This window comes from Diabrotica virgifera, chromosome 3 (assembly GCF_917563875.1).
Source record: "Diabrotica virgifera virgifera chromosome 3, PGI_DIABVI_V3a".
Lineage (NCBI taxonomy): Eukaryota > Metazoa > Arthropoda > Insecta > Coleoptera > Chrysomelidae > Diabrotica > Diabrotica virgifera.
In genome coordinates, this window is record NC_065445.1 from 262,471,685 (window position 1) to 262,543,773 (window position 72,089).

Consider the following 72,089-nt stretch of genomic DNA (forward strand, 5'->3'; position numbering starts at 1 on the left):
TCGATATTCCCAAAATCATCTAAAAATTGTTTATACTTGAGTACTTTGAGACTTGTATGAAATGTGAATACCGAAATACGATTAGGAATCTCCATTATGTAATTTTTAAATAATACATAATTCTTAGGAAATGAAAGGTATTATACAAACGTGTTAAAAAATACTACCTACTGAAATTTTTTGATGGCAATAAAAATGATGAATTGGTTTATCGAATTTATTTTTAAGGTGATACAGTAGCGATCAACAGGTAGCCAAAACGCGTTCCAAGATTGAGGCTGTAATTTTGAATATTTTTTCGAGATATTTGGCACACGTATTTGTAATATAATAAAGAATGGCGGTACAGAGCCCAATTTGAAAAATATATTAATATGTGGAAATTACTCTGTAAATAAATACGATATTAAAAAAACGAGTCTGTACCGCCATTAAAAGAACAAAAAAATACACTTTCTTCAAATAAACTTTTTTATCAGATGCCTAGATTTTGTGTCATTTTGGAACTACTAATGAAATAAAAAATTTTAGTAGTTCCAACATGCCACAAAATCTAGGCATGGGATAAAAAAGTTTATTTGAAGAAAATGTATTTTTTTGTTCTTCTTAGTGGCGGTACAGGCTCGTTTTTTTAATATTGTATTTAATTACAGAGTAATTTCCACATATTAATATATTTTTTAAATTGGGCTCTGTACCGCCATTCTTTATTATATTACGAATACGTGTGCCACATATCTCGAAAAAATATTCAAAATTACAGCCGCAATCTTGGAACGCGTTTTCGCTACCTGTTGATCGCTACTGTTTCCTCTTAAGTAAAATATGTCATTTGGATATTTTTTTAAACTCGATAGATCCTAGGGACATGTCGGTAGATCGGTAGGATCATCACTTTTGGGAGTTTTGGGAATATCCCAATTGACAACGCAATATACACCGACGCCGTCTACAACGAGCGACGAATCAGAGATGCCAGATTGGGGTACTTTCGCCCATTTTTAGGGTAATTTGAAAGCACATGGGAAAATTTTTATAGGTTGAATTGGTTGGGGAATTTTTCGGGAGGAAAATTGAGCAAACTGAATTGCAATATAAATGTATGTAACATATAACATTATATTAACATTATAACCTATCGAGTATTTGCTTCTGATTAAAAAAACCGAAAAATGGTTTTTGGAACAACCGCTTTTTTTGACCAGTTATAACCGTCAGGTTAAACCGTAAGTAAAAAACCGGTATAACCGAAAACCGGTTTTTTGTTCAACAACCGCCATCCCTACCTTGGTTGTTACAAATACAGTTCGCTGGAATAAGTTTTACCCCCCTTATTAACTTATTTATTTTTAGCACATAAGAAAAACGCTCGGATAGGTCGATTTTTAAAATAATCATAGTATATTATAGCGTCAATGTTTCGAACTTTACGCGATCCCTCTTCTTCAGGTGACAGGCACAACTTTGATTTTTTTAAATAGGAAAGTAAGTACATCATGTGACACCTCATTTAAAGGCTTTTTTCTACAACCGTGTTAAAAATGCAATTTTTAGAACTCCATACGTGCGTTAAAAATGCTACTTTAAGGCAGGGCCGGTTTTAGGGTTCTGAGCGCCCCTGGCAAAATAAAATTTGGCGCCCCTTCATATAAGAATATACAAATTTACTGCAAATATAAAAAAATAGGAAAAAATCAAAATTTTACCATAAAGAACTATGTAAAAATATATTTATTTAAAAAATAGTAGGATAGTTATTACTTATAACTTATCCAACATAGGGCATAGCATAGCGAGCACATTTTAAGTTCAAGCGACGAAGAAGCGAGGTAAAAGATAAATGCACATTATCAACAACCAGTAAAAAATGTGTATAAATAACTATTTAGATGGAAAATAAGCCACAATTAAATTGAAAAAAATAATTTTATTATCGTTTCGACGCCCAAATCGGGTGTCGTTGTCAAAATATAAAATACTACTAAATTAAACAAAAATGTTCTGGCTTAGTAAAAAATTCGTCTAATAATTTATTTAATCTGACTCATTTATATCATTTAGTGTGTATAAATCTTCTACAAGACCAAAAAACATGTTGATTGTGCGCAAGATATAGCTGCATCCCCAGTAACTAAATTGAGGGAGTGGCATCCACTTAGCATAAAATAGCATGCGGATATTCTTTGCAAACGCGAGCTTGTACATCTTTATTTTTTCTCTTCCTTTTAGAGCCGTTGTGATATCCTTGGCCTTACAATCATCTATGCAAATTCAAATAAAATCATTCATTATTTTTTTTTATTATCTCATGAGCTTTTTATTATCTCTATGACTCGATACCTATAGAACCAAGCTATGGTTTTAGGTATCGAGTTACTAGGACAAACAATATGCTGCATACTAAAATTAAACCCGGTACTGTGGGATAAGAACATCAGTATAAAAACAAAAAGAAGAATATAATATAACACCATGACAAAAAGTATTCTGAATAATGGGTGTGAAAATTGAATAAAAAATACGAAAACCAAATGCAAAATAAGAGCAACAGAGATCGAATACCTAAGTAGAAGCTGTAGAAGGGATAGAATAAATAACATAGAGATTAAGAAAATAATGGTAATGAATTCAAGGGATAATAGACAACATAGGACAAAAGAGATTAACCTGGTACGGATATGGCAGAAGAGCAGACCAAAATCGTTGATAAACAGAATAACAGATTGGAGCCCGATAGGAAGAAGGAAGAGAGACAGACCCCGAAAATCTTTTAGAGATAAAATGGACGAAGCAATATTAGAAAAGAAACCTGCAGGACTGGAAAAACAGAAAGAACTGAAAATAACGGTCAAGTGAAATAATACAGGAAAAACTATGGAAATCCAGGGTGGTCAAGAAAAAACAGGATGTTTCTAAATAAATGCGACAAACTTTAACAGTTAATTCTATATGAAAAAATAATGACAGTTTGCTCTATAAGCGTATGTCAGCAAATACTTCGTTTCCGAGATATGGGGTGTTGACATTTTTCTTACAAACTGACGATTTCTTTATTGTTCTAAAACCGGTTCAGATATGCAAATGAAATTTGATGTGTTTTAAGAGGTAATTATTGCGCATTTTTTGACATAAAATTAATAATTTTATATCTACTGTTGAAATGGTGTGAATTTTTTTAAACAAAAACATAGTATGCCACTGAGATATTTAAAATAACAAATCATTTTGGAATTACTCGTTCAATTTATGATATATACAAAAATCTATTATTCCTTTTTTTCATACGTCGTTCGTGCCGTTTTTATCCAAAAAGTGAAACATCTTAATGCGTACAAAGTATTCGAAATAAATTTCTATATATTCATATTATGAAAAAGAACTTGTCAATTCTAATTCATATAGATATACCTGATTTGTTTTTTTTTATTTCAAATTACACACCCACGGACACACGACAATGTTGATAAAGCAAAGTTTACAGAACAGGAAGACAAAACTATTTAACCATTGAGGCTATAATGACAAGCAGCAGTATAATAATATCACTGACTATTCATAAATTTGTTGATACTTCGTAAATCTGATCTTCGTGTATTTTAAGTATGTATGTATAACATTGTAATACCATAAAAGTGATAGGTATTACCTGACAAATGACCTTTAAAAGCCATAACAATTTTTAGGTTGCATTATTTTTATTAGAGAATTTTTGTGAGCTAGAAATAGTTTTCTTATTGTTACAATTATTTAATATTAATTGTCTTAGGAGTAATATTAGCCCAAAGATAATCTATAAAGTCCAAAAAAATAGTGAATGTAAAAAATATTATATTTTTTTGTTTAGCTAATGCCTCGGCAACTAATGGCCATTAGCATGGTAGGTACGGTAATTTTGAACAGTTAGGTACCTAGTTTCATGTGTAAGTAGTGTGTGTGTTGAGTAAGTGGCTTGTTACTTTGCAATGTCGACGTCATTGTCTTTGCAAAGGGACGCTAATTGTATCCGAACGTCTGCGGTCCCTCCGGTGAGAACCGATCCCACGAGGACAGAAACTATTCATTTATTAATTTATAATAAATGAAAAATTTCCGACCCTGGTGAGATTCGAACCCACAACCTTTCGGATTTTTTCGATCCAAAGTCAGGCGCTCTTACCACTGAGCCACGGATAGGGGCAAATATTATATTTATATATCAGCGTCTCTCAAAATTTGGCGCCCCCAAATTCTGGCGCCCCGGGCGGTCGCCCGGCTCGCCCGCCCCTTTATCCGGCGCTGCTTTAAGGCACTAGTACTTTAAAATTTTTATGGCACTGCAATTCGTATTGATCGTATAGGCAATTTTGATGTAATATCAAAAAAATATAAAAATGGAATGTCAGTCAAGTTCAAGTAAAAGTTTTTGTAGATATTGTCCTGTAATTACGTTTGTAGAAAAAATATTGCATGATATGCGTGTTAAAAAGTGCATTTTTAAGGCACGCATGTGAAAGTTTGCAGAATGAGCGACAGCGAGTTCTGCAATTCACATGAGTGTACTTTTAACACTTATATCATAAATAACTATTGAAATACTGATTACAAAAATTTATAGTATTTTAAGCCTTTCTGAGAGCATATGCGCAAAAATTTCGCTCGAATTATTTTTAAATGCGTTCATTTTTTTCGAATACTGAGAAAACCTTAAGTATTTTTAAAACATTTAAACGCAGAAAGAAATATTACTGTATTATCCATGGTCGAAAGTCCTTGAGAATTTCTATAATATTTATTTTAATAAGTCACTGGAGTGAAAAAAAAATAGTCTGATTTTTAATTTTAAATATATATTACAAAAGAAACTTTGTGTTCATTATAAGGGACTTTCTGCCCTCGGGAATAATGTAGTCTTCAATTTTGCGTTTAAATTTTTTAAAAATACCTATTAGTTATCTCAGGATTCGAAAAAAATAAATGCGTTTAAAAAGAACTCGACCGAAATTTTGCGCCTACGCTCTCAAAAAGATTAAAGTATTAAACATTTTTGTACTGTTTGAATTTATGCGACGATTGACGATCCACTGTTTTAAAGATTGGTTGAACAGATGTTGCCAGTTGTATGGTCCTCACTATGTGTATCGTAAGTTATTCAACAGGGCATAGAATATACATGGTTAGAAAATATACGCCAAAGTCAGCGCCTCTATGCGGAAAATCTCTGAACTAAAAATTGATGTGGACCATACAAAGTGAGGTCCCACTTTTTTTTGTAAAAAAACAGTGTTTGCTATCAGTACATGTCTACGAAAAAGTCTTACATTGATTGACTAAGTGAGGTCCGTATACTGGACCTCACTTTGTACAGGACCTCACTTCAACCGCAGTTTCTTTTGATATGTGGCTCACTTCATACGCTGGGAGTAAATATATATATATATATATATATATATATATATATATATATATATATATATATATATATATATATATATATATATATATATATATAGAGAATGTGGAAAAATCCCCTTACGAATAACTCACACATCCACTATTTCTTTTATTTTTTTCACTATTTTATTCGTAAGGGGATTTTTCCACATTCTCTATTTCATTTGTTTGATTTCGTACGAGTGGTCGTTAAACCAGTACCTGTGGATCTTTTGATCACTGAGTGTGTTTCAAAGATCTACATCTTTTGTTTTTTGATATATATATATATATATATACAAAATATGCATAAGATGGAATGCAACCACAGACACGTGTTTCTGACTTATTAGTCGTCATCAGTATGGTATAGCCAAACAGGAGCAACGAAACCAATTTGTGGCTGTAATGTTAGAAGACCCTCAGGATTCGAGAGCAACAACTAACACATCCACGGAGGAAGCTACAGCTACCTGAGTACAGCAATGCCAAACGTTTAAAACGTTTTTAAAATCAAACAAGGAGAGGTTAACGCGAGTTAATAGATATCGGCATGGCTCGCAACAATGAAAATACAAAATATGCATAAGATGGAATGCAACCACAGACACGTGTTTCTGACTTATTAGTCGTCATCAGTATGGTATAGCCGAACAGTTAGTTGTTGCTCTCGAATCCTGAGGGTCTTCTAACATTACAGCCACAAATTGGTTTCGTTGCTCCTGTTTGGCTATACCATACTGATGACGACTAATAAGTCAGAAACACGTGTCTGTGGTTGCATTCCATCTTATGCATATTTTGTATTTTCATTGTTGCGAGCCATGCCGATATCTATTAACTCGCGTTAACCTCTCCTTGTTTGATTTTAAAAACGTTTTAAACGTTTGGCATTGCTGTACTCAGGTAGCTGTAGCTTCCTCCGTGGATGTGTTAGTTGTTGCTCTCGAATCCTGAGGGCCTTCTAACATTACAGCCACAAATTGGTTTCGTTGCTCCTGTTTGGCTATACCATACTGATGACGACTAATAAGTCAGAAACACGTGTCTGTGGCTGCATTCCATCTTATGCATATTTTGTATTTTCATTGTTGCGAGCCATGCCGATATCTATTAACTCGCGTTAACCTCTCCTTGTTTGATTTTAAAAACGTTTTAAACGTTTGGCATTGCTGTACTCAGGTAGCTGTAGCTTCCTCCGTGGATGTGTTAGTTGTTGCTCTCGAATCCTGAGGGTCTTCTAACATTACAGCCACAAATTGGTTTCGTTGCTCCTGTTTGGCTATACCATACTGATGACGACTAATAAGTCAGAAACACGTGTCTGTGGTTGCATTCCATCTTATGCATATTTTGTATTTTCATTGTTGCGAGCCATGCCGATATCTGTTAACTCGCGTTAACCTCTCCTTGTTATATATATATATATATATATATATATATATATATATATATATATATATATATATATATATATATATATATATAGCAGCAGTTAAATATTGCATTGTTAACTAGTTCTAAGCTATTCTGAAAATTTCAGGTGCCTAGATAGTTTAGAAGTACGTTTAAAATGGATTACAAAATTTGCCGGACATAGTGACAAAGACCAAGCCCAGTATATAGAAAGTTTTAAAATATGATTCCCATCCAGAAAATATAATTTTGAAATTCAATGAATCTACTTCAATTTATCAAATAAATATTAGTAAATTGTAATTATTCTTCCAACTTTGGCAGTTGATATCTCAAAAACATAGGAAAGTCATATTGGCATTCTTGTCTTGAATTCGGCTTACGAGAAAAGATTTAAAAAATCGATCAATATGTGGTAAATGACCTTTATTCTAGTCTGAAGTTGAATATATACATCTTCACAAATTAATCAATCATAAAGCAGTAGTTGTCAATGTCACGTGATAATTTGATAAGTCAAAATTTTAAGTTTTAAAAAATTTTAGTTTTCAGGTATTACAAAGCATATTTGACCATGTCTAACCAAATAAAAAATGTACATACAAGTAGACTTCCTACAAATTCGGCGAATATTTACAAAATGAATATCGACGTGTCCCCAAATTTACTAGTATCAAATACCCAGAAAAAAGAAGAAAAACAGAAAATTCACAACTGCAGCTGGAGGTTAAAGCAGTTATCAAAACCTTCAACAATTACGCCCAAATATAAGTACCCCGACAATAGATGCGATCGGAAAGATTATATTCTGGATTGTCAAACTATCAATTTTCCAAATCGGCTACCATTGTGGTGAGTTCTAACAAGATATTGTACAGTATATTTTATACTTTATTTGTAGTTTGCATAGTTTAGAAGTATGGATAATTTATACCTCCTTTTAAGTTGAAAATAAGTGCAAGCCAGACTAAACTAAGCTATAACCATCAGTCACCATCCACACACGATAACCGTTATACATTGGCTTTCCAATGATCTTTATCATGTATAATTTAATCCATAACTAATAGATATATTATCGGTTCTGTCATTCCATAGATCGTCCTTCAGTTCTCTGTCCCTGATTGCTATATCAACTCCCTCTCTCCAACTTCTTTTAGGCCTTCCTAATCTGCGCCTACCTCTTGGTTGCCATTTGAGAAACTGTCTTGGTGTTCTATTCTCCGGCATTCTCCTTACGTGTCCGTACCAGCACCCCCATGATTTCTCGGACTCTCTCGTTTGTTATTCTATCGCGTCTAGATATTCTTACCGAACGGCACCAGAAGTCCATTTCTGTTGCTCTAAGCATCTTCTCTGTTCTGTATTTTAGGGGCCAAACTTCGCATCCATATTTATGTTATGATGCTTTTTATTATAGTGTTGTATATTCTTCTTTAATTAGATATGTTTTTATCACACAGTACGCTGTTCAGTAAGAATATTCCTTTCCTTTGCTGTACATTTTCTTCCTTAATGGCTGTATCTAATTTTCCGTCCTGAGTGATCTTTACTCCTTGCCCAAAGAATATAAAAATTATTGAAAACCTCTACTTTCACCCTCCTTAACTCTGGAACCGTTGATTTTATAACAATTATGAATAGGACCTTTTTTGTTTTAAATTTTATGTAGAACATTTTTGTATAGAATACTGTTTACGCTAAAGCATAGTTTTAGAAATATTGACGAAAAACGTAAAAAAAACTACTAATTTACCGACTTCTCCCCCCATCTTCCACTAAAACCGGACGCTTAAAATGGTGTAACTTTTAACTGAACAATATGTGGACCATATAGAACAATTTGGTGTTGGAGGAAAACTTTTACTTTGGATGTCTGGGTTAGGCCTTTTTTGGATCAATTGTTTCATACTAATACATAATTGGTATTTTTTGTTCACATGATCTTCAACAATTAATATTGAATAATATCCTAATAGAACACCACAGTAAACAAAGTTGAATTTTATGAATTTTTAGTTCTTAATATTTCTGTCTATTCATAATCCTTAACAAAATACTTGATAAGTAATGATAACAATATAGTATCAGATCAATATAATTATTATTCTCTTCCATATTTTTAATGTGTCAAGTAGTTTTATGGCTCACATTTTATACATTATTAAACACTAACCTTAGTTTTTAAACAAAGTTACTGGTGCTATTCGTGCTGCTTCTCTCTGTAGCTGGCATTTGTCCAATATCCATAATTCTTCACAAAATATATGAACTGAGTAAAATATTTTTCAGATTTAGTAGCTTTATATTTTAAAATGTTATAGAACATATTTTTGGACTTCTATAATTTAGTATTATCATTGTTTATATAGGGATTTATAGATTGTTTATAGTTATATCCCTGTATAAACAATGGTAATATTAATAGCGTTCATTAAAAACATTTATAATATAATAAGTGTACAGGAACTTCCAAAAGTATTTTGAAAGGAGAAGAACAGAAAAGCCGCAGGTAAGGATGGAATACCAAACGAATTACTGAAATATTGTGGAGCAGCAATGACATAATAATAAACGACATTAATTAACAAAATCATAAAACACAATGAAATACTGGAAGAATGGAGAACCACCGAATTATTTCTTCTATTCCAAAAAAGTACATCAAAAGTACCAGAAAACTATAGATGTATCAACTTGTTAAATATTACCCTAAAACTTACAACTAAAATTTTATAAGACCTAATGAATCAGAGGATAAGTTTAGCAGAAGAGCAATAGGGTTTTCTTACTGGAATATCGTGTCCAGATGCAATATTCGTCATAAAGCAAATTACTGAGAAATCACTAGAGTGTCATATACCAGCATTCTATGTCTGATTGACTTCAAGAAAGCATTTGACAGAGTAAGACTCAAATATGTAATCCATCTTCTGTATAATACAGAAGTCCCCCTAGATATCATAAAAACCTTGGAAAACATCTATATAGATAGATATAGGCAGCAGGAAAAGACAGAGGGAGACTCATTGAGTCCTCTGCTCTTTAATTTAATCATGGAAAAAATCATCAAGAATGTTAACAAAGAAAGATGATACAGAATAAGAAACACAGAGGTGAAATATTCTGTTATGCAGAGGACATAATATTCATAGCCCAAGATGAATATAGTCGGCAGAGATTAGTTCACAGGTGTAACACGAAACAAAAGAATTCAATGTGATAATTATATCTCGAAAACTTAAACAATAGTAATAAGTGAAGGATAATTTATTAATTAGTGTTGATTAATTAATAACGTTATTTTAAATCCGCAGGAAACACCATCATCTCTAACTCAGGGAACCATTTATTTAATACCGAAGGATCAAAATAACACCCAAGATCCAGCCAAATGCCGCCCAATTACATGTCTTCCAACTTTGTATCAATTGGTCACATCCTGTGTAGCCCGGCGTATCTACCAACACTGTGCTCTGAACAATATCATAGAGCCTCAACAGAAAGGATGCGCTAAGGGTTCCATGGGTTGCAAATAACAACTTATCATCGACTCAGTCATTTCTAATCAAGCATATTCAAAAAGAGGAACATATTTACTGCCTTCATTGATTACAAGAAGGCCTTTGATTCAGTGCCGCATGAATGGCTTATAGATATATTGAGAATATATAAAGTCGATGATAATATAGTGACCTTTTTACAGCATATAATGACAGAGTCGAAGACTAGAACTCACCTTCAAATACCTGGTGAAAATAACATCGAAACTCAAAATATCGCAATCAGCCGGGGCCTGTTCCAAGGAGATTCATTAAGTCCACTGTGGTTCTGTTTAGCTATGAACCCACTTTCTCAGCTATTGCACTCCACTGACGCAGGTTTTAGCATAAAAAATAACAACGATGTGGTGGCGAAGCCTAATCATCTGTTGTATATGGATGATTTGAAATTAATGGCTTTCACTCGCAACCAACTAGATGAGATGCTAAGAACTGTAGAATCCTTTTCCAAAGACATTAGTATGCACTTCGGACTAGACAAGTGCCGTGTTTTAAATATAGTCAGAGGAAAAGTATAGCCCGGATGATTCGACATGCAAAATGGCAAGAGCATCGAGGCCATGGGTGAAAACGATATGTATAAATATCTTCGAGTAAAGCAAGCGCGGAAAATTGACCATAAGCAAATGAAAACTGAAATAACTGTGGAGTTTATACGAAGGGTAAAATAGCTGCTTCGTTCACACCTTAACAGTAGAAATTTGTTTAAGACACTAAACACCTACGCATGTTCCGCGCTTAGCTATTCGTTTGGCATTGTTAATTGGACAAAAACGGACATAGATAATCTTCAGCAAAAAGTAAAAACATACCTCACAAACGCACAAAAACAACATCCTAAATGTACAGTAGAAAGAACAACATTACCACGGAATCTAGCAGGAAGAAGACTTATGGATATAGGTGAGCAATTAAATAAACAAATTTCTAATTTAAGAATTTATTTTCAGATGCAAACTGAGACATGTTTTCTACATTGAGCTATTTGCGCGATAGATGACACAACACCGATCAAACTGAGGGAACCAAAAATACGCATAAACCACCTCACCAAAGGCGAAAAAATGCGCACCTGGATGTGTAAACCTCTGCACGAGAGACATCCCAATGAGGTCAGCCAAGACTATGTCGACAATACAGCGTCGAACTATTGGTTGACATCAGGAAAGATGTTCCCTGAAACGGAGGGTTCATTACTGACTATTCAGGATCAGGTTATACCAACCAAAAATTGCCTGAAATATATCATCAAAGACCCTCAGGTCCAAAACGACAAATGCCGATATGGATGTCAAACCCAAGAAACCATCCCAACATCTTACAGGGGGCTGCCTGGCATTTGCTGCAACTGAATACAAGGAAAGGCATGACGCAGTGGGAAAAATTCTTCATCTAAGATAGCTATCAAGCTGGGACTTCTCCAAACGGACCATCTTCCATATTATCAATACGTCCCTGAGAGTATGCTTGAGGATGGCAACTACAAGCTATACTGGGACCGCACTGTGCTCACAGACCAAACAGTGGCACATAATTGACCAGATCTTGTACTAGTTAATAAATTAACAAGACAAACAACACTAATTGATGTGGCGATACCTAACAACAATAATCTACGTAGTAAATTTATTCAAAAGATCGCCAAGTACAGAGATCTGGAAATTAAAATACGAAGACAATGGAGAATGCAAAGTACCCAGACGATAATTATTATTATGTCTGGCACTGGAGTCGTTCCGAATAACCTCCTCGAAAACATAAAAAAGCTGGGTCTAAATGAACATCTTTACAAGACCATGCAGAAAGCTGTACTACTCGCAACGGCCAGATGTGTACGAAAATTTTTGGGACATACACCTGCATACCAAGTCACCTAGGGCTCGATAACACGGAAAGAGTCCCACCAGAGCTCAATCCTTTTGATACCGTAGGTATCTGGGATGAGTCAATTTTCCCCTTAGAGGGAGCGTGAGCCTTATGGCTAAATCTGGATAAGTGAAGAACCAACCAGATGTAAAAGAGAAATTGATGGTATCAGTATTGAACAACTAATAGAAGTAAAATACTCTCGAATTACATTGTTAAGCTACGGTGACCTGGACATAGAAGTGAGAAATCGAGTAAAAACATAAAATAGACAGGCAGGATATCTTTACGATAGACACTAAATAGAAAAATAGAATGGAATAAGAGAATGGAACCATATAAGCAGAATGGGGGAGACACGTGTGGTCAGAATAGCAAGAGATAAATCACCAATCGGTAGAAGAAGTAATAAGTATCGGCCGACTGCGCAAAAGATGGAGAGACATAGTGACAACCTTCCCTAGAGATATCAATCCGTTAATGAACAAGCAGAATTGCTTATAAAAAGGAAGGAGAATAATAAGACAAATATATAAATAAAGAAATGCTCCAGATTTCAAACTATCAAAAGGTTTTATTATCAAAACTATCAAACATTTCTTGACTTTGAAACAAGAAAAATATCTGCATTTTTATTCTTTCTTACTGATATACATAATGTTTACTTGAAACCATATACCAAAACACTATTTTCTCCTTATCTTAGTTTTAAAACAAACTCCTAAACTAGCAAACAACCAAACCATTTTCACGACCTTTGTTGTTTGAATACCTTCGCTATAGTTTACTGAGGATGGATACATCTATTAGCTTTTATTTATTAGCCAATTTAGCGTCTTTCCAAACTCAATTTGCTATCGTCTGAAGCTAATAGACTAGAGAAAATACGGGGTGACGCGTGACGTTAGATTCACTAACAACAAATAGCGAACAAAAATGAGCTTGCATTTAATCGATTTTTGTAGTACAGTAGGAAAGACTAATGATTAAGGTGTAGGATGCGCGAACTCTAAAAGTCTGAGCGAACTCTAAATTTTATCGACATTAGGAAATTATTTTCAGAATTTTGTTAAAGAAATTGATTTATATAGTTTTTGCAGCACTTATAGACCAGGGCGGATCTGTGAAAAAACGTCCATTTTTGGATGTGCGAGGTGGCATTCGGATTTTTGCAGATAAAGTTAGATGACAGCTTCAATATTAATAATTGATTTATGCTCCTTCTCAAATATGCCCGGAACAGTAATAAAAAAATTAAATTATATAGAAATTTCCAAAAACATCGATTTTTTTCTACTTTCCTTGCTTATAACTTTAATACGATTATGTCGTGGGGAAATAATATAAAGATAATTGAATTTTGTATCATAGTCGTCCGGTTAAAAATGTCTTAAATTATTAACCTTTCTGCAAAATAGCAATAAATACAAAATAAGGGGGCAAAATAAGCCTGTTTTTATTCAATGTTTATCTACCACTTTGGTTAGAACCATCGTAGTTCGCTTAGAAAATTCTTATAACATACTTAAATCGTCCACCAAATTTTATTAAAATCGACTTTATAGATTTTGCATAATAATTTTGCAATCTTAATTTTTTTAAAAAAGTTAAAATTTTTTTAAAAACTTTCTGAACAAAAAGTAGACAATTTAGAAGTTTGCTAATTTTTTTAAATATATAAAGAGGCGCTCTACCTATCTAACACACTTTGCAGAACTAAAATTGGATTATTTAATTGGTCTCAGCACTGTTTTAAAATTATAAACAATTTTTTGGCTTATAATCAAATACAGTGAAGACGTTTGAGTTGGAATAAATGCATTATTTAGTTGTTTTTGTATGTATTTTTTCTGTTTTAGGACAACAGTAAAATGTATTCCGAATAAAATTAATTATATTCTTTCTTCTTTTTGTCTCAATTAATTAAAAAAAATTGGGCACTCTGTATAAATAATTATGTTAATGTCTATATTAATGAATAGAGAATTGAGTAACCTTTCGAATACGCTAGCACACGACTCCTATTCTCATTTAAAAAAATCATCGATTACGTCATCACACCCAGATGGATAACGTTACTAGTATGATATAATATTCCAAAAAATTATAATTTTTCTACAACCGTGTTTAAAATGCAATTTTTAGCACTCCATAGGACCGTTAAAAATGCTACTTTAAAGCACTAGTGCTTCAAAATTGTTAAGGCACTGCAGTTAAAAGTGAATTGTCAAATTGTGAACCGTCAAAATATTTATATTTAATTTATTAATAGTGCAACTTGCTCAATTTAAAAAGGTGGTTTAAAAGGTTTTTTAAAATTTAATTTAAACTGTATTATTGCATTTTTAACACGTTTGTAGAAAATAGTTATTTTCCTAACAAGTGCAGAAAGTCATTCTTTTCCGCACGCGACTGCAGTTTGCCGAACGACGCGAAGCGGGAGTTCGGCAAGCAGTCGAGTGCGGAAAAGGGACTTTCTGCAAGAGTTAGGAACAATATTTTTTCTAAGAGTCTTTAAAAAATTACCAAATTTTAATCAATTAATTTAATTAATATGAAAATACATACACGAATTAATTCTTTGACAAGGTTGTCAAAACCAAACTTTTAATATAATTAGTTAGCATGACGACGATCTTTGTTTCCATGACGATGATTCAAAACGACTGTTATTGTCTACCGATTTGACTTTCGAATATTATGTCAAAATAATTTTATTTCATCGAATTGTGGCGTTAATTTCATTAAAACAGCAACACAATAAGATATATTTGAAATAAATTAGTAAATAATATCTAAATATTAGTTTATTGCATGTATTATAATTACTTTAAGGCTACATTAACATATCTAAATTAACACGCGTACGAAAAAGTAAAAACCGCGTGCGGAAAAGTAACACGCGTGCGGAAAAGTAACACGCGTGCGGAAAAGTGAAACTTTCTAAACTAAAATGGGTGCGCGAAAGTAGATATTTTTGCACACTCGTAGAAAAAAAACTATTAAAATTTGTTAGAATATACAACAATGAAAGTAAGATGTTTTTCTACAGTTGTTATGATTTACGTATTGACAGTATAGGTAGTTTTGATGTAATTTCAAGAAAAATATAAAAATGGAATGTCAGTCAAGTTCAAATAAAAGTTTTTGTAGATATTGTCCTGTAATTCAGAATGAATAAATTATAATTGTTGATATATAAGACGTTTGTAGAAAGAATATTGTATGATATACGTATTAAAAAGTACATTTTTAAGGCACTCATGTGAATTGCAGAATTCGCTTCGCTCATTCTGCAAACTTTTACATGCGTGCCTTAAACGTGTACTTTTAGCACTTATCATAAGTAACTATTAAATATAAAAATCGACCTGTTTCGAGATTTATCTCCAGAGTCGCCCATTCTCGAGAAAATGAATTTATTTCAACTCAAACGTCCTCACTATATTTGTTTATGAGCCAACAAATTGTTTATAATTTTAAAACAGTGCTAAGGCCGCTTAAATATTCCGATTTTAATTCTGTAAAGTGTACTAGATAGGTAGAGCGCCTCTTGATATGTAAAAATATTAGCAAACTTCTTCTAAGTAGTCTACTTTTTGTTCACAAAGTTTTAAAAAAATTTGAAAATTTTTAAAAAAGTTTAGATTGCAAAATTATTATGCAAAATCTATTATGTCGATTTTAATGAAGTTTGGTGAACAGATTATGTAAGAATTTTCTAAGCGAATTACTAAGGTTCTAAGTACACTAAAGTGGTTCAAAAACATTGAATAAAAACAGGCTTATTTTGCGCCATTATTTTGTATTTATTGCTATTTTGCGGTAGATGTCTTAAGACATTTTAAACCAGTCGTATATCATACAAAACTCAACTATTTTTATTCTATTTCCCTACGACTTTTTTCCAAAATGAATTCGTTTTAAAGATATAAGCAATGAAATTTGAAAAAAATCGATTTTGAAATATTTGAATTTTTTTATTAATGTTCCGGGCATATTTGAGAAGAATTAAAAGTCAATAATAATTACTGAAGTTGTCACCAAACTTTATCTGCAAAAATCCGAATGCCACTTCTCACATCCACCTCAAAACAGATCCGCCCTGGTCTATTACGGCAATTCCCTTTTTGTCCTTTTTTTAGCAGGTATTAAAATAACTTTTGGCAAATATGTTCTAGGTCGTTTTAGTTTCCGTATCTGCTTCTTGTTTGTTTCAAGGGGTCAATAAAACTATTTTTAATTGAGTTTTGAGTTATCAATTAGGAAATTGGTGCAAGTAAATGAGCACATATTGTTTTGATATTCTGAGAATTATAATATAAAGATTTGTTGTTCTTTGAGAAAAAACGTATTGAAGACAATATTTCGCCGGTCCAGAATAAGAATAAAGCAACTGCTTAGGAGAGCAAAAAAACTATTTTTAAATATTTAAAATATGGATTAAATGAGGAATAATCAACTAGGAGCATCGGTATTGCGTTTATTCTTACATAATTGCTTTTATTTTTATCCGTATTGGTACGAATTTTATTATCATAATTTAATGCCCCATTTTCAACCGTTTTTAGAGTTACGTCATTCTTCATCTAACATTTTTAAAAATTTAAAATAGTGATTAAATAAATATTAACCGTCCGGAGTATCGGTATGGCCTTTATTCTTACAACGATGGCTTTTAGTTTCATCCCTATTGGTTCGAATTTCATTATCTTGATTTAATCCCCCCATTTTCAGCCCTATCTACAGTTACGTCATTCTTGATCTTAAAATTTTTCTGTACAGAAAAACTATTTCTATAATATATTTAGTATGCCGTTTGTTCTTACAGCGATGGCTTTTTTTGTCATCCCTATTGGTCCGAATTTCATTATCTTAATTAGTGCAGCCGATATGTGCAAGAATTTTGCATTTATTGATAGAAGTATATAATTTGGAACACTTATACTATACATATAAAGGCTCAAATTTAGATATGAGGCCATCTCAAATTTTGCCTTTTACAAAAATGGCGGGGATTCAAAATGGTGACTAGACATATATGTGACTAATAGCACGATAACTTTTGAACGATAGGTCAGATTTCAACCAAAGGACATCGCACACATCTTATGGAAAATATAATGTCACTCAAATTCAATAAAATTTATACGATTAGTTTCGTTTTAATATAACGATCAATTCTTATCATTGTGCCAACTCTTAATTATGATTAATTACGGCGCAAATTGCAATTAAAGTTTATCGAAATCACATTTTTGGAGTCCATAAAATGTTAGTTTACAATCATTATTGCTCTGAGTGCTATTCATAACAGCTTAAATCCCGCTGGGCCTAAGCGGATTAGTGAAACTAATCCGCTGATTTATGGAGTACCGAAAATCTGGGTATTTTAAAATATTTTTTCTCTCTCTAACTTATGTACCTACCCATTTGATTTCAGATTTATTTATATCAATTTCTGCTCTTATTTTTGAAAATAGAGAGTTGGCGCAATGATAAGATTTGATCGTTAATTTAAAACGAATCTATTGGTATAAATTTTATTGAATTTGAGTGACATTATATTTTCCATAAGGTGTGTGCGATGTCCTTTGGTGTATAGGTTCTCTTTTTGATGTGTTAGATCGAGGTCTTAAACCGGAAGAATCGGTTTACCAGAAGTTGTATTTTTCCTGGTTTTTATGTAAAAATATGTTGTTTTTTTTTTCAATTTTTTCACCCTGTATGTATTAATTTTTTAAAAAGTTAATACCGCCATTGAAAAGACCGTAAAAATATTTTTTAGGAAATATTTTTAACTTTTTAGTTATGTTTATTACCATTTAATAAATGCAAGACGTATCTTTACATGTACCTATGTGTGGCAGATTCGTGCGTATATTATAAGAATTATTGTGCATTTAATGGTAGAAGCATATAATTTGGACCACATATACTACACATATAAAGGTTTAAATTTAGATACAAGGCCATCTCAGTTTTTGTTCCTTTTACAAAAATGGCGAACATTCAAAATGGTGACTATACAAGTGTGACTAATAACAAGATAACTTTTGAACGAGACGTCAGATTTCAAACAAATTTCATCTGAAAAAAGGTCTAAAATGGTGCGTATTTCAATAACGACGCAACTACCCTGTAGTGGGTCAGCGCATAGTTACAGTTCTGACGCTTTTGTATCATCTGTACACAGTATTTTAGAAGTTAATTACGCAATAAACAGAAAATGACAAAATTTGCAGTTACGTCATTCTTTTCCGGACCGGCGATTTGTAACACAATATACCCAAAAAGGAGAAAAATATGACTATAACCTTCTTCTTCTTCTTCTAGTTCCATGAACGTTATCGACCATTAGATATCATGTTGGCTACCTTATTCGCTATCGTGACTTTATTGACAGCAGCTCTGAATAATTATGTAGTCGATTTTCCATACCATTGCCGTAGATTTTTCAACCATGATGTTCTTCTTCTACAAGGAACATGTTTATCTTGGATCTTTCCTTAAATAACCAGATGTAGTCCATTCTTTCACGGTTTTTGCTCTAAATTTTAAAGAACCGCTTGGATTGACATGAAATTTGGCACACACATAGCTTACATGTCAAAGAAAAAAAGTGATATTGTGCCGATGTGTGCTTTTGCCCTGGGGGTGACTTTCACCCCCTCTTGGAGGTGAAAAAATATAAGTCTAAAATAAGTCCGGAAATGGATAAACTGACTAATTTTAAGTAACTTTTGTCCTATAGAGCTTTTTCGCTAAGTCAACACTTTTCGAGTTATTTGCGAGTGAATATGTTCATTCTTCAACAAAATAACTATATTTTTAGACAGTTTTTCGCAAATAACTCAAGAAGTAAGTATTTTGTCGAAAAAAACGTTCTTAGCAAAAATATAGCCTGTAAAAAAGTAAAAAAAATGGTGTACGCGTTACACTGGACCTCGTAAAACCAGAGTTATAGCCAATGAAAAATAGATTCATATTCACCAAATTTCAAATAGAATATTTAGAAGTGAAATATCCAAAAAATAGCACTTTTTGGGGAAAACTCATTATAACTTTTTTAAAGTGTTTAAAAAAGCTTTATTTTTGATTTTATAAAAAGTTTCTAGCATTAAATTTAAGCAAGTTATGCTCAAAATAAAGTTGGTCGCTTTTGTTTTGGCAAAAAAAATCGGGAAGACCACCCCCTAATTAGCAACTTAAATGAAATTAATCGTTACCGCTCCACAAATTATTTTGCTTATGTTGTGTTTATATGATCTGTAAGTTTCATCGATTCAAAGTGCTTAATTTGGAAAAAATTTGGTTTTAAAGTAAAATTTTTAAAAATTTTAATTTTGAAAAATATGCTTTTTTTCAAAATAACTTAAAAATTGTTAGAGATACCAAAAATCTCGAAAAACAAAAAAAGTCAGCATTTCGTTTCTGAATATCATGTATTTTTTTGCTTTTCTGTTAGACAAAAATTTATTGAGATTTGGTGTTTCTAAATTTGCATACATTCGTGATAAGTGACTCGTTGAACCCCTTTTAACTACAGCTCTTTTAAAAATAAGGACTTTGAACCGATGAAACTTACAGATCGTATAAACAGTACATACACGGGTCAAGAAAATTGTTAAGTCGTAATGATTAAGTTCATTTGAGATACTAATTAGGGGGTGATTTTCCCGACTGTTTTACCAAAAAAAAGGGACTAACTTGATTTTGAGCGTAACTTGTTTACCTTTGATGGTAGAAATTTTTTTATAAAACAGAAATGAACATTTTTAAACACTTTAAATAAGTTGTAATGAGTTTTCCCCGAAATGTGTTTGGTTATTTCACGTTAAAGTATTCCATTTGGAATTTGACGAATATGAACCTATTTTTAATTAGCTATAACTCTTTTAAAATCTTTTACAGGCTATATTTTTGCTATGAATGTTTTTTCGATAAAATACGTAATATGTGAGTTATTTGCAAAAAACCGTCTAAAAGTGTGGTTATTTTGTTGAAAAAATGAACATATTCACTGGCAAATAACTCGAAAAGTATTGACTTAGTGAAAAAACTCTATAGAACAAAAGTTATTTAAAATTAGTCAGTTTATCAATTTCCGGACTTACTTTGGACGAATACTTTTTCACCCCCAAGAGGGGGTGAAAATCACCCCCGGGGCCAAAGCACATATCGGCACAATATCACTTTTTTTCTTTGACTTGTTAGCCATGTGTATGTCAAATTTCATGTCAATCCAAGCGGTTCTTTAAAATTTAGAGGTTTTGCAATATTTTACCGTTAAAGAACGGACTAATGTAAAAGATGTTATTTTTCAGGGTATCTCATGTCTCACTCACTCAACTCCTTCACAGATTGTGTGAAGGAAGACATTCCTTTCTATTTTTGTTCTCGAGTTAGATAAGCTCATAAGGGCCTGTGATAATAAGAAGGAAGTAACGAACTCTTTAATAGAAGAATACATCATCTGAGACGATCGATCGAACACCGTTTTTCAAGAAAAAAAGTTGGAGTAAATAGCGGAGAATACTTTGCTCCAGAAGACAAGATAACAGGACGACAGAAATCAAAATAGAAAACTACACTTTTGAAAGAGTCCAACAATTTAAATATTTGGGAGTTATAGTGAATGGCCAAATCAAGAGAAGTGAAGAAGTAACGGAACGAATACTAGCAGGCAACAAAACATACTGGAGATATCATAGGCATCTGAAGGACAACAACTTATCCAGAAATACAAAACTGAAAATATACAGAGTTGCAATCAGACCAGTAGTTACATACACAGCTGAGACAATGTGGCTCACGGAAAAAGATGAAGAAAAATTGAGAATATTCGAAAGGAAAATCCTCAGACGGATTATGGGCCCAATAAGTATGGACAACGGAGAATTGAGAAGAAAAATGAACCATGATCTAAGAGACATAATGAAGGGAGAAGATATAGTTAGATTAATTAAAGCACAGAGTCTGAGATGGCTGGGATATATAGAGAGAAGGAAAAATGCCCTACTAATTAAGAAGATCACCAGATGGAAACCAGAAACTGAAAGACCAAGGGGAAGACCCAGAGAGAGGTGAGAGGACCAGGTCATGAGAGATATCAAAATTCTGGAAGTGAGAAACTGGAGGGAACTATGCACATATCGAAATGAGTGAAAGAAAATTGTAAGGAAAGCCAAGTCATACAACAAACTGACAACATACAAGTGGAATGCGGAGTGATTCACCGCAATAGGCGAATCCAAGAGCTCTAACTAAGAGCGGCAAACATCCCACTAGGAAAGAAAAGCCTTGATGATGAAGATATAGCGCAAATTCAGGCGACTAATCAGTGACGAAGATAAATATTAATGACTGCCACTATTAGAAAAACTCAAGATTATAAATATAAAATACATCATTTACTGGGTAGCAGAGGCTTGATAATCTGTGAATTTAAAAGTTATAGGAAACTCCTGGGAAAAAATTTGACCAAGCCTTACTTACGAAAATACGCCAGATCTAGAGGTTAAAGAAACTAATTTGTTAAGGGACCTTGTACAAAATATCCCCGTAGCACTTTTCAAATAAGTTATATTAGGTGAATAGCATCTATTGCAGATTTTCCTTTTCTGAAGCTCCTTTTTCCGGCAACAGCTGGCACAAGCAACGAAAACAATAGAGCAAGGAATATTTGCAAAAGGGTTGGCAATTGGAGTAAAAAACTCAATGGAAGGAATGTATAGAGAAAATGGAAAGAATAATAAAGAAGATCAGAAATTATGTAATAATATATTATAATATTGAATCTTAGTATTTTTGCGCTAAGCCAGTTTTTATCGAGATGCGGCTTCTTTTTCAATATATTTACATACAAATTTTATGGGAGTTTTGTTCCTTTAATCCCCCAAATGTATGTGTACGTTCCAATTAAACTATTATTGTGGTACCATTAGTTAAACACAGTGTTTTTAAAAAAATTTTGCTTAGTCTTTTTTTGATGTCACCTTTTATCGGGATGTGGCTTCTTTTTCACAATACACCTAAAAGTGTAAATTATAAATACATTTTCAGATTATTAACAAGTGTCTACATATAATCGTACTTAAAAATATACAAATATGTGGTGGATTCGAAAATTATTCAAAATATCTCGATAAACACTGGCTTATCGAAAAGTACTAAGAATCGCAAAAGTTTTAAAAACATTGTGTTTAATAGGTCTGGATCCCGCGTATGAAAAAAAAAGTTGATTAATAGCAAGCTGAAAATATGTTAATAGCTTAAGGGTATCTAGTCAGATAAACTTGATATATGGAAACATTGGAACAGGGGCAGTTTTAATTGTGGAACAGGTTAAAAATTTGGAACGGTCAGACCACGAAAACGGCACATTTATTTTGTCCGACAGAATAGACTTAAAATCTCCGAACAGAGATTAAACTCTCATGCAAAAATCAGACTGATGTTTATCGCCTGTCATAATTCCTGTCATTTGACATATTCTACATGTTCCACTCATTAAAACGCCTATTTGGTGATAAATAGCAGTCTGATTTTTGCATGAGAGTTTAAACTCTGTTCGGAGAGTTTAAGTCTGTTCTGTCGGACAAAATACATGTGCCGTTTTCGTGATTTGACCGTTCCAAATTTTTAACCTGTTCCACAATTAAAACTTCCCCTGTTCCAGTGTTCCCATATATCAAAGTTTGTCCGACTAGACACCCTTAAGCTACTAACAAATTTTCAGCTTTCTATTAATCAACTTTTTTTTTCATACGCAGGATCCAGACCTATAACTAATGGTGTCACAATAATAATTTAATAGGAACGAACACAAAAGTTGGGGAGGGGGGTTAAGGGAACAAAACCGGGGTGCACTTTCCATTTTAATTTTTTTTTTAAGATGTTGCTGCCATAAGAATGTCACATGTCCATTTTCAATAAAAAATCTCTAAGAGTTTTCGTTATATTAAAAAAAATCGATTTTCATTTTGTAACTCAAAGGGCTGTAACTTTTTTTGTGTGCACTATTGTATGTAGGTAAGTGAGGTTCAATCAACCTATTTTTGACTTCAGAATCTGTGGTATAATTTATGAGCAATCTTTTCGGGACACCCTGTATATAATATTATATAATATGAGAAGTCTACCCTACTGATAGATTTTAAAAAACATAGCCCGACCGCACATCAAAGAAACATGAAACGTAAATTACGTTTCATGGAAATAAACCACTGCTAAACAAATATACGTCAGGCCATTTATGAAACTCTCCGAAAATAAAAATGTGTCATGAGCATGAATCACACTCGTTTCATTGGTAGGCGGACTTTGAGATTTGTTTAGCAGTGTTTTAGTTTCATGAAACATGTTTTTCGTTTCATGTTTCTTTGGTGTGCGGCTTGGCTTAGGCAGGCCGCACATCAAAGAAACATGAAACGTAAATTACGTTTCATGGAAATAAACCACTGCTAAACAAATATATATCCGGCTATTTATTAAACTCTCCGAAAATAAAAATGTGTCATGAGCATGAATCACACTCGTTTCATTGGTAGGCGGACTTTGAGATTTGTTTAGCAGTGTTTTCTTTTCATGAAACATGTTTTTCGTGTCATGTTTCATGTTTTTCGCTTCATGTTTCTTTGGTGTGCGGCTTGGCTTACAGTTCATAGAAACAGGATTATACTGCTTGTCAATTATTCAAATTATTTTTAGGTTTAGTTTAAAATATGTTATATTTAATAAGATGTAGCACTGATAAAAATTAAAAATTCTTTTTATTTTCAGTCCAATCAAACAACTAAATGATAAAATGTCTCAAAGGAAAAATAATAGAAAAATCGAAATAATTACTAAATCACAAATTTTTAAAATATGAGTCCCTGTTGTGAAAGGTAAGTATATAATATTATAAAAAGGAACAGAATAATTGTTGTTTATCAACATACTTCTTTCTCTTCTTCTTCTTCCTTTATATAAGCAATTTTGTTTGTTTAATGGCAGGTTGTTGCATATATGGAAGATTGTCCCTCCACTTTTGTACGGCCGGTACATACTTGGTGATTTGTCCTTTGCTACTTTAATGACTTTTTTGTTCACCATTCTACTGATGTTACTGTTCCATTCATCATCATTCTGTTTGCCTTATCCCTATGCGGGCTCGGCTTCCCTAATTGCATTTCTCCATACAGTTCTATCTTGGGTCATATCAATATTAATCCCTTTTACCAACATGTCCTGCCTAATCGTCTCCCCCCACGTCTTCTTTGGTCTTCCTCTCCTACTCCTTCCAGGAATCTGCACTTCAGCAATTCTTCATATTGGGTGAATAACGTCTCGACGTTGAACATGACCAAACCATCTCAACCTATGCTCTCTCATTTTGGCATCAATTGGTGCCACACCTAGACTTCCCCTAATATATTCATTTTTAATTTTATTCCTTTTTGTCACTCCACTCATCCGTCTAAGCATTCTCATTTCCGCCACATGCATTCGTTGTTCCTCTTTCTTTTTCACTGCCCAACATTCATTTCCGTACATTATAGCCGATCTTATGGCTGTTTTATAGAATTTTCCCTTCAACTTCATTGGAATTCTCCTGTCACACAGCACACCACTCGCTTCTTTCCACTTCATCCATCTAGCCCTAATTCTACTGCATGCATCTCCATCTATTTCTCCATTACTCTGTAATACCGATCCCAGGTACTTAAAACTATTGCTTTTTACAATAATTTCACCATCCAAAGATACCATTTTATTTGTAGTAACTCCATCTTTAAATGAACATTGCAAATACTCCGTCTTTGTCCTACTAATTTTTAAACCTTTTTCCTCCAGAGCTTGTCTCCATTGTTCCAGTTTTTGTTCTAAGTTGCCTTACAATGAAAATTGCATCTGTTGTTGATCTGCGCTGCATAAAGTCAAATTGATTATCGGATATTTCGGTTTCTTCACGTATCCGTCTATTATTAGTCTTTTTCACTATTTCCTACTAACACGACATTATCAACATACACTAGGCACCATGGAATGTTACCCTGTAGTTTCGCTGTAATCTGGTCCAAAACTATTGAGAGTAAATACGGACTAAGCACCGAGCCTTGATGCAATCCTACTTTCACATAAAATTTATCAGTCTCTCCGACACCTGTCCTAACACTAGTCGATACTCCCTCATACATATTCCTCACAATCTTTACATATTCACCAGGGACTCCTTTCTTATTGAGTGCCCACCACAGAATCTCTCGAGGAACTCTATCATATGCTTTCTCAAGCTCAATGAATACCATATGAGCGTTTGTTTCTTTACTCCGGTATTTTTCCGTCAACTGCCTTATAATGAAAATTGCATCTGTTGTTGATCTGCCCTGCATAAAGCCAAATTGATATTTCGATCTCTTCACGTATCCGTCTATCAATTACTCTTTCCCATATTTTCCTGGTATGGCTAAGCAGTTTTATTGCCCTGTGTATTTTGTACATTGTTGTATATCTTCCTCTTTTTTGTAGACAGGTACTAATATAATGTTTCTTCATTCGTCTGGCATTTGTCCAAATTCCATAATTCTATTAAATAAACCTGCTAGCCACCTTGTTCCTGTCTCTACCAATGCTCTTCATACTTCCCCAAGCCTTGAGAACTTCCTTTCTTTATTTTTTTGAAGCGCTTGAGCCACTTCCCCGTTTATTATTTTGGTGTTTGATATTTTGATGATTATTTTTATTATTTTGATGTTACTGTTCCATTCTTTTATTATATTTAGTATCCACTAGTTTATATCTTGTACATTACATTTTGTTTTGAACTCGGCACTATTTATTCGCTCCCTCACCGGGTCTCTTCGAATGCTTCTGAGTATTCTTGAAGTACACCATATAGATATACATATTATGAATGTCTATGGCATATAATAGAGTAAAGTACATAATCAAAGCAAGTGGAAATTAAAACTGAATAAAAGATTAAATAGAATATTTAGTTGATACAAGAGTTGGACGCCCACTATTTTTCGAAGAAAAATAATAAAACAAAACACAAAGTTAACAACTGAATAAAATCAGCCGAGATTGGAATAAACTAACTACCTAATTAAATAAAATAGCAATCATGTGACGTGTATAAATACCGTTACGACCTTGGGATTATGAATAGGTCTGGATCCCGCGTATGAAAAAAAAGTTGATTAATAGCAAGCTGAAAATTTGTTAATAGCTTAAGGGTGTCTAGTCGGACAAACTTTGATCTATGGGAATACTGGAACAGGGGAAGTTTTAATTGTGGAACAGGTTAAAAATTTGGAACGGTCAGACCACGAAAACGGCACATGTATTTTGTCCGACAGAACAGAATTCAGCTCTCCGAAGAGAGATTAAACTCTCATGCAAAAATCAGACTGCTATTTATCACCAAATGGGCGTTTTAATGAGTGGAACATGTAGAATATGTCAAATGACAGGAATTATGACACGTGATAAATATCAGTCTGATTTTTGCATGAGAGTTTAATCTCTGTTCGGACAGTTTAAGTTTGTTCTGTCGGACAAAATAAATGTACCGTTTTCGTGGTCTGACCGTTCCAAATTTTTAACCTGTTCCACAATTAAAACTGCCCCTGTTCTAGTGTTCCCATATATCAAAGTTTATCCGACTAGACACCCTTAAGCTATTAACAAATTTTCAGCTTGCTATTAATCAACTTTTTTTCATACGCGGGATCCAGACCTAGAAGGTGAATATAATTAAATTGCACTTCATGTAAAACCTATTCATAAATCGATATCCGATAGAGGGCTTGAATCTTGATATAAGGAGAGCTTGAATCTCTTTGCAATATTTATCATCTGAGCCGTAAAATGTTCTTTCTCCGGACATTGAAGTTTAGTGTGTGATACCAGGACAGTTATTTGTAACAGCGAAACCCACACAGTCGCGGAGGGTCACACGTACTTAATTTATTCATTCAGTGCGGCCTTGGGACGCCGACGTCCTGGAGTAATAATTTATTTAAGTATCAGCGAGTCGAAAGTTAAAATTACCCTGTATCATACAATTTCACCCGAAACTTTATTTTAGGTTATCCTAATCCTTATATCAAGAAAGTTGGGTAGGAGTATAAAGCGTGCCACGCGGGGGGAGCTACATAACATATTATACACTCTGGGCCAAAATTAACCGCCCACCTTAAAAATGGGTCAATTTTGATGTCTCGTATTTCCTAAACCTGTTGTCCGATTTAAAAGCTTTTTTTAACATGTTATAGCCTTATTATTTAACAATACCGCTTTGACACGTTGACGGACAGTGCGTCAAATGTATAAGAAAGTCTTGGGACACTATATCGCCGCTTCGCAAGAACGTAGGCGTAAGTCAAAATTTGACGAAATTGACTTATTAATGCAGTTCTGCTAAAAATATCTATCGCGTGAATAAAGACCTATGACGTTAATAATAATAGTCGCTAAGAGATGACACCAAGTGTCTATATTTGTTTAGCGCGAAATATTAGTTAAATACTTAACATTTTCGTATGAATACAGACCCAAGCTAGTTACGCCGCAGAATACCGCAGAATGTGAAGCAATTTGTGTGTTTACTTCTCGTCAAGGACGACCGATCTTATACTTACGATTAGTTTTTGTGAAAATTCTCTCTAAAATAAGGACCGTTTTTGTAGTTAAGTCAGCATTTTAACAGAGTTAAAGTAAATGTTTCTGAGGAAAAAAGACTCAAATGTAATACTGCTGTCCTTAGCCAAAACGCCGTATCTGCAAAGAGATCACATGTGAGTAAAATCGGGTTTTGTTTAATTGTCTAGCCGTTGAAAACTATTTAAATTTTTTTTTTGTTTTCTACTTTATATACATAATAAATATCATAGAATTCATATTTATACATAAGATTGGCAAAATATATCTTATTAAAAACTCATGTTACTGCGTTCTTTCTAAGTATACTACATAAATGAACTTCTTCCTGCTTAGGAAGAATGCAGTACTGCGTCTGCGCTAAGCATTTTCTAATTTTATAATACAGTAGACTCTCTCTATAACGAACACGGTTATTATGAGGTTTCGCTTATAACGAGGTACATTAGATGTCCCATGAAATTCCTATTGAACTGAACACCTCTATAACGAGGCATATTTGGATATAACGAGGAAAAATTAAATCGTAAAATATGTATCTTTATTATTTTTTATCTATTTTTAGCGCTGTAATGGCTATAAGTAAATACCCCAACTACCTGTATGCATAAATCCCCAACATCTGTGCGGTTATCGAGGGTAGTGCTGTAATAAAATCCACCATAAAATTATAATTGAAAAATTGTCGAGGAAACAATATTTGGCATCTTATAATATTGCTCCAAATGGCTTCACTATAGAAAGTAACTATTTTAGAAAACTATATAAATATTCATATGTATGCCCAATATTATTGTTGTCTGATACAACGAGATCCTCGTATAACGAGGTAATTATTTATAAAAGTATGTCATGAAATTGGACAAAAAATTGTTGGAAATAATTTTGGAATTAATAAGTTTGTCGCTAAGGGGCGTTTCTTGCATTTTAAAATTAAAAACATTCCAGAAACGATTAACATTTACGATGAAGTTTATTTTTAATTACTAATTTATTATTATTAAAATTCGTATTTCGAACAAACTTTATAAAATTTGCGCTGTTTAAAAATGCCTGATGTAACGTAATAATACAATGTCGCATCAAAAACAATATACATACACATAGCAAACTCCACTATACCTCAGGAAACTCCACATTTAATGGAAGTATTTGTCCCACTTAGTGTTACCGCATTGTTATTGGAATGGCACATTATTTCTTGATCACCAACAAAAACACATATTATGTGTTTAGATTTTCTGTTGATAAAGAAAATAGCCTTCTGCAGTATTAACTTTGTTTTATTTGACATATTTAAAAAATTATTAGTCCAGTCGGGTTAGTAGACGAATAACAGGCCTAACCTTGCATTAGGAGCTGCCCCAAATTTTATTTTTCTAATCTTTAGGGAGGGTCAATGTTAGAATAAATTTAAAATCTCGACTGAATTCCACTGTTGCGTTAGCCGCCATCTTGATTTTAAACGAGAACCGTTTTTGCTCAATATCTCCGCCATTTTGAATTTTTTGACAAAAAGTGTAGAAACTGAAATTGTTGAAAATACGATTTTCTATAATTTCATTTATTATAATTTTTTTCGTGCGGTCGATATTTTCCGAGTTATGAGGGGAAAATAGTGACAGTTAGTGCATAATTATTGAATTATTGAATTATCTCGTTTATTATTAGTTTTATTACAAATATGGTCCTGTACAAAAATGAAGAGAATTAAATTTTACATAATTTTGATCTCTTTCATTTTTTTGCTTAAATTAATATTTAAGGTAGTACGTATGCGGTAATGGCGCGAGCGTAAGACCGGATTGATTTTATAGCAATTGTTTTTGTTCAATATCTACGCCATTTTCAACTAAAATTGTTCAAAATATAATTTCCTACAATTTACTTCTAACAATTTTTTTCATGCGGTTGATATTTTCCGAGTTACATGGGAAAATAGTAAAAAGTGGTGGGGGGAGCATAATTATTGAATTGAATTTTGTATCCGAGCTGCCCCAAATTTTACACTTATATCCTTTAGGAGAGATCAATAGTAGTGTAAATTTAAAATCTCGACTGAATTTTGCGGTTGAATTAGCCGCCATATTGATTTTAAATGAGAACTGTTGTTGCTTAATATCTCCGCCATTTTCAACTTTTCTACATAAATGGTGGGAAAGAAAATTGTTGGAAATGCAATTTCCTATAATTTCTTTGGCACAATTTTTTTATACGTTAAATATTCTCCGAGTTAAGGGAGAAAATAATGGAAGCGGAGGGGAAGCATAATTATTTAATTGTCTCATTTATTATTAACTTTACGACATAATTGTACATAAACAAAAATAAAGAGAATTATATTTTATACAATTTTTGAAACTTCCAATGAAACATCAACCAAACTAAGTATATAAAAGACATAAAAACATTATATACATTAAGTTCACTTAATTTTATTAACTAGCGGGTTTTATTGGTTGAATTTGTATGTCGATATTTTAAGTTTTATGTCAGCTAATATATCGTGATGTTCCAACAATTTTTTTTTAATTTTGGACCCTGTTGGGGGGAATTTTCCCATTTCCCCCCTTGTAGACCCGCCACTGGTTCTCTCGAAAAATTGTAGTAAATCGTAATTGCAACAATTTCAGTTCTTACAGTTTTTGTCGAAAAGTTGAAAATGGCGGAGATATTGAACAAAAACAATTGCTACAAAATCAATCAGGTCATACGCTCGCACCTTTACCACATACGTACTACCTTAAATATTGATTTTATCAAAAAAATGAACGGCATCAAAATTGTACAAAATTTAATTCTCTTTATTTTTGTATAGATAAATATTTGTTGTAAAACTAATAACAAGAATAAAAAACCGCTAAACGCCGTAAAAATGAGTGGCGCATAAAATATTCCAGCTACAAAAGATCTGATATGAATATTACGTGGCGCGAAAATGGATTTTCATTTGATGCAAAACAAAATTCTAGTTTTATTTTAAAAGATATTTCCATAATATTTGCTAAATTTTAAGTAAACGCTCCACAAAAGAGTAACTTTGATACAGTTTGAATTTTGAAACTCTTTTGTTTCGTTTACTTCAAATTTAGCAAATGTTATGGAAAAATCTTTTAAAATAAAACTAGAATTTTGTTTTGCATCAAATGAAAATCCATTTTCGCGCCACGTAATATTCATATCAGATCTTTTGTAGCTGGAATATTTTATGCGCCACTCATTTTTACGGCGTTTAGCGGTTTTTTATTCTTGTATCAGGAGTTTTTCAAAGTTATTTATAAATTAAATGTATGAAGTTGAATGCAATGTTCCTCTATTACACGTCAAGCTTTATAAATGGTCACCTTTGTTGCATTATCTCCCAAATGATCTAGTGTCCATCGAATGTACACTAGATTTTTTTTTATTCGAAATAGATTGAAAAAAAATTGAGATGGCCGGTAAATGAAGTCGGATTGCCCGTTGCCAGATCAAATTTAGCGTCGTAACCACTACAACTACATAAACCATTTCGGGAATAATCGTAAATTGGATTATACTTTTGTAGCTTAAAAACTTCTAAACGGCTTAACCAATTTTGATCAGTAAACATGAGTTTGAAACGTATTGACCAGTAGTATCGGATGGATCTAAGGTCAAGTATGAAAATTGAAGCTACTACAGGAATTATTGAGCTTGAGAAACCGTTTTCCCACAGGAAATAGATTTTATCATACTTATGAAGCCTATAACCTAAAAAATTCAAATTTTCCGGGATATGAGGTATACACCGTTAAATTCGTCTGGTGTACTTCTATAAACGCTAAGTTATTGGCGCAATTTGTAGGTTGAAATGTTGAGTAATTGTCGAAAAACCAAAATTTTCAAAATTTAGTTTTTCAGTTTTTCGGCTATACTGAGCCGTGTGTATGTCTGATTCTGACGGCTTATACACCATTTGAAAGCTTAAGTCAACACTATTAATTTGATGTATTTGCGGTTCTCCTGGCTCTTCTTGATCCGAATATATATACCCCCAAAACATATGCCGTTTTGTACCTACCAAGTCCTATAGCTGGCTTATGGGTGGTCAAAAGTCACAAACTACACCGGTTCTAAATCGGCCCTGACCCCCTCTTCAAACACAGAGGAAAAATATCAAATCGGTTTAACTTTCAAACACACATACATATATATCCACAAACATTTTCCCTTTTTTAAATAAAAATTAAGTCACATTTCTAAGCTCTATAACTTTTGAATAGTATAACCGATTTTCAAAATTAGACATGCGTTGGAAAGGTAATGATCAGTAATGTTAGAAGCCGCAAAGGTCGGACTTAAATTTTTGAAGTTTTTGGGAGTTTTGGGGGCCAGAACGAAAAACAGACCTAAATAGGAAGGGCCGTAAAATCGACACCCTTGGACCAAAATGGATGGTTGACATATGAATGGGTGAGTCTTTTTCTGAACTTGAAGATGGGAGTTGGCACAATTTTCAATTCAGTCAGATTTAGAAAATTGAAAATTTCGTGTATATAATAGTGTCGCGTGTAGGGGGGCGTATTTCTGCGCCACTGGCGAAAACTGCCGTTCTCTGGTAATTTTTTCGATATAAAACTAACAGCTTCGATAACCAATAAATCGAAAACTATTAATTTTATCAAAAAAATGTATAATGAACATTTTTTGCTTATAATTAATATTTTTACCAGCATTTGCGGTCAAAATATAATAAAAAATTTCCACCCTCGAGATGAGGTGGCAACAACCCCATGGTAAAAGCGTCTTTCGGCATCATATAGATTTTGATCCTTGGACTATCCACTACTTATTGTCAAATTTTCAAGCAAATCTATCCATTCTATAAAAATTGCGAAGTGAAAAATTTCAGTTCCTGGACTAATTATACTTTTGGAGCTCTATAACTTCTGAACGGTTTACCTGATGTTGATCACTAAACATGAATTTGAAACGTATTGACAAGTAGTATCTGACCAGCATCCAAGATCGAGTATGATAACTGAACGTATTACAGGAATTATTGAGCTTGAAAAACCGTTTTTCCCGTAAGAAATAGATTTGATTATATTTATGAAGCCTATAACTTAAAAATTCGAATTTTCCCAGATATGAGGTATACACCGTTAGACGCGTCCTGAGTCCTTCTACAAACGCTCAGTTATTGGTGCAATTCGTAGGTTGAAATTTTGAGTAATTGTCGAAAAACCAAAATTTTCAAAGTTTAATTTTTCAGTTTTTTGGCTATGGCGAGCAGTGTGTATGTCTCAGCTTGATCGCTTAGGCGCCACTTGAAAGCTTAACTCAACCCTATTGATTTGGTGTATTTGCGGTTTTCCTGTCTTTCCTTGAACCTAAGATATATACGCCCAAAAAATATGCTATTTTGTATCTACCTAGTCCTCTAGCTGGCTTACGGGTAGTCAGAAGTCAAAAATTAGACCGGTTCTGAATCGGCCCTCATACCTTCTTGAAACACAGAAAAAAAAATTCAGATCGGTGTAACTTTTCCACACACATACATACATACATACATATCCACAAACATTTTCCATTTTTTAAATAAAAATTGAGTCATATTTCTGAGCTCGATAACTTTTGAATGGTATAACCGATTTTCAAAATTAAACATGCGTTGGAAAAGTAATGATCTGTGCTATCAGAAGCCTCAAAGGTCGGGCTTAAATTTTTGAAATTTTTGGGAGTTTTGGGGACGAGAACGAAAAACAGGCTTTAAATGGGAAGGGCCGTAAAATCCACACCCTTGGACCAAAATGGAGAGGTAACATATGGATGGACGAGTCTTTTCCTAAACTTTAAGATGGGATTTGGCCCAATTTTCAATTCAGTCAGGTTTAGAAAATCGAAAATTTCGTGTATATATAGTGTCGCTTGTAGGGGTGTTGTGCGCCACTGGTGAGAACTGTCGTTCTCTGTGGATAAACGAGATAATTCAATAATTCAATAATTATGCTACAACTGTCACTATTTTCCCCTCATAACTCGAAAAATATCGACCGCACGAAAAAAATTGTAATAAATGAAATTATATGAAATTATATGTAATAAATGAAATTATGAAAATCGTATTTTAAACAATTTAAGTTTCAACACTTTTTGTCAAAAATTGAAAATGGCGGAGATATTGAGCAAAAACGGTTTTCGTTTAAAATTAAGATGGCGGCTAACGCAACAGTGGAATTCAGTCGAGATTTTAAATTTATACTAATATTGCCCCTTCCTAAAGATTAGAAAAATAAAATTTGGGGCAGCTCCTAATGCAAGGTGAAATGCTATCCCGACTGGGCTATATATCAAACAACAGTTTTCGTTGAAAAATGGCAACAAACTAACAAATAACCTTATTAAAAATTTTACACATGCTGTAAAAATCTATCAAATGCTTAGGCAGAAGGCCGCATCTAGTGCCTGCTTAGGTTAAACGCGGCAAGTGACATTTAAATACGACGTTTTTTCTAAGTATTTTTCAGATGACGCGTTTATTCTAGGTATCCATGAACATTTTTGCATATACGGCATCAAATGCGTTGTGTTTAATGTATTTTGGCTTAACTTACGTCATTTTTAGTAAGCAAATAAGATAGATATGCACATTTGGGTTAGAAAAATGTATAAATCTAATTTTTTCAGATTTTTGCAGATACGGCGCGGCGTTTTCGCTAAGCACGGCAGAATAGGGGTTGACAAAAACACTTTAATAAATTTATCTAGTTATCACAGTTTGTATTCAGGTATATTTCTAACAAAATTGTATAGGTAATTTCTTTAAAGTAACAACTTATTCGGAGTTATGCTCATAATCATATCCATACAATTTTAAAATACCTCTCCCCTAAAATCGTCTTTTTTGACTTAAGCCTACGTTCTTGCGAAGCAGCGATATGTATTTTGCAAAAAAGAATAGGGAAAAATACAACGTCTATAGACGTTGTGTCACATTACATCAATGGAAATTAGATGTCTATAGACGTTCTGTCCGTCAATGTGTTAATAATATTACTGCTAAACAAGTGAATTTTCATTGTATACCGAGTGTATGAATAAAAATGTGTTTTTTTCTTAAAGTTCGCATCACCCCGTGGAATATTCCAGCATATATAAAATACTGAAATTAAAACCCAACTATAGCCTCATGTTTCCTCAACATTCTGTTTTTTTATTCATTTGCTTATGTTGGACCATAAAGAAATTAGAAACTTTAACAGCTATCCATGTTCTTCATCAGTACATGGTGTTTTTAAATAAGTATGGCAAACTTTAAGGGGTAATTCTGCATGAAAAAATAGTGACAGTTTGCTTTATAAACGTATGTATGTCCGCAAATGCTTCGTTTCCGATAGAGTCCTGACGTTTTTCTTACAAACTGACGATTTTTTTATTGCTTTAATAGTCGAGGAAATGAAGCATTTTGGCTCGCAATTTTTTCGTCCAGCATGGATTTACTTGAAATTTTCACAGAAGGTAGGGAATAGTCCAAGGATCATTTTCTATATCATGCCGCTGTACGCTAAAACTTTGGGGGTGGTTGCCACCCCATCTCGGGGGCGGGAATTTTTTATTACATTTTAACCATTAAAATCGATGTAAAAAGTAATTATAAGAAAAAAATGTTTTTTACATTTTCTTCGTAAAACTAATATTTTTCGAGTTATTCGCGCTTGAAAGTAACAGTTTTTCGACAAAAACATCGACTTTTTAAGAGGGTTTTTTGAGAATACCTCGAAAAATATGCATTTAATCAAAAAAACTACAGATATCAAAATTGTATCTTTTAGTAATAAAGACCAAATTATTTTTCTCTAATATCTTTAAGACCAATACAAACCGAGATACGGCATGTTAAAAGTTAGCTTTTTTCGTCAAATGCATAATTTGAAATATTCAAAGCCAGATAACGGAAAAACTTTGCATTTCTCGGGGAAAACTTAAATACTATTTTTTTAAGTATACAGTTAGAGCTTTTAAAAAATAATAATGAAAAGTTTCTAGCCTGACAATTAAGCGACTTATGATCAAAAAAAGTCGGTACCTACCCTCCTAATTAAAAATTGGTCTTCACCTTTCTGTAGTTCCTTTTATATTTGTATTATCAATACACCCAAGAAGTTTGACCTATTTAAAAGGCCTAATTTTAGAAAAATTGGAGTTTAAAAAAAAATTAGTTTTTTGCAATTTCCCATTTTTCGCTTTTACTTCAAAATATTTCCGAAAATACTGGAGACACGAAAAAAATGATTAATTAGCAAATTGTAGCTTTTTTAATGACTAAAATTTTCTTGGGCATAGATTTTCATCACAGTGAACAGTTAGCGAGATATAGCTGTCTAAATCCTCTATTTACGAGCAAACACCCTCTTATTCGAGCCCTTCAAACCCACCCTAATTAAAAACTAAGGGATCTTACGAAATTTAGTTTACACAGTCTTATAACCCTTCAAAAATCCTAGAAATTCATTTTTAAAAACACTTTTTATCGCCAAAAATGAAGGAGCTATGTTTATAAAACGAATTTTTTTTTTCGAAAAATTCGAATAGTCCGCTTATGGATAATTTTCAATGTACGTATAATACCACAAAACCGGTTCGTATACTGGAAGATGACTAAAAAACTATTTGTATTTGTATTTTTACACATTTGTAAATTCGTATTTTTGTGTAAATAAATGTTTTTGTAATTCCTCAATTATACTTTTTTTCTGTATAGATCTATTAAAATGTATACTTTTAAAAACTGTAATGTTATTAAGGTGGTTTTTAAGGGATGAAATATTATAATATTATATCCTAAAGTATAAAACAATCATTATTTAACCAATCAAAACCAAATTTTACCCATATTAAAGTTTACAATGTTTTTATATAATTTTTGAAAATAAGGGGTAGTTTACACCACTAAAACTAATCAACGCCCTTAAGCATGATATAGAATATGAAGTACAGGGTGAGATGATCCTAATCCCAAATTTTTATGTAAATCGATGCAAGCCGAAATTATTCTTTTAGGATAAGTAAATTTTTTATATATAGCTCCAACAAGGGTGGTTTTCAGGGTTGAAATATTATGATAGTATATCTTAAAGCATAAAACTATCATTATGTAACTAATAAGAACCAAATGTTGACAATATTAAAGTTTAAAATGTTATTTTATAATTTTTTACAATTAGGGGTAGCTTTCACCCTTAAAAAACCAAAAGCGTAAAACGGTTCGATATAGAAAATAAACTAGAGGGCTTAATGAGCCTAATCCCAAATTTTTGTACGAATCGATGCTGGACGAAAAAATTGCGAGGTTTTGCCATTTTTTCAGCTTCATTTCCTCGACTATAAAACCGGTTAAGATATGCAAATTAAATTTGGTGGGTTTTAAGCCGTAGTTGTTGCACATTTTTTGACATAAAATTAAGAATTTAATATTTACCATTGGCGCGCATACGGGTAATATGAGCCGTCATATTACCCGGTTTCTTTAATAAGTTTTTAGAATGTTATGTAAAAATTGAAACTTCATTCATAAACTCCCAAAAATATCAGCTCTTAATTATCAGTAGTAATTGCACAAGAGCTCTAAAATGATCGATTTATTTCCCGAGTGACACTTTGACAGTATATATTGTCACTAATGTTCATTTTGCCGTAGTAACGAAGGGCATGTGACGTTATGCTTGACGACGAGATATTATCAAATATTATCAGTAGTAATTGCACAAGAGCTCTAAAATTCTATATTAATTTTAGAGATCGAGTGCAATTTGTTGAGATTATTTCATGAATAAAACTGTTCAACACCAAAATTTTATTGTAATTTATTTATGTAAGTACAAATTAGTACAATTAAACACACAGTTTTTATAAATATTAATTTGACGGTTGAAAGTCATCACTTTTATAATTTTTAAAACATTAATTGTCATTAATGTCACTGAATGTATTTTTTCGTAGCAACGAAGGGCATCTGACGTAATGTACTTGACGACGGGAAATTGTCAAAAATTATCGATTTAATTTAGATTTATGTAGCTTTCTGTTGATCAGAATTTCCCATGAATGAAATAATCGCTGTAATTTTTATTTCTGTAGCTTTCTATTGGTCAGAATCTCCTATGAATCAAATAATCATAAACAATAATTTTGCACTGGGATTAAAAAAGCAAAGTAAAAATATTTCCGGTTCTACAGGTGGTATAAACTTCTTTTTTTATAAAAAATTGTGTTATTTTATAACCTTTCAGAAGGTGTATTTTGTGTATTTTGATTTTTTGTAAATGTTAAAATAGCGGAGAAAATTTAATTGTTGTTTCTAAGGCAAAAAATTGTACTTCATTCTGCAGCAATTATTTAACAGTAAACAAGTAAAAATGAATATGCTCTTTTAAAAACATGAAACTTGAGATTTTAAAAAGAGAACCAGATCCAAAAAGTCCTTCTAAATATTGACAAAGCACCTGTATAGCAATTTGAAGGCTCATCAAAAAGCATCATTCAAGCCCATCTTTTGCACATATTATAGTAACTAGATAAAAACTCACATGTAAACTCATTATGAAAATATGCCTTAAATATTTTTATTGTTTATTTTATTAATTATAAACAATTGAAAAACACTGTATACTTTCGGGTTAAATTTTGCAGTAACTTTTTTGTTTATAAATTTGTTTTAATTTAGAAAATTTCATTTTAAAGAGCAAGTATTTTTAAGAGAGTAGTCTGTTGAATGTTTTTATCTACATTGTATAGTATGGCATAGTTAGACCCAAACCCAGACATCCAAAGTGAAAGTTATTCTCCAACACCAAAGTGTTCTATATGGTCCACATAATGTTCAGAAAAAAGTCACACCATTTTGAGCGTCGGGTTTGCGGGGGAGAGGGGGGAGAAATCTGCAAATTCGTAGTTTTTTACGTTTTTCGTCAATATTTCTAAAACTAAGCGGTTTAGCATGAACAACCTTCTACACAAAATTGTTCTACATTAAATTTGAAATAAAAAAAGCCCTATTCATAACCCTTCTAAAATAAACGGTTCCAAAGTTACGGAGGTAGTATAATATAATTGGTCCAAAAAAAGGCCTAACCCAGACATCCAAAGTAAAAGTTTTCCTTCAACACCAAATTGTTCTATATGGTCAACATATTGTTCGGTAAAAAGTTACACCATTTTGAGCGTCCAGTTTGGGGGGGAGATGGGGGAGAAATCGGCAAATTAGTAGTTTTTTTACGTTTTTCGTCAATATTTCTAAAACTATGTTTTAGCCTAAGGAATGTATTATAGAAAAATATTCTACATAAAATTTAAAACAAAAAAGGTTCTATACATAATTGTTATAAAATCAACGGTTCCAGAGTTACGGAGGGTGAAAAGTGGAGGTTTTCGGTACTTTTTATATTTACCGATTTCTCCCCCCTCTCCCCCCAAACCCGACGCTCAAAATGGTGTGACTTTTTTCTGAACATTTTGTGGGCCACATAGAACAATTTGGTGTTGGAGGATAACTTTCACTTTGGATGTCTGGGTTTTTGGTATAGTTATATTATAAATATTGCCCAAAAAATATAAAAAGTATCGAAAACCTCGAATTTTCACCCTCCGTAACTCTGGAACCGTTGATTTTATAACAAATATGTATAGAACATTTTTTGTTTTGAATTTCATGTAGAATATTCTTGTATATTAAATTGTTTACGCTAAAGCACAGTTTTAGAAATATTGACGAAAAACGTAAAAAAACTATTAATTTATCGGCTTCTCTCCCATCTCCCTCCCAAACCGGACGCTCAAAATGGTGTAACTTTTTACTGAACAATATGTGGACCATATAGAACATTTTGGTGTTGAAGGAAAACTTTTACTTTGGATGTTTGGGTTAGGCCTTTTTTTGGACCAGTTATACTATACTACCTCCGTAACTTCGGAACCATTCATTTTAGAAAGATAATGCATAGGGCCTTTTTATTTAAAATTTAATGTAGAACAATTTTGTAGAGGGTTGTTCATGCTAAACCGCATAGTTTTAGAAATATTGGCGAAAAACTTAAAAAATTACGAATTTACCGATTTCTCCCTCCTCTCCCCCCCCCCAAACCCGACGCTCAAAATGGTGTGACTTTTTTCTGGACATTGTGTGGACCATATAGAACAATTTGGTGTTGAAGGATAACTTTCACTTTGGATGTCTGGGTTATGCCATCTTTTGGATCAACTATACTACACTAATTGTATAGTATTTTTACAATATTTAAATGAATCAAAAGTCGCAATTTTGCTTAAATATTAATAAGAAATCATCTCTCTCTTGTCGTTTCCCCATTACTGAGGATCGTGATTTCTTACTAATTCTAATATTCCTAACAATTTTTTTCCATTGGTGTCTATCTTCAGCTGCTCTAAGAGCTTCGCAGAATCAGTTTCCAGCTGAATTCTTTATTTGGTCGGACCATCTAGTTGATAATCGTCCTCTTGATTTTCTCCCAGCAACGTTTCCAGAAACAATTAATCTCTCAAAACTATCGTCACCTCTGTGGACCACGTGACCGAAGAATTGCAGAATCCGTTGCAGACATATTGTGGACAGCCTTTTGTTACTTTCGAGTTGGTTTAGAATGGAAACGTTTGTTCTATGAGCTGTCTAAGGTATGCGAAACATTCTTGTTCAGCACCACATCTCAAAAGCATTAATTATTTATCCAAGTCTCTGCCCCGTATAGAAATATTGAGAATACAAGGGCATTAACCAGCCTCATGTTGATATTTTGAGAGATAGATCTGGTACCAATACGTCTCCGAACTTCTGCTTCACAGTTGTCATGTCAGTTATACTAGATCCAAGATGGACAAAGGTGTTTACTATCTAGTATTCCTGTAACATGTTAGTCAGTTGGATAGTATCGAATCTGTCGACTACCAATATTCTTGTTTTGCTTTATTGATTTTCAGACCAACTTTATTGTTTCGTACTCAACTCTTCGAAGGAGATCAAACATTTCTTGCTTATTTGCTGCTATAAGTGTAGTATCATCTGCAAACCTTAAATTGGAGCTTTTCCTACCAGCTACTGTAACTCCACCGGCCCATCCTTCTAAAGCCATCTTCATGACATGCTTACCATAAATGTTGAATAAGTCAGGTGACAACACGCATCCTTTTCTAATACCTCTCTCGGTCTTGAATTGGTTTGAGAACTCTGATCTAGTCGTACTGTTGCTATATTGGACTGGTAGAGATTTTTAATAAATGTCTCAGTAAACATAAAAACCATAACGCAGTAAAAATTTCGATACCAACGGGAAGGTACACCTTTTCTATTGACTTCCTCCAGACATTCCACTTGAAAAATAGAGGGCAGTAGTCTTTCGATTTTTCAAGTGGTTTCTCGGCTTCGTTTCCTTGGTAGGACAAAACCTCTAAATTTTAAAGAACTGCTTGGATTGACATGAAATTTGGCATACACATAATTAACAAGTCAAAGAAAAAAAAATGATATTGTGCCGATGTGTGCTTTTGCCCTAGGGGCGAGTTTTACTCCCTTTGGGAGTAAAAAATATATGTTCGAAATAAGTCTGGAAATGGATAAAATGACTAATTCTAAGCAACTTTTGTTCTATAAAGTTTTTTCACCAAAATAATACTTTTTGAGTTATTTGCGAGTGAATATGTTAATTTTTCTACAAAATAACCAAGTTTTTAGACGGTTTTTTCGCAAATAACTCAAAAAGTAAGTATTTGGTCGAGAAAATCATTCTTATCATAAATATAGCACGTAAAAAAGTGAAAAACATGGTGTATATATTAGGTCACTATACCTAGTAGAAGCAGAGTTATAGCTAATGAAAAATAGGTTCATATTCGTCAAATTCCAAATAGAATATTTTAACGTGCCATAACCAAAAAACGATGCGCTTTTTTGGGGAAAACTCATTTTAACTTATTAAGTGTTTAAAAAAATGCTTATATTTGTTTTTTTAAAAAAATTTTTTTTAAAAGTAGCTTTAAAAGTAAACGCTCAAAAGTTACGCTCAAAATAAAGTTGGTCCCTTTTTTTGGTAAGAAATCGGGAAAATCACCCCCTAATTAACATTTAAAATGAACTTAATTGTTACCACTTCACAAGTTTTTTACTCGTGTACGTATTAATCATATGATCTGTAAGTTTCATCCGTTCAAAGTCCTTATTTTTAAAGAGCTGTAGTTAAAAGGGATTGAACGAGTCACTTATCACGAGTGTATGCAAATTTAGAAACACCCAATCTTAACCAATTTTTGTCTTACAGAAAAACAAAAAATACAAAATATTTAGAAAAGTAAAGCTGACTTTTTTATTGTTTAAGATTTTTGATTTCTCGAACAATTTTAAAGTTATTTTGAAAGAAACATTTTTTCAAAATTAAATTTTTTAAAAATTTTACTTTAAAACCAAATTTTTTCAAAAATAAACACTTTGAATCGATGAAACTTACAGATCATATAAAAACAACATAAGTGTTTAGGCAATACGTAAAGTATCCTTAACAATAGTAACCTATACTTATTGTACGGTTATAGAGTATATTCCCATAGGTAAGCTGGTTAAGAGTAGATAACGATTTTTCATATGTAATTTAAAGTATTATCTGCATAAATGGCACAAAGAATATTTGCTACGAGAGGTATATGGTTCAAAATGCATACAGTATCACGACTAATAAGTTATGTTCACATACATGTAGAGTACTTACAGTTTTATTCCTTGATGACGTGTCACATCAGAGCTCTGATTGAATTCCATAATCCATTTGGTTCATTTGTAAGGCACTCACTAATACGCTAAATAAATCATCGTCGATAATACTGAGCAGATTGAATTATCTGAGCGGTATAAAACGATAGCAAAAAAAGCCGGTAAAATGCGGCCTTTTTACGAATAGCGGGAGCGTCGATAGATTAGAGATGATTCTCGTTAGGAAGCTTTTGACGATCTGCCCCGGCGAGGGGTTCAAATGCGAGTCTCAACAATAACCTGGAGTTTCCAGAAAGGTTACATAAATACTACTTGAATTTTAAGTAATCAGTAGTACAGGGGCGTAACTAATTATTTTAGTGAGCCGTGTATAATATATTTATTGTACATATTGCCGGGGGCGACAGGCGAGAGAGATGGCCTATATCACCTCGAAGAGAGGGGATTGGCAAAGATGTGCACAACGATAAGAAATGTTTGAAGAAATTAGAGTTTATATACACAAGGGGTAACAACGATAAAATGGAGGAAAACGATAAGTTTTCCCCCTAGGGATAGATTTTAATCTTCCAGGGGAATCACAGCGATTTTCGTAATACCACGAAGAAAATCACCGTGAGTAGTGTGAATCTTGACAGTACGAACTAGACCATCCTTACCAGGCAATACATCTATTACCCTGGCAGTTGGCCATAAGAGTGGAGGAGTACCATCCTCCTTCAACAGAACCAAATCCCCGATCTTGACAGGGTCAGTAGGGTCGGTCCATTTATTTCTTTGCTGCAGGAGGCAAAGATAGTCTTTTTTCCACAATTTCCAAAATTGCTGTTGAATTTTACTAATACGCTGAAAAAGATTCAACCTATTTTCAGGTATCTCTGAAACACTTGGTTCAGGGGGCGCGGTTAAACTTCTTTGAACTAAGAAGTGAGCTGGAGATAGGAAAGCGAAGTCATTGGCGTCAGACGACATCCTAGTGATGGGTCTCGAATTTAGAATAGCCTCGATTTGGCATAATACTGTGTTAAACACTTCAAAGGTGAAGTGGGAATTTCCTATAATTCGATAGAGGTGATACTTCACACTCTTTATTCCTACCTCATGGAGGCCGAATTGATGGGGGTTGCGGGGAACACCCATCTTGAAAGTTATGGAGTTTTGAGTACAGAATTCCTTAATCTGTTCCGAATTATTTTGATTTAAGAAAAAATCATAGAATTCGCGCATTTCATTTTTTGCCCCATGGAAATTTGTGGCATTGTCGCTCCAAATAATACTGGGCGTGGATCTTCTGGCAATAAACCTTTTCAGAGTAAGAATATAGGCTTCTGCGCTTAATCCTGTGACGAGTTCGATATGAACACATTTAGTGCTCATGCAAATGAAATAGGCTACGTATGCTTTGTAAAGCGGTGCCTTCCTCAAATGTGAGGACTTAATTAAGAAGAACCCCCCATAGTCCACTGAGACGACTTGGAAGGGTCTAGTGGGGAGTACACGATCGGGATGCATATCTGCCATCTGTTGAACAGAATTGGGTGTCATGAATCGGAAACAGTTTACACACTTACGAATTAAGCGTTTAATCTGTCTTAATCCGTCAATTGGCCAGTACTTCATTTTGACATACGAAAGTACTGTTTGCGCGCCTGAATGTAATAACTTATGATGAGCTTGAGTCAAGATTAGTTCTACAACTCGACATTTAGAAGGAAGTAGAATGGGGTGTTTTTGATTATACGATATGGGGGCGTGTCGGAGACGTCCTCCCACACGAATCAGCCCATCATTATGTTGTAGGAAGGGGTTGAGTTTACGAATGGCTTTATTGGTCACGAGTTTAGCATTTTTCAATTCAAGAATCTCTTTTTTAAAGTAGATACTTTGGATATACCTGATGATCGCGTGATCAGCGATCTCCATTTCGGGTGGCGTCAATATATCCGTATCTCGTGGAGAGTTATTTATTTTCTTTTTAATATTACTGATGAATCTAAAAAGATAAGCGACAATTCTTTGAATTTTACGAAAAGAAGAAGATTTAGCGAATAGATTTTCAAAGGTGTCGTTGAGTTCGTGATTTGTTGCTATGTTTGAGACAACTAACTTCCTTAATTCAGGAAGATCATCCTGAAAATGAGGAATTTGATGAAGAGAAAAATCGATGGGATTGTCTCTAATAAAGCTAGGTCCGCATAACCAGTCTTCGGTGGTCTGGGGATTATCAAAGACATTTATCCCTCTGGAAGCGGGGTCAGCGATGTTTTCGTGACTTCTGACGAAATGGAAATCACAAGGAAAAGTTTCCAACAAGGAATTGACCTTTTGAATTCTGTTTTGTACAAAAATGTTCCAAATGTGTTTTTTAGAAAGTATCCAAGACAAGGCAATTGTAGAGTCAGCAAAGAGATGAGATGAAGATATACTCAAATTTTTCTTGAAGATGTGAAAAAGTCTATGAGCCAGAGTGACTCCCAACACTATTCCACAAAGTTCCAATTTGGGGATGGTGAGTTTATTTTTTAGCGGAGAAATTTTGTTTTTAGAAGCGATAAGCCGCGACGATACAGAAAAGTCTGAGTATGTCGCTTTGAGATACACACAAGTGCTGTATATTTTTTCCGATGCGTCGGTGAAAATAATTAATTGAACATCAACAACTTTCTTTTGTAAAAGTAAGCATCGAGGTACCTTGACCTCTTCTATAGTTTTGAATGTCGATAAGAGGTTTTGCCAATTTTTCATAATGATGGGTGAGTCAATGGGTTGATCCCAGTCCAATTTCTGGGACCATATTTCCTGTATCAAGAGCTTAGCGTTCACAAGGACAGGGGATAACCATCCTAGCGGGTCATACAAAGTAGCAATGTAGGAGAGAATAGTACGTTTAGTAACAACATTAGCCAATTTGAAGATAGGAGTTTTAAACGAAAAGTGGTCGCGTTCTGAATCCCAGAATATGCCTAAGACTTTATCAGATCCCGTGAAGTTAAGACTGACTTCAGAGACGGGATTTAAATTGTGTTGAGACAGAAATTCTGAAGAACTGCAGTTCCACTTGTGGAGGAGGAAACCATGGGTTTCTAGCAAAGAAGTTAATTGTTCGAAAAGACAACTTAATTCATGAAGACTGTCAGCACCGCTGATCAGGTCATCCATATAGATAGATTCTTGCAGAACACTAGTAGCAAGTTCGTGGGTATGTTTGTTGTTGTCAGCGATGTGCTTGATAACTCTTTGAGCGATAAATGGGCTACTTGGGAGCCCGAAGGGTAATCTTTGAAATTGATAGCACCGTAAAGGCTGCTGAATATTGTCCCTAAAGAGAAAATTTAACAGAAATGTTTCAGTGGGACAAATGGCGATTTGTAGGAACATAGCCTTGATGTCGCCTACTAGTGCGAATTTAAACTGACGAAACTTAGCGAGAATGTCAAAAAGTTCATGTTGGACGACATAACCTTTGTCTATGACGTCACTGAGGGAGATTCCCGTAGACGATTTATTGTTTGGATCGAAAACTATACGAGTGGAAGTAGTAGAGTTGGATTTGAAAACGGGAAAGTGAGGGAGAAAGTAATTAGGTTTACCTGAGTCATTTAGCATTTTTAACGGCACTTGAATTATTTGTCCGTTATTGAGATATTCCGATATAATGTCCTGATATTTTTCCAATAAATCAGGGTTGAGTTGAAAACGTTTCTCGAGACTGAGAAAACGTCTTTTTGCCGAGAGAAACGAATTTCCCATGTCTATATCTTCGATAGGGAGTTTGAGATTGAGTGTGGACTCATATCGTCCATTGGGGAGAACATTAACATGTTTTACAAAATTAATTTCAGCGGGGTGATCATTAATGAGATCGGTGTTCTGAGGAGCGGCTTCTTCCAGCTCCCAGAATTTTTGTAAATGATCGGATAGTTCCTCGTTGGACACTACCGGCTCATTTACGGCGGAAGGAGTGTTATGAGAACAACAAGTAACGAGAGAGTTTGAATAAAATTCCAAAGCCTTTTTAGTATTTTTCGACTTAAGAGCAAAGTCTGGAACTGACCCTGATATCGTGTACCCGAGTAGAGTGCGTTGAAGAACGGGAAGACCTTTTCCCAAACGAATTATTTCAGGTTGAATGATATCGTTATACAGGTCTGCACCGAGCAGGATACCAATTGGGGATGTTACATGGAACATCGGATCACCTAATGGTATCTCTGAGGGTATGTTTAGTTTGCTCGCCGAAATAGAAATTTGAGGAAGCGGATTTGTTATCTTTGGGAGTACAGAGCACGAGATGTCAAAAGGAACGTCGTTAGCGACAGCGAAAATTGTTGTATCTACAATAGATTGAGACGAGGATGAGGTGGAGTTAATTCCATTGATCCGTAATTTTCCATCTCTAGTGGTGAGTGACAGTTCCTTTACGAGGTCAGCACTAATAAATGAAACCTGTGAGGCCGAGTCTAAAAGTGCCTTTGCGAAGACCCTCTTGCCGCTAGGAGCGACAAGATAGACCTGGAGTGTGCTTAATAACACCAAATGATTATCAAGCGAGGCTGCAGATAGAGCCATTGAATGTGGAGTCGAATTTTGAAGATTAACTTCCGTTTCAGGAGCTCTAACATGTGAGGGCCCCTGTTGTGAATTACCCTGTGTATGGGAGTTATTTGAGATAGCGGTTTTATTATGATTATTTGAGTTGTGTTGGCCAACAGCCGCGGAAGGGTTACTATGACCCGTTTTGTCGAAATGGAGCAACGTGTGATGACGAGATTTACAAACTATGCAAGAGAATTTGGATTTACACTGATCGAGCATGTGAGACCCAAGACAATTAATACAAAATTTATTTTGTTTGACAAAACTAAAACGTTCTTTAGAATTCAACTGCTTGAACTGAGGACAAGAGTAGATCGAGTGAGAGTCGTTGCAATAGGAACATTTCTTAGGACCTAAGCGAGGCGAAAGGTTACTGGTAGAAGTGTCTGAGGCTAGGTGTAAAGAGTGTCTGGAAGTAGTAGTCGATTTTGGTTTTGATTGAGATTGAATATTCTCAAGATGAACAACGCGTGTCTCGATTTCCCCTAGAAAATGGACAAAATCAGGGGTAGCTTGGCTACCACCGGATTGGAACTCAAGAGCCCTAATGGTAGGTGCGTCGAGTTTCTGAGTAGCGATATGTATGAGAAGTAAATGCAAGAGATCTGAAGGGGGCCTATTCAAGTTCAATAGGGCCTTGAAATTATTTGACATGACCGTATGAAAATTTCTTAATTGTGAGTGATTTGCGTTTCCAGAAATAGGAGGCGCATCAAGAATTTGAGAGATGAGAGTTTTGATAAGCGATTTAGAGTTGGCGTACCTTTGTGTCAGGTTATCCCGGGCTATTTTGTAATTGTCACCTGTGAGTGGGATATGCTCGAGAAGCGTCAAAGGCTCGGAAGTTAGAAAACTTTTGAGGTAAATGAGTTTTTCCAGATCACTTAATGTAGTATCAGATCCTATTATTGTATCAAAGGTCTCAATGAATGAATTGTATTCAGTAACTAAGCCACTAAATGGTTTTAACTGAATACGAGGGAGGTTTACTGTTCGTTGCCTAGCCATAGACTGTGAGGTTAGAGAAGAATTAGGGTCAAATTGGAGGGAGGGGGTAGCAGTCACATTAGAACTTTCAATGACCTCTAACCTTTCTTCCAATAGAGAAATTGTATCCAAATATTTATCAAAAACCACAGAGGAATCAGTAGAGGGGGTAGGTTCCTCGGGGATCGTCTCCAGCACATTTTGAGCATCGCGGAAAAGTCCGTAAGAATGTTTGAGTTGTGAAATTATTTCACGAATTTTATATTTGTTTAGAGAATTAAGAGTTGTGGGAACCGAATCAGCCAACTTGGTTATATCAAGTTTTGCGGTGAGCCTCTGTCGGTTATATTTTGATCGGTCAGCCATGTTGCGAGAATGTGAGATTAGATAGATTATTTGCAAATGTCTAAACCTATAAATCGATGCGAAAATGAGAGAATATGTACAATATATTATATATTACACGTTTAATAGTGTGAGATTGGCTTAATAGTATCACCCTGTATGAGCGCAGATTAGTATATGAAATGCAAAACTATAAAATTTCAAAATATATGCAATTTTCCAAAATGGGTATTTTTCAGCAAGTGTGAGACACCCTTAACAAGTATTTAAATTAATTAAATTGAAGGAAAAAACAATTATTTATTTTCTATAGTTTTCTAGAAGTGTAAAATGAGCTTAAGCGAAGCTAAATGTAGCAAAAACTTACAATTTATGCAAGAAAACAAAATTATTTTTAATAATTTTTGTAACCTGTGAACCAGGCTTAATCGGATTCAAAATTATAAATTTAATTTAAATCAAAAGGTTGAACAAACAATGTTAAAATTATAACACCCGTACTATCAGCCAAGAAATGAGTACACATTTTGTATACTATAAACAGAAAAATATATTTACGAAAATAAAATAATGTAATATATGCAAATATTTTTTCATACAAACAAAACGACTCCTTTATTTGAACAAAGCAAGTAGTTTCTGAAATTGCACGTGTAGACCGGGCTTAACAACCTACCAGCTATTGTAGAGACGTGCTGGGTTAAATACTGAGAATTTGAGTGCAGAAAGAGAGGAATATTTTATTTTTGTGCCGGGGCGGCGTGGCTTGGAAATTTCCAAATGCAACAGAAAGACACTATAAATGAAAAACCGTTATTCTCAGAATAGAGATTATCAAAATATGCAAATACGAAGGACCTTGAGGATTTAATTAATAAATAATTAATATGATACGGCTCGATGGAACAGAAATGTTTAGGCAATACGTAAAGTATCCTTAACAATAGTAACCTATACTTATTGTACGGTTATAGAGTATATTCCCATAGGTAAGCTGGTTAAGAGTAGATAACGATTTTTCATATGTAATTTAAAGTATTATCTGCATAAATGGCACAAAGAATATTTGCTACGAGAGGTATATGGTTCAAAATGCATACAGTATCACGACTAATAAGTTATGTTCACATACATGTAGAGTACTTACAGTTTTATTCCTTGATGACGTGTCACATCAGAGCTCTGATTGAATTCCATAATCCATTTGGTTCATTTGTAAGGCACTCACTAATACGCTAAATAAATCATCGTCGATAATACTGAGCAGATTGAATTATCTGAGCGGTATAAAACGATAGCGAAAAAAGCCGGTAAAATGCGGCCTTTTTACGAATAGCGGGAGCGTCGATAGATTAGAGATGATTCTCGTTAGGAAGCTTTTGACGATCTGCCCCGGCGAGGGGTTCAAATGCGAGTCTCAACAATAACCTGGAGTTTCCAGAAAGGTTACATAAATACTACTTGAATTTTAAGTAATCAGTAGTACAGGGGCGTAACTAATTATTTTAGTGAGCCGTGTATAATATATTTATTGTACAATAAGTAAAGTAACTTTTGAGGCAGGTAATCTTCCTGATTTTTGTGGCCAAAACAAAAGGGACCATCTTTATTTTGTGCCTAACTTACATTTGATGTTAGAAATATTTTTTATAAAAATAAAAATAAAGCTTTTTTTTACGCACTTTAAAAAAGTTGTAATGTGTTTTCCCCAAGAATGCTTCATTATTTGGATATTTCACATTGAATTATTCTATTTGGAATTTTTCGAATATGAACCTATTTTTCATTAGCTGTAACTCTGCTTTTGCTAGGTACAGAGACTTAATATATACACCGTTTTTTTTTTTACTTTTTGATAGGCTATAGTTTTGCTAAGAATATTTTTTTCGACAAAATGCTTACGTTTTGAGTTATTTGCGAAAAACCGTCTAAAAACGTGGTTATTTTGTTGAAAAATGAACATATTTACTTGCAAATAACTCAAAAAGTACCTACTGATTTGGTGAAAAAACTCTATAGAATAAAAGTTGCTTAAAATTAGTCAGTTTGTCCATTTCGGGACTTATCTTGGACATATATTTTTTACCTTCGAGATGGGGTGAAACTCACCCCCAGGGCAAAAGCACATACACACTATACACACTATATCACTTTATTTCTTTGAAATGTTAGCTATGTGTATGCCAAATTTCATGTTAATCCAAGCGGTTCTTTAAAATTAACAGCAAAAACCGTGAAAGAATGTACTATGGGTATTAATGTATTCATTCAGTGCGGTCTTGGGACACCGACGTCCTCGAGAAATAATTTATTTAAGTATAAGTTAAAATTACCCTGTATCATAGAATTTCACCGGAAACTTTATTTAGGTTCCCAGATGATACATCAAGTAAGTTCGGTAGGAGTATAAATGTGTCACGTATACATACATCTGAAGTTTGTCAAGGGATCCAGCGCATGATATACACGAAGCAACAACGGAGCACCTGGGGAGTACGTTTAAAGATCATCAGCTCCAATTAGATTGTGAAACCGTCAGACGAGCTCCTCAACAAGCTTTAGCTAAATATATTCAAGTTCGTATCATATGAAATTTACCGCAGGGAATATTAAAATTATTGTCTTAGCTCATTTAGTGATGTTAAATAAACTATTTAGAAAAACTGTCTCTTTATTTTAGCTTTAATATGCTTTAATTAGAAGAATAACACAATCCAGAAAAACAATAGGTTGTCTAAACAGCGTACTGTGGAATCATGAAATAGGAAAAAGAAGAAAACACAATATCTACGAATCTCTTATTAAAAGCAGTCTATTGTACGGAGCAGAAACTTGGCGGATAACCGAAAACAACAGAAGAAAACCGGAGACAGTAGAAATGGACGCTTTTAGAAGATCAGTAGGAGTGTCACGCAGAGAGAGAATACGTAATGATGAGATAAGACAGCGAATGGGGGTTGACGGCTCTCTAACAACAGACATAGAAAGAAAACAGCTGATATGGTACGGACACGTCCAGAGGATGGATAACTCAAGACTCCCTAAAATAATTATGCAATGGGTACCACCAAACCGCAGAAAGAGAGGAAGACCCAAGAAATCTTGGAGAGAGGGAGTAACGAAGGCGATGAGCGCAAGAGATCTTAGAGAGGGCCAATGGGATGATAGAGTGTCATGGAAATTAGGCATCGGACAACGTCGCAAGACGTTTTAAAACCGATTGATATATATATAATATGCTTTAATTTATAAATAAAGCAGTTTTGTTTTTAAAGTGTTTTATATCTAGTAGAGGATCCGTTATAAGGTCGATTTGCACCGATCTGTTTAATGGATAAAAATTATTGGATTTATTTAATTTAGCACGTTAAAAATTATAAAAAACAAGGGTTGCCCGATCTTATCTTGTTTTACTATAATTAATTAATAATTAAAAATAACATTTTTTTATGAATTTAAAAAAAAATCGACCCGGGCAGGTATTATTTCAGATTTTTTGGATCATTCTAAAACAAAAAAAGGTCTTTTTGAAATTTTTCTGTAAAGTTGATCGTGTTCGAGTTATAAACAGTTTAAAACTGAAAAAAGAACGAAAGATGACAATTTTCAAGGCTCAAAAACACAAGTAAAAAAGAATGTGTGTGTACTTTGTACGCACGTAAAAAGTTCTACTTCTATTATATGATTTCAATGAAATTAATATAACAGTTTATTTATATTTTATTTAAATATTAAACTAATTTTAATACTTACTACTTTCCAAAAATATTTATTAAAACAATACGAAGAATTAAAAAAATAAAAGAATAAAACACACGCAAACACATTTAAAAATGAAACAAAAGAAATTATTTCTGAACAACTGTTAAGAAAATTTTAACTAAATAATTATTTTCTGAAAAAAAATATAATAAATATACTTACAATCATAGAATGTATAAAAAAAAATAAAAATTTGCATAGGGAATTGAACCTGCGTCTATCAGGTTTAGATTATTTTGAACTCACCCCACGCAGAATTTAACTACCGAGACATGTGAATGAAGTGGAAAGATATACCTAGCAACTAAACGTTTTAAAAATTTTTTGACAGTTGCTTATTCTGTTAGTTTAATCAAATAAGTTTAATTCTTGTGGAATTAAAATACGACAAAATATAGACTAAAAAAGCAATATATTAGATGGAGATTTTTGTTGGAAATAAAATTATGTAAATCAAAGCATTACCTACTATCTAGGTAGGTACATTTTACAAATAGATATTTACCTAATTTGAAATTTTTTATTACAATACTGAAACATATACAATAAGGTACGTAACTGTTGCTTTTAAAAACTATTTAAAAAGTCATTACAATTATGAACTTGCTTTGTCACTGTCCTCACAACAATAAAAACTAATATACACAACATTTTGTTTATCCAGAATCTCCATTTGAACAATTATTATCGACAGATGATCTTATCACCCAATCAGATTCCTTATAACGTTTCATACCATACTGTTGGTGTGCGCATGCGCCCAGCAAAATAAAAATTTTCCCTCGTGCCTAAAGAAGTGTAACTTCAAAAATATCACTTTTGTAATCATAAATTACATACATTCAATTTCAGACCTTTTTCTATCAGGTCTCGATAAGAATTTTAGCCATGTTTTATTCTAAAACATATTTTTTTAATTGGTAATGAGGAAGGTTTCTTATGGGGAGACGGCATTAACAACTAAAAAACAATGTTTCAGAATGAAATAAGTTCAAAAGACTTATCAAGAACTGATAAAATATGGTTTGAACTTGAATTTAGGTAGTTCGTAATTTCAAATATGATATTTTATACTTATGTTTTTGAGCCTTGAAAATCATCATCTTTCGTTCTTTTTTCAGTTTTAAATTGTTTATAACTAGGAAACGATCAACTTTAGAGAAAAATTACAAAATACCTTTATTATTTAGAATGACCTAAAAAATCTGAAACACTATCTGCCCGGGTCGAATTTTTTTAATTTATAAAAAAAATTGTCATTTTTTAATTATTAATTAATTGTAGTTAGAACAAGATTAAATCATGCAACCTTTGTTTTTTGTAATTGTTAACATACTAAATTACATATCCAATAATTTTTATCTATTTAACAGATCGGTGCAAATCGACCTTATTAAATCAATAAACTCAAGGTATCGTTAATTGTAGGGTTAGATTTAGACCAGGGAAGAAGGATTTATCAAGACAGTGGCTGTATTTACTAAAAATTGTTATTCTACCTGCGCTCTTCACCTTCTAGATTATAATCGTTCTTTTAAGTCTCAAAATAAAGGCATTATTCTACGTTCATTAAAATCCATGGAAATTATTAAATTAAAAAATATAGATATAACTCTAAATGACCAATTTAAGAGAGACAGCTCCCCTCTCCTCAACCTATTCACTCTGCCAACCTAGCTGTACTAATATTAATTTATAATACATTTTGAGAAAGTATTGCAAACAAAAGTTTTCAGTGATTTATTGTCATATTATATATTTTCTTCCTTTCTTGCTTTTCTTTTTTTTTATCTGGTTAGTGACACATTTATTATGTTTATTTTTTCCTTTGGTAGTTTCTACTTTTTGAGTTTCTTAAGGTTTAGTTTGGGCTTTTTAATAAGATTCTTCTGTATACATGCTTTGAGTTTTTCTTTGTAAAGTTTTGAAGATAGCACAGCTAATTTTACTCTCCTTTTGTCTTCATAATTCATTTTCCTTTCTGCTATTTGTAGGTATTACATGAAAGTAGGTGGCCAAATAAATTGCTAATAAATTTTCAAAAAATATTTAAGAACATTCCATTTTGCGTCAAAAGGAGCCTTTTATTCTTCTTTAAGTGCCATCTCCTCGACGAAGGTTGGCATTCATCATGGCTATTTTGAACTTAGATGTCCGAGCTGCAACCGAACCATTCACTCAGGCTCTTCTCCTTACTACGCTTCTCTTACCCTCTATGACAAATGAAATACCTACTACCCTCTATGAAAAATATGACAAAAATTACAAAAATTGAAGGTATTGATGAAAAAAGGAAAGAGTACCATATACGCAAGCGATTTCGAAATAAAAATGGTCATAACTCCTTAAATAGCTTTTATAATACTGTCAAACTGTTCGCCTAAATGTGAGGAACTCTACAAAGTGTCCTAGTTAAAAAAATTAGGTTTGTTTTACCACGTCGTTATTAATAACCCTGTAGAATTCGTCATATTTTCCAAGCCAAGAAAATTTTATTGCCTACATTTTTTCTAAATAACTTTTTTTTAAATATTTCATGTACCATAATGAAATTATTATCGAACAATATCCCACTCAAATCTCACCCTATTTTTGTTAAAAAGTTTAGTAGTTGTGTATGTAGAAATATTGAATATTGGAGTACTTTTTTCAATTATTTTAATGGAAACGGCCATTTTTGTCAATTTGTATAATATGATTATCGTTGAAGTTATACTTCTAATGGAAAAAATGTTGGATTTGAAGTAAATGTAAATGTGCGCGAATTCATCAAAAATTGTTAGCTGTACACGCAGATAGGTTATACGTTCGCTCTGATTGGGCATTCCAATGACATGTCAAAAATTATTCAATGTGGCGACTGTGGTTAAAGAATGTGTTGTTGTCATTTTTATTCATGGTTCCGGTTGTTAAGTAGTGTCTTAAAAGTTGTGAGAACAGAGACAGCTATGAGTTTATGGTTGAACTGAATTCTTAAATCATTTTTTTTTATATATTTTTGGACTTTTTTCTAAAATAAAGAGTGTGTGTACTTTGTACGCACCTAAGAAGTTATACTTTTATTATTATGATTTCAACGAAACAAATATATTTTAAACATTTTAACAGTATTTTTATTTAAATATTATAATTATTAAGGTACCACGGGTATTATAAGGATAATAACGCTTAAGGTTAATGGTGCATATACCGAGTGCCTTTGACCCGAGGGATATACGTTGACCGAAAGCGTTATTATCTAAAATACCCGTGGTGCCTTCAACGTCTAATGTCCGACTAAATTATTCTTTATATGTAAAAAATTTGAATGAATTTTGAATTAATTAGTTTTCAAATAAGTACATTCACCAGCAATAGTCGTAACGTAATTGTGGTAACAATAGTTTTACTTAGGTTGCTATTTATCAACTTGACAATATTTAACTAGTTGTTTAAATTTAATGCCTTAGGGCGTTATTTTTCGAAATAACACCCTAAGGCATTATATCGTACTTAATTGACTTCGAAATCATGTAATTATTTTGTCAAATAATATACCAGTCAGACATTAAACTAATTTTAATACATAAAATAATACCAAAAATTAAAAATAACGTTAACACGTCATTTTTTATGAACTGTAGCCTCCCCGCAACTGCTTTTCGCTTGAGAAATTGCTTTTCGCAATGGTAGCTTGACGAAATACGTCAGATTTTCTACATAAATGTTTAATTTTAATTTTAATAGAAGTAAAACTCTTGCCTGCAAAGGTAAAATAGTATATGTGAAACAAATCGATTTTTGAATTTTCCGCCGAAACTGGGTTATTTTTCCGCTCTTTCTTATGCAATTTTTAGTTTATTTTTATCTCATTTAGTTTTCAAAATGTGACACTGGTAAAACAGTATATGAGTACCTACGTGTATTTGCCTCTCTGCTATGGTAAAATAGTATATTCGGCAAACTCTTTTTTTTAATGGCATGGACTTTATGTCATTCAGCCAGTCACAACATGAGTATTAGTGTCATGTGTAGTGTGTATGTTGAGTAAGTGTCTTGTTACTTTGCAAAGTCGACGTCATTGTCTTTGCAAAGAGACGCTAATTGTATCCGAACGTCTGCGGTCCCTCCGGTGAGTACCGATCCCACAAGGACAGAAACTATATTCATTTATTAATTTATAATAAATGAAAAATTTCTGACCCTGGTGAGATTCGAACCCACAACCTTTCAGATTTTTTCGATCCAAAAAGCAGATATTTTTTTTTTCGATCGGCAAACTCTGCAAATGCAGAATAGTATACACCGTCTTACACTGTTTATCCCTGGTATTATGTTATAACTATTTTCTGAAACTCTACTGGTCAAACAGGATATAAATATGTGGTATATGCTGTTATACAGTAACGTATTTCATGAAAAAGGTGTCCCCATTCCAATGGTAAAATAGTATAACATTTCATATACTCTTTTACCATAGTATGATCAATGGAAATTTTTATCTGCTCTGACGGTATGTATGTTTAAAGTCTTTTATACACTCTTTGGGTATACTGGAAAAATGGTGAAACAGTATATGTCACCTTACGAGCACATTTGAAAAAATTACACCTATTTGCTCTTGTAATAATTATTATAATAACATACTTTTTTATATTCCAAATTTAATTTGTCTAACTTTATAAATGACAAAACGGCACAGTAAAAGAACAAAAGGTCATTTATCTCAAGACTCATTTTTTTACATATACTATTTTACCTTTGCAGGCAAGAACTTGTTAAGTTCGTACAAAGTACACACATATTCTTTTTTATTTTAATCATTTTATGAATAATTTGAAAACTACAAAAATTATAATAAAAATTTGAACTAAAAAACATCAAATATTTCAAAACACTTTCGCTATGTTAAATACACTTCTCGAACGATTTAAAAAACCAACCAATTATATCTGTCTTTTGTTCGAAGAGGCACTTCTGCGGCCCTCTTTGGTATTCACTTCGTCAGTATTTGCAATCCCTTTCTTTGTTTATATAATGGGCTACGCAATTTTCGGAAGTCCCGCCAGGATTTTTTTTTTCGTTTTCTCGCGAAGGTGTCAATACTTTTCAATTACACGCCGCATTAGACAGGGCATTTCTCGAAAATAAACACCCCTTTTATTGTTGGCAGAACGTTTCTCCGGAAGCAAATTAAACTCCGTTTCACGCATTGTACATGACGTTTTCTTATCTGAAAAGTGCCAATCACGCTAACGTTTTAAATTGTAATTAGCTACGTATAATTTAATTTTTCTTCCTGAAGTGTCATCATATTTATGTTTTTTTAATAAGAAATATATAAATTATTATCAAAAAATGGATAAGGCTGAAAAGAAACGAGAGCGAGGAAAAAAGTACACAGCGCAGTATAAAATATTTTATAGGGGAGTGCATATAGATTTTCACTTCGGAAAAAATCAAACAAGATAGAACTTTTTGTAATTGCATTAAGAAATGTTTAATAAACAACATATCAAAAAGTTCTACTCGAGAAGGGGTGCTTCATTTTTTTATTAAACAAATGAACTGCGAAATTAGACGTTTTTTTAAATAACTTAAATAATGATTTTTCTAAAATTAAATCTGTATCTTCTATAATTTTTTATTTATAACGCTAAAGTCACCCTTCTCACAAACATTGGCGTACTGTAAACTAGCGTACGGCGAAGTGCACCGTTGAGTTATTGTAATGTAATTCTTTAACTAATAGATCAAATGAAATTTTACAAATTGAACCTAAAATAAGAATAATTAAGCTATCTTATGGTTATAATAAAAAGAAATAAAATGTATGGGCCTAAGTACGGTGGGGGCGGAAATTGAGCCTTATATGAATTTTTTTTTAAATGATTTAAAAATGTATAACTAATACAATTTTTTTATAAAATCCTCAATTTTGCACAATTCACCTCTCAAGCATCGTTCTAAATGATGTACTCAAAAAAAGTCTCGAAAATTTAATTCAAATTATATGACGTCTTTCAACTTCAATATTCAAATGATATAATTTTTGAACTCTTCGTAGTTTTATAGAATTACCACCAATTTAAGACGGTGTCACTCAAGTTGCAACAGATCTATTACAGTTTTATAAGTGCTTTTTTAAAGCTTAGGATATAATCTTTAAAATGCACTATTTTACTTTAGAAATAAAATAGACTATTTCTTTTTAAAAAATTAAGAAAGATAACAAAAATGTAATAAAAAACCGAAAATTGCTAACTAAAAAAATAATTATATAAAATGATCAAAACTTTTTTCTGTAAAACTTACCTAAAATACTTTAATAAAAAACTTAAACAATAAGAAATGTACAGCAAAAAAATTTTTTTTAGCTCTTATGCTGTATGTCTGCGTAACTTGGAACCTATTAATAATTTTTTATTATCAGTTTTACGAGAAAAAGTTATTACTTATAAAATACTATGCATCGTATATAATCTAAGATTCAATCATCAAATATCAAATTTAATTAATTTTATACGAGGTATGTCAAAAAATATGAATTTCACTCAAGAGTAAAGTATCGTTAAATATCACAATATCGAAAATTGTTATTAAGAAAAGTTGTTTGGAATTAAAAAAAATTGTTTTAGTGTTCAATTACATCCTTCTAATTAAAATATTGTGAATAATAAAGGCACCTAACTCTTAAGAAAAATTCATTACATACCTCGTATACAATTAAAAAAGTTTAATGGTTGTATCTTAGATTTTAGACAGGGGAGAGCATTTTATGAAGAATAACTTTTTTTCGTAAAATGATAATAAAATAGTTATCATAATTGAAATAAAATGATGATGAGTATCCGTAGCCAAAATAAGAATAAATTTAAAAAAAATTTCGATTAGAATAATGTAATTGTATATTTAAACATAGTTTTTAATTTCAAACAACTTTTCCTAATAGCAGATATTCATATTTTTGATATAACTCGTACAAAATTGATAAAATTTGATATCTGATAGTTGAGTTTTAGATTTTTGACTATCCAGAGCATTTTATGAAGAATAACTTTTTTTCGTAAAATTGATAATAAAAAAGTTTTTCATGTCGATCCTAGCTACGCAGACATACTGTATAAGAGCTTCTGTATAAGAATTTTCAAATTGCAATGCCATATTCGGATTCAGTATAATCAAAAACAAAATAGAAACATATTTGATCAAAGTAAAATGATGAATTTAACGATATTTTTAAAATGAATAATACAAAATAATTGTTATTGTTTAAACAATTAATAAACAATTAGCGGCCAAATCCGCGAGTAGAACTTTTTACTTTAACATGTATATAAACTAACAAAAAAAGTTTTAGAAAAATATAAGCTTTTTTGAATTTTTCCGAAACAATGCATATTTTCGTTCTAATTACACTCCCCTATTAATGTAATTGACAATAAACAAATGGATGGCACACGTATAAAATTAAAGAACGAAATATGGGTGGTTATCACCGAGGAGTTTAATGCAACAGCACAAAGTGGAATAAGAAATGCAGGCCAGTTAAGACTTGTTTATGATAGCACTAAAAATAGCCAAAAACGGTAAGGCCAATCAAAAAGTGGAAATTTACAAAACCGGTGGTGGTTCAAATTACTTTAAAGAGACAGATTGCATTGGGGAGAAATATTTCTCTATGACGAGTACTAGTGGATAGTAAATAGGGAGTTTTTGTTGCTACGTAACGTACGCATCTCCGTATACGTAAAGCAACTAACGTGTCGTAGAGGATGAATGTTAAAATAGGTAGTTTTTGTAACTGCCTTAACGTAACGTAAAGCAAATCGTAAAGTCACTTTTAAATTCCGTTGACATTCAAAAAAATAAAACAATGTTCACACAATATACAATTAATATACAAATGTAAAAAAAGATAAATGAATAATGAAATTGTATGGTTTTAATTGCTTCTATTTAAATATATAAATATTATTTTTCCTTAGGTTAAAATTTTTTTATTTTTGTTTATACCTACTTTTTAGTTGTAAATTATTGTATACCTACATCAGAATTCCAGTAGGTATAATGTAAATAGTGTGGTAATATTTATTTGAAAATTTTACTGAAACTAGGTCATTTGTAAATTAATACAAGATTTGTTTGTTTTGCTTTATTAATAGACAACTTAAAAACAATAAAATTTTAAATCTATTATGAAGTTCCAATTTCCAATTACAAACAGAATAATTTTACTCAAATAGACTAAACCAATAACCAATATAACCTTAAAATGTTTATAAACGGATAGTACGCTGATGAAATGTTCATTTGGTAGGTAATCGGGCAAGATCCTCGTGTGCATTCGGTGACTTTCGGCTCGATAGGGATGCGTATGAACCTAACGTACCAGCCCGTAACCTTAGGTAATACGTATCGCGATACGGGAGTTCAACCATTAATGCGCAAGCGTATATGTCAAAAAGATGCGTTACGTTTACGTATTTGTGTGCACAAAAACTCCCTAATATTTATGATAGCACCGCTCCATTTTATGAACTTCTTCGTAATGAAGGAGGGGTTGCACAAGTTGCTGAAGAAGTAGAGGGTAGTCTTGATAACTGTAAATTAACATGTTAAACTACCGGAAAAGTGTAAAAGACCTAATTATGTATCGGGAGTCCCACATCACAAAAAAAAATAAGTGTGAAGAAGAAGATAATTTTAAAAATTAAAATTATATAATATAATTAATAAATAATTAATAAATATAATTTTAAAAATTTTAAACAGAAACTAGAGTTGACAGTTAAAGAAAAGATTCTACAAGTAAAACATCAATATGGGGATGAGTTCGAGAATTTAAAAATTTAATACCCGTTCGCCTAATTTTATTTTATTTTATCGTAAATTAGTTATTAAAATAGAAAATTTAATTTTTAATTTATTACTGGAGAAGTACTTAGTTTCATTCCTTTTTATCACACAACTTAATACGTTTTCCATCTTTTGTGCTATTTTTCCGGTTATTAGCTCGCTCATCACTGTAAAAATAATCATAAACATTTCAATATTCATTTCAGTACTGTTTATTTTGCCGCATACTGTAGTTACCATAATGTCAAAAGCATTAACAAGTAAAGTGCGAAAAAAGAGAAATTTTATTTCCCTTTCTCAAACTTTTGAGGGGTCGCTTAGGACTATTAACCAGTATGAATGTGATTTAACAATAGTTAAAATACACCTGTATTTAAATAATGCTTATGCAAAATACAGTGATGTATATCACCGGCAAAAAATTTGGCGATAGAAACCTATAAATTCTTTCCCACCTTTAGACGTATCAGAGAGTGTATGTCAACTAAAAATGTCAAACTGGTAGTTGCCAAACTCATCTGATACGTCTAGAGAGGGGAAACAATCAATACAATGCAAAGATAGCGGGATAAGATGGTCAAAAATGCCCCCGCACCGATCAACCCCGCTTCTTATGTTTTCGATAAAGGATATAAAATTATGCCCTCATGCAAATTTTTAGCTTCCCAGAGGTCCTAGAACGTCTTAAATCGAGAAAAAAGAATTTTCAGGTTTTATTTTTTTGTGAGCGCAATTTTACTTTAAAAATTCAAGAGGTTGTATCTTTTGAACACAAAACAACTTGATTTTTTTCAGATTTTTGTAATAAAAAATGAGCCCAAGAAAAATTTTTGAAGTTTTCAAAAAAATTTTAGGTTATGATAATATTATTCAGCCAACTTTTAAATAGTATTTTTTTGTGTACGTTCTTGTTGCCGTTCTTTTCAACGGCAGAGGCAGAATTTTTAATATCTGAGCGGAAAGAACGAAAAAATCGAAAAAACCGTTTTTGGCTGTCTCAAGATGCATCTCGGGAAAGCCGGTTTTAGGATTTAGGATCCTGACTAAAACAACTGAAAAATAAATCTAAAAGTGTGAATTTTGTCATACAATTTGGTATGTGGGGTTATAATAATATTTGAAACAACTTTTCCAAATGACTTTTATCGATATCTCTAACGCGAAGCAAATCGAATCGCATATCGAAAATTCACCCTGTTTGTAGTAGGCCGCGTTTAAAGTTTAAAGTTTAGTTGACTATTTTAAAAATTGTGAACCATCACCCTGTATGACTGTGCAAAATTTCAAATCTGTATATATTTTGATAGCCGAAACATAGGGGTGTCTTCATCTTAAATGCGACACTCTGTATCTTATTAATTTGATAATTTATTGCAACTAATATAGTCGTATTTTTTATACATTCAAAATATACAATCAAAATGCTGACTAATTCACTAATTTTATCATAAAAAGTTCAAATTGATTGCATTGAAATATTGAAGAAATTAATGTGTAATAATAATATAATATAATATACAGCGTGAGTTTTATGTATGGAATCCCTAAATTATCTCGGAAACAGCTTACAGGATTTTTATAGATTGTGGTGCGTAGTGGTTTTCTAATGTGGCCGATATTATAGTAATACTTACTTTGTTGTCAGATCTTCCGTTTTTCTGAAAATCTAATTAACTTTCTTATTTCAAATGGAACACCCTGTATATTTTTTGCGTTTTGAAATCCTTCGGAAATACTGATTATTTTCCATGTTATAATCCCTATACCTAAAGGCCATAATTTCGTTACTGCTACAATTAATTTAAAAAAAAACTTTTTAAACAAATTCTAAAAATCATTTTTTTCCGCCCGGCTAGACATTATTTTACGTTCTTTGAACCATTGGGAACAATAAAGTTCTCTTATAATTTTTCTCTAAAGTTAATCGTTTTCGAGTTATAAATAATTTAAAACTGAAAAGAAATCGAATAATGACGATTTTCAAAGTTAAAAAAACAGAAATCAAAAATATTATTTTTGAAACTGCGAAGTACAGAAATTCAAGGTAAAGTCTTATTTTATCAGTTAACAGTAAGTAATTTGAGCTTGTTTCATTCTAAAATATTGTTTTTAGTTGCGAGTGCAGCCCGATCGCCCCTCCTCTCATAATAATATGCCCTTCATTAACATTTATTAAAAAGCAAAGTTTTAGAATAAAACGTGCCAAAAATTTTTATAGCGAGCCCCTGGAAGAAGGGTTTAGCTTGAATTTGGGTACTTCGCAGTTTTAAAAATATTATTTTTTATTTGTGATTTTGAACCTTAAAAATCGTCATTATTCGATTTTTTTCAGTTTTAAATTGTTTATAACTCGAAAACGATTAACTTTGGAGAAAAATTACAAAAGACCTTTTTTGTTCCCAATGATCCAAAGAACGTTAAATAATGACTACACGGGCCGAAAAAATTGATTTTTATAATTTGTTTCAATTATTTTTATAAATTTAGGAAAAAAATGTACAAGGTGTTCCATTTGAAATAATAAAGTTCATTAGATTTCCAGAAAAACGGAAAATTTGACACCAATGTAATTATCACTGTAATATCGGCCGCATTAGAAAACCCCTACCCACCAAAACCTATAAAAATCTTGCAAGCCGTTTCCGAGATACTTGAGGGTTTTTATACATAAAACTCTATTATATTATAATTATTATAATAATATTATATTAATAAGCATAAATTGGTTCAATATTGCAATGCAATCAATTTGAACTTTTTATGATAAAATTAGTGAATTAGTCAGTATTTCGATTGTATATTTTGAATATATAAAAAATACGACTATATTAGTTGCAGTAAATTGTCTCATTGATAAGATACAGTGTGTTGCATTTAAGATAAAGACACCCCTATGTTTCGGCTATCAAAATATATACATATTTGAAATTCTGCACAGTCATACAGGGTGAAGGTTCACAATTTAAAAAAAAATAACTCAACTTTAAATTTTAAACGTGGCCTATTGCGAATCCACAAACAGGGTGAATTTTCGATATGCGATTCGATTTGCTTCGCGTTAGAGATACCGAAAAAAGTTATTTGGAAAAGTTGTTTCAAATAATATTATAACCCCACATACCAAATTTTATGACAAAATTCACACTTTTAAATTTTTTTCAGTTGAAGTCAGGATCCTAAATCTTAAAATTGGCTGTTCCGAGATGCATCTCGAGACAGCCGAAAACGGTTTTTTCGATTTTTTCGTTCTTTCCGCTCAGATATTAAAGTTTCTGCCTCTGATATTCGAAAGAACGGCAAAAAGTACACAAAAACATGCTATTTAAAAGTTGGCCAAATCATATACTATCAAAACTTAAAATTTTTTGAAAATTTAAAAAAATTGTCCTGGGCTCATTTTTTGTTACAAAAAATCTGAAAAAAATCAGATTGTTCTGTGTTCAAAAGATACAACCTCTTGAATTTTTTCAGATTTTTTAAAGTAAAATGGCGCTCAAAAAAAAATAAAACCTAAAAATTCTTCTTTTCTCGATTTAAGACGTTCTAGGACCTCTGGGAAGCTAAAAATTTGCATGAGGGCATAATTTTATATCATTTATCAAAAACATAAGTAGCGGGGCTGATCGGTGCAGGAGCATTTTTGACCATATTATCCCGCTATAGCCTTTATCGGTTTCTATCTCTTTTTATCTCAGAACTTAATATATTTTCCATATTTTGCATTATTTTGCCATTTCTTAGCCTGCTCATCACTGTGTAATAAAATATCTTCAATAAAAAATTTACTGCTAAATTTACTTTATCTACAATGTTTCGCTTATGACACTTTACAAAAAATTCCTTAAGACTTGTTGGTGCTTAACCTCACTTGGCTGCTAATAAACGTAAGTGGATGACACAAGCTAAAATCGTTCTAGACAACGCCGTCTTCAGTTATGGCATAAACAGGAACGACGTAATAAAATATGTATGTAATATAGATAAGGTAATGGAACAGTGTCTGTAAAAATTTAAACGATGAGTGATCGATCTGTCTCTTCGGCCCTAAAAAATGAATTAGTCTATAATGCATACCAAATTAAACAGTTTTAATAAAGGTTAACAACCTTAAGTCAATTTCATACTGACAGTTTAACATTTTATTAAGGTCCGGTTTCACCACCAAACAAATAAATCAATGAATAGATTCGTCGAATAAAATTTATTGGACATTTATATTTTTATTTCGCTTCAGTATAATTTTGATAATTTAAAGTTAAACTGGCGAATTTACTTTCTTCTTAATATTTACAGCGAGATTAACTTACCAATTTATTCGAAGAGTAAGTATTTATTTGATAATACGCATAAAATAAGTCTCATTGGACGTTAGTAAAATGGAGAAATGTCAGTTTATTGGTGGAATAACTTTATTCATAGAATAAACTACTATAGCCTAATAAAATAAAAAAAGTCAAAATGTAAATTCGTACAGGTTAAAACAAATTTTATATCAAAGTTTAGGTGGGTACAAAAGATATTTTCAAGAAAGTATCCAAATCACACAAGGGGATCATTGTTTATTTAATTAAAAAGGGGTCATTTTTGCAAAAAAATACTTTTTAAACTGCTGAGGTAATTCACTTATTAATGAAGGTCTATGGGATATTTTTCTGCAAAGTTTAAGGGTAAATTTTTTACATCTGATTTACTGAATTAAATTTGACTCCCTATTTATTTAAATAATTGTATATAAAACTTTAAAAACAAATTTGCAAAAAATTATTTTTAGCGTTTTAAATAAATACTATAAAATATCTTATTTTACAGACGAAGTTGCGCTATGTTACCAGTATTAAGTAAAAAAAAATTGGTCAAAAAATATTTAATATTTTTTGAGATATTGAATTTGTTTATTAAATGTTACTATATTTTCAATTGCAAAAATGCGGTTGTTGCTAAAGAAATATTCACCTGCTTAAGATCTCATTATTTTTAGTTTTATGTATGTTTTCGATAAATGTATTGATAAATTCAAATTTCAATTAAACTCCCCCCTAAAATGGCATTTAAAAATTATTCAAATTTCTTTATAATTTGTTTTTTTTAATAACGTCGCGGGGATTAAGTATTTTGAAATGCCATTTCGATAATTGCGTTCCTGGAAATTTTTTACTAATTAACAAAATTTTTTTGTCGTTTTTTTCTTCTTCTTTTTTTCTTGGAGTTATATTACTACGGACCCTTTTAGGGTTAAATTTTATTAAGAATGTCGAATCTCTGAGTGGTAGATTCTAGACCTAAAAATATTAATATTTAACTAAAATCTCTTGTATAAAATGTGGCTACTTACTGAGTTACAGGGTGTTTTATTTAAAAAATTAAAAACCTTTGTTACCAAGTACTTTAAAACTATTTGACGTATCCTTATCATACTTGGCAGAAAGTGTGGCTATTATACACCCTATTAAATTGTGATTAATAAACGTTTCTAGCTAGTGCCAGAGGCGTACGACAGGGGATAGTGAATGATTGACACTTCCCAATTTCTACGCCACTGAGGAAATTACTATTTTAGCGAAATTTTTCGATTCTCCAAAACTTTCTATGTAAATAACTTTATTGGTATCGATAAAGTCATTAGTTTGAGATATATTGGAAGTTTAAAATGAATGAATGAATAAATCAAAATAACTATGCCATTTCATTTTTAACGTCCAATATCTCAAAAATTAATGACTTAATCGTTACTAGTAAAGAGTATATTATTTACATAGAAAGTATTGGAGAATCGAAAAATTTCGCTAAAATAGTAATTCCCTCAGTGGCGTAGAATTTGGAAAGGGTCAATCATTCACTGTCCCCTGTCGTACGCCTCTGGTAGTAGCTAGAAACTTTTATTTATCACAATTTAGTAGACTCTATAGTACCCACACTTTTTGCCAAGTATGATAAGGATACGTCAAATAGTTTTAAAGTACTTGGTAACAATAATTTTAAAAAATTTTAATGAAACACCCTGTAACTCAGTAAGTAGCCACATTTTATTAAAGAAATTTTAGTTAAATCTTAATATTTTTATGTCTAGAATCTACAACTTAGAGAATCGACATGCTTAATGAAACTTAACCCTAAAAGGGCCCGTAGTAATATAACTCCAAGAAAAAAAAAGAAGCGGAAAATAAGACAAAAAAATTTGCTAATTAGTGAAAAATTCCCAGGAACTCAATTATCGAAACGGTGTTTCAAAATATTTAATCCCCGCGACGTTATTAAAAAAAACAAATTATAAACAAAGAATAATTTTCAAATGCCATTTTAGGGGGAAGTTTAATTGAAATTTGAATTTATCAATATATTTATCGAAAATATACATAAAAATAAAAATAATAAGATTCAATACAGTTGAATAAGTCTTTGTCAACAACCGCGTTTTTGCAATTGAAAATATAGTAACATTTAATAAACAAATTCAATATCTCAAAAAATATTAAATATTTTTTGACCAATTTTTTTTTGCTTAATACTGGTAACATAGCGCAACTTAGTCTGTAAAATAAGATATTTTATAGTGCTTATTTAAAACGCTAAAAATAATATTTTGCAAATTTGTTTTTAAAGTTTTATGTAGAATTATTTAAATTAATAGGGGGTCAAATTTAATCTAGTAAGTCTTATGTGAAATATTTACCCTTCAACTCTGTATAAAATAATCTTATAGATCTTCATTAGTAATTGAATGACCTCAGCAGTTAAAAAAGTTTTTTTTTTTGCAAAAATGACCCCTTTTTAATTATTTAAACAATGATCCCCCTGCATGATTTGGATACTTTTTTGAAAATATCTTTTGTACCCACCTAAACTTTGATATAAAATTTGTTTCAACCTGTACGAATTTACATTTTGATTTACATGTAGTGTAATTTTATTTTACTAGACTACTATTTGACGTTGATAAAACCAGCCCTAAATAAAGGCTTTTAATTTTTTAGACGAGGCTTAAAGAAGGCTATTCATAAAATAACTCTACAATATTTATAGTCTAAGAGCTAGTGAACCCTCCGACTAACGGTCGTCCTGTAAGGCTAGAAATTTGTCTAGTGATAATTCATAGGACACCAAGGCTAAAAACCTATGACCTGGCAGGCATCAGCCGTGTACGTGTATCTACCAGGTGAATCGAAAAGTGCATAGTTTAGGGGTAAAGTAAACATTCTCCTGTAAGGTTTAAATTTAAGTATGTGTTTGAGTAAGTCATTTAGAAGAAACGTGTAAAATGACAGGCGATTCTGAAGAGCATAAGACCTTGCCAGGCGAGGGGAAAGATTGGGGGTTTTTTCTAAAATTATTCTTTTTGAATCGAACATTTTTTTAGGTTTTTTGAATCATTCCAAATAGAAAATGTCTTTGATGATTTTTCTCTTAAGTTAATAGTTTTTGTTATACAAGCGATTGAAAATTTTGAAAATTGCGAAATCGGATATTTTTAACCCTAAATCGGACATTTATCTAAAAATTTCAAAGTTGCCAAGGTAGGTAGATATTCTTTAAACATTGATTGATGAAACCCCAAAGAGTTTTTTTGCAATACAATATCGGAAACCCCTTTGTTCTTTAATTGCTAATCAAGCGGGCGCGACACTGTAGTATAAGTGAGGACGTTTGAGTTGGCATAAATTCATTATCTTGAGACTGGGCAAATTTCAAGAGAAATCTTCAGACAGGTCGATTTTTATTTTTACATGAGGACTTTCTGGCATATATATAATATTAATGACGTCATCCATCTGAGCGTGATAACGTAATCGATGATTTTTTTAAATCAGAGTAGGGGTTGTGTGACAGTTCATTTGAAAGGTTATTTAATTCTCTATTCACTAATATAAACATTTACATAATTATTTATACAGGGTGCACAAAAAAAATTTTTTCTATTAAATTAACTTTGATTAAATTTGACAAATAGAAAAAAAAATTTTTTGTACACCCTGTATAAATAATTATGTTAATGTTTATATTACTGAATAGAGAATTAAATAACCTTTCAAGTGAGCTATCACACAACCCCTAGTCCTATTTAAAAAATCATCGATTACGTCAGCACGCCCAGATGGATGACGTCACTAGTATTATATATATGCCAAAAAGTCCTCATTCAAAAATAAAAATAGACCTGTCTGAGGATTTCTCTTTAAATTTGCCCTTTCTCGAGATAATGAATTTATGCCAACTCAAACGTCCTCACACCACAGTGTCGCGCCAGCTTGATTAGCAATTAAAAAAACAAAGGGGTTTTCGATATTTTATTACAAAAAACTCTTCGGGATTTCATTAATCAATGTTTAAAGAATATCTACGTACCTTGGCAACATTGAAATTTTTAGATAAATGTCCGATTTAGGGTTAAAAATGGCCGATTTCGCAATTTTCAAAATTTTCAATCGCTTATATAACAAAAACTAATAACTTAAGAGAAAAATCACTAAAGACCTTTTCTGTTTTGAATGATTCAAAAAACCTAAAAAAAATTTGTTCAGTGCAAAAAAAATAATTTTAAGAAAAACCCCTAATCTCTCTCCTCGCCTGGCAAGATCTTATGCTCTTCAGAATCGCCTGTCATTGTACACATTTCTTCTAAATGACTTGCTCAAACACATACTTAAATTTAAACCTTACAGGAGAAAGTTTATTTTACCCCTAAATTTGCACTTTTCGATTCACCAGGTAGATACACGTGCACGGCTGATGAATGCCAGGTCATGGTTTTTAGACTTGGTGTGCTATAAATTATCACTAGACAAATTTTTGGCCTTACAGGACGACCGTTAGTCGGAGGGTTCACTAGCCCTTAGACTATTAAGCTCTATATCCCATGGATACAATAAAAACTAACAGAGGAACACATTTATAGTATTTATAGGAGAGTTAGTGTAAAGGAATGGGATTAGCTCAAGATTATAACTAAAAGTTTCTCTCTCATAAATAGGCATGTGAAAAAGGACCATAGCATGTTTCTCAACAATAAGATACACAAAAAAACTTAGTCACACCCTTTGACTTGACGAATTAGTCTGGGCTGATTATCGGAGAATAGGCCATTTTTGGGAAAAGTTATTTACCAGCAATTTTATTGCTGAAATCGAATTATAAGATCCTATATATTAATAATGTAGGTATGCAAAGTCCTCAGATAGTAGTTAAAGTCCATAGATACTTTTTTTATAAACAAAATGGCGCCCGAAAATCGTGTTTTTTTCAATTATTGCTCTATAACTCGGAAGATTTTAACTTTGCAACAAAAACACCCAAACAAAAATTCACCGTGATTAAATTCTGCATAGAGACGTGTTTTTCCGATCTGCTCCGACGAAAATTTTCCTCGGAAAATGCGGGTTTTCCCAACAAAATCTTTAATTTTCAAATAAAATTTTAGATAAGTAATTATCTACCAATAATTAAATAATTTGGTGACTTAAAAGCCTTCTTGGATTAGATTATAGTTCCAGAAGCCGGTGAAAATTAAGCGAATATTTTAGCAACAATTCAATTGTTAATTAATAATTTATGGTCGCAATAATAACCAAAATAATTATGGTACACTGATCAAACTTTGAAATCTTATAAAGATGAGATGCCTATTTAACATTTTGTCGACAAAATATATATTTTTTTATTTTTTTGCGTAATCTTTAAATGTTTAAAAAACAATAGTTATAAACAAATTAACGTTTCTCAGAAAATTTTTATTATATTAAAATTTTAAAAAATAGGTAAAATGCGAATTTCAAATATCTTAAAAATTAATGCTTTAAAACTTTTTTGCAACCACTTGCAAAAAAGTTATGAAACAACAAAGTAAACATACAATTACTACGGTGTTTATAATTTTTTTTAATTCTTTCAAAGCGTAGAAGTGAGTTTAAAGTTCAAGCTAATTATTTATAAAAAAATATCGATTATAAGTTTAACGGTTATATTTTAATTAAAGATTATAAATATATTTTTTTGTAATTTACACGCGCGGAAGTAGAATAATACAGTACTGTAGCTAAAATTTTCACTCGGAGCGACGACCGGCCTCGACCAAAACGACCGAAGACCTATAAAATACGCATTTTAAGTATTTTTTAAAATTAGAATATAATAAACATTTTCTGAGAAATGTTAATTTGTTTTTAACAATTTTTTTTAAACATTTAAAGATTACGCAAAAAAATGAAAAATTTATATTTTGTCGACAAAATATTAAATAGGCATCACACCTTTATAATCTTTCTAAGTTTGATCAATGTCTCATGATTATTTTGGTTCTTATTGTGACTGTAAATTGTTAATTAGCAATTGAATTGTTGCTAAAATATTCGTTTCATTTTCACCGGCTTCTGAATTTAGAATCTATACCAAGAAAGCTTTTATTTCACCAAGCTATATAATTATTGATAAATAATTACTGGCCCAAAAAATTTATTTGAAAATTCGAGATTTTGTTGGGAAACCCACATTTTCCGAGGAAAATTTTCGTCGGAGTAAATCGGGAAAAACACGCCTCTATGTAGAATTAAATTGGGGTGAATTTTTATTTGAGTGCTTTTGGTGTAAAGTTAAAATCCTCGGAGTTATAGAGCAATAATTGAAAAAAACACGATTTTCGGGCGCCATTTTGTTTATAAAAAAAGTAGCACACTATCTGAGGACTTTGCATACCTACATTATTAATATATAGGATCTTATAATTCGATTCCAGCAATAATTAATGCAATAATGATCCCATTATCCTCAATCCTATCAAGAATATTTACTTTCAGAATCCATTAATTCGTAGTATCCATAACATGTCACCAATTAAAATATAAAACGTATTGGTTAACACTAATTGGACTCGGGTACATCGCACGTGGGTATTACAGGAAATGAAAATGCAGATCAAGTAGCTAAAGAGGCAT

At 32.3% G+C, this 72,089-nt stretch overlaps 1 protein-coding gene across 1 annotated transcript; it reads left to right on the plus strand.

Moving 5' to 3' along the window:
- Positions 1-7,320: 7,320 nt before the first annotated feature.
- On the plus strand, positions 7,321-51,230 carry LOC114339562 (uncharacterized). Its single transcript, XM_028290213.2, has 3 exons — positions 7,321-7,677; positions 24,039-24,145; positions 50,937-51,230. The coding sequence occupies exons 1-2, from the start codon at positions 7,400-7,402 to the stop codon at positions 24,127-24,129; spliced, it is 369 nt and encodes a 122-aa protein (XP_028146014.1). The 5' UTR covers positions 7,321-7,399; the 3' UTR covers positions 24,130-24,145; positions 50,937-51,230.
- Positions 51,231-72,089: the final 20,859 nt, after the last annotated feature.

What these genes read in the sequence shown, in the direction of transcription:
- LOC114339562 (XM_028290213.2), top strand. Translation starts at nt 7,400, where the DNA reads ATGTCTAACCAAATAAAAAATGTACATACAAGTAGACTTCCTACAAAT. An exon ending in CCAAATCGGCTACCATTGTG is followed by an intron (nt 7,678 to 24,038) that starts GTGAGTTCTAAC and finishes TTTTATTTTCAG; the next exon opens with TCCAATCAAACAACTAAATG.